We start from the raw sequence: 72089 nt of genomic DNA, 5'->3' as shown, positions 1-72089 counted from the left end.
TCAGGAAGTAACTACCTATTTTGACCTAACTTCCCACTTACTCACAGTTGGCTGGTCATCCTTCTCTTAAGGCTGATAACTGCCAACTACCTTCCTGCCTTCATCACAGCCATCAGTTGCTACCCACTATCTCCATGATGGCAACTACCCTTCAGCAATAACCTCCTCCTTTGCCACTATAAATAGAGGCAGTCATCCATAGGGGAAGGGATTAGCTTTTCATAAGATTGATACTTACAATCAACCTCCTCGAACCAACCAAAACACTAACAATCACAGTAATCACAGCAATCAATCTTGCATTCATATTTTACCTCGTTCATTCATCAATATCCTATTTACGTTCTAACTTGAGCGCCGGAGGGGTTTTCCGGGAAGTCACCCCCGGACTAGGCTAACATGTTGTTTTGCAGGTACTCGAGTAGCTTCCTCTTGCGAATTGCCGCTTTCAACGACGCTTCAGTTTACAGCCTTTCAAGTATACTTCACATCCTCGTTTCATCACCGAAACAATATATATAAGGAATACAACAATACCTATACATGACTATTACATTAAAGACAGTAGCTTAAACATGAGATATGTAACAGATATCAATTTGTATAATACTCTTCATAATTTGGCACTGTCCTTATAAATTTTGCATAATTAATACTATTTTTACCCAAATATATACTTCATATGCACTGCTGTTATAACATTTTTTCTAAGATAAGTGTCGTTTCGATTTTTGAAGATTTAACATTGATGGTCTTTAAGTGTTTACATTATGCTATATTGAAGAAATTTATACTTGTGAAAGAAATTTTTTAAGTATATTTATAGTTTGTATAATATTATTGGACGTATTTTAGATTTTAATTAATAACTTAATATTATATTTATCATTATTTAAGTCTAAAATTGTTTTGTTATCGCAATACAAAGCAAAATTCAATCAAATACGCAAAAATAAGCTTGAACCCGTTTTGGACCCGAACTCGATACTGAATCTGTGGGATCCGTGATCTGGATTCGGGTCTTGAAAAATTGGACACGCAGATTCGGATTAAGGTCCATTTGGACCCGGTCCAGATCCGTGTAATGCACTGTTATTATTATTATTATTAAGATATGGAAGTATTATGATTTTTAAACAATGATATGATTATATATTATCTTTATCAAGTTGAAATTTACACGTTAAAATTTTATAATCAATATAATTATAACAAATTAATAATAGTCATATTTTTTTTCACTTCCCTTGAAAGCATACTATTCCGTCCCGTTAAATTAGTGGCAAAGATAAATTAATTAGGATATTTTATATTAATTAAAGAAAAAATAAATTGTTTGCAAGAAATTAATAAATGAGACTTAACATGTATGGATGAAATAAAAAAAAGTGATGGACCATTGTCCAAAAACAGAAATGATTTAAAATAAGTGAGATAGCAAATAATGTTAAATAAGTGGCATGAAGGGAGTATTTTTTTAATCATTATTCCCCCCTTTTCTTGATTTGCAGAAAATATATACTTGAGATTAATTTCGTAGGACCTAGAATACTTTATAATACACAATAAAAAAAACACAAAAAAATTATATAATTAAAAGTATACAAATATTAATTTAAAAATACGACCCACAATTTACCTCTGTCTAACGAATACTTCATAAAAAAAATTAATTTCTTATTTTTTAAGTTTTATGTTAAGATATGTAAAAAAAATAATATATTATTTTTTTTAATTTCTTGTTTTATAAATTTATTCATATAAACAATCAATATAGTAAAAATATAATAAAATATAATAATATGTAATAGAATAAAATTAACTTTACCTTATGTAGTTCAATAAATATAGCAATTAACCAATTTAATTATTACATGTGGAAAATTTTTGCTGTGAGGGTGCCACATGGAATTTTTCAGTACTTTTAGTTAATTGTATGATAGTAGTAGCCCGATTGATTATTGTATTAATTAATGAGAAATAATAAATATTTTATATAATTGAATATTGAAAATTAATTAATAGAGTCTTACTCTAATACAAAAATGTTTTTCTTTATTAAAATTTTTAAGGGAGGATATTGAGGATACATGTACTCCTCCGTCTCTTTGATTTTGCTACATTGATTAAATCCCGTCTCCTTGATTTTGCTATATTGATAAAATCGAAATTAAAGTGAGAGATTTTTACGTATTGTATAGCAAAATCAAAGGGTCATAATTTTTAACTTTTATTATAGGATTTGAATCTATTTTTGTTTATTTTTATTACCACCAAAAAAACATTGTAATAGATTTATCAAACGCACCCTAATCATGATATGTTCTTATATAATCATTCCCACTTTATCAAACTTCTTCATATTTTGATTTTTTAATTAAGAACTTATTGGATTTATATTAAATTTATATTTTTTAGTAATTATAATTAAAGTTTGATAAAATTATTAGTTTATATAGAAAAAAACAGCTTAATGTGTAAAAATTAGTAAGTAATTGTTATGGGTAAAAATCCAGTGTTAGTCAATAAAATTTTTCTTACTCACTAGTAACTCACATTAAATTAGTAATTTTGAATGAGAAAAATAATATGCAAGCAATAACATTCAGTTTTTAATAAAAAAAGTGCAAATCATTAAAATTTGATTAAAACGAGTTTTTAGTAAATATAAATTCAATTAGGTAAAAATCAGTATTTATTAGTATTAACCGCTACAAGTTAGTTATAAATAACAAAATAATTTCAATGCAATCCAAATAATACATTTTGATTACCTCAACATGATATGAGTTTAACATATACTTCAATTCACTTTTAAAATATATAAAATTATATTCTATGATTGAAATAGATTATACAAGATGGGAATGGGTATGATATGTCTGCTACTTCTCCCCTCGGATCGTAACTTTGTGCGGGACACTAGACTGATGACCATGACCATGACTTTTTTAAGATGATATTACGACTTGGCAATCAAAAATTGAAAATAAAATAGCACATTTTATAAAACTTAATACAAGAATACATTTGATTATCACTAATTAACATCAATAACTAAAAAGAGACTACACGATAAAAATACTTCCAAAAATAAAAAACCACTAAAACAACAACAATTTATAAACTTCATTATTACAAATTCATAAGTTAAATTCAAGAAAAAAAGGAATATCTAAATGTTTGTCAAATTCACCTTTATTAAAAAAGAAAAATAGTTTAAACAAATTCATAAGTTAAAATCAATTCTGTATAAAAGTCATGCCAATTTCTTTTAGATGTCCCACCAAAATTAGAATGAATAAAATATCTTCCATTAAGAAATCCCTTTCTAACCCATGACCCATCAAATCAACCCTCTAAATTAAGCACTCAAAAACCCATTCCGTGTTTTCAGTTGATTTTGGCACTATTCATTAAGCAAACTCACTTTTATATTATTAGTAATTTATAAATTAAAACATAGTCATATGAGACCTTATTTGAATTGTTACGATTCAATATTATGTTTATTAGTTTTTAGTTTTCATAATTTTTTGATAGCATAATTAGAACAAATATAGTTTTTCCCAGACAAGGTTATGGGATCGAATCTCACCTAACCCTCTCTTCCCTCGGTCTATCTTGTAATCAAAAAAATTTCTTCACACTTCATTAGTTTGATTTTTTATATTCTCTGTCTCTCTCTCTCTTGTTTAATTCAGGAACAAATTAAACAAATTAAAATAGTATCGCATAAAATTATTGGAACAAATTAAAATAGAAAATGAGTTAAATTGGGAGAGATATAGGGAGTAATGGTGTTAATGGTCAGGTCATATTGATTAGAGATCTTTAATTCAAGTCATATCCCAAAAGTTTTCTAAATGTGGATGATGCTCCTTTCGACTTCTACAAGTAAAGTTTTCTAACGTGGATGTTACTCCAATAAAATTGTGGAAAATTTTTAGTAAAAGCTGAGTTGGGTAATTTTAGTGGACTTGTAATATGAAGCTTAAAATCTTTTGGGTAATTTTAATAAATTTGTGGGGTGAATAAAAAATTTTAAATAATAAATAATTAATTAAAGGGTACGTTTGGTAGCTAAAGTTTTCTAACGTGGATGATGATCCATTAAAGTTGTTTTAAATATTTTGGTTGACTTAAATGGTTGACTTTGATTTTGTATTAATTAATGAGAAATAATAAATTTTTTATATAATTGAATATTGAAAATTAATTAATAGAGTCTTACTCTAATACAAAAATCCTTTTCTTTATTAAAATTTTTAAGGGAGGATATAGAGGATACATGTACTCCTCCGTCTCTTTGATTTTGCTACATTGATAAAATTCCGTCTCTTTTGATTTTGCTATATTGATAAAATCAAAATTGAAGTGAGAGATTTTTATGTATTGTATAGCAAAATCAAAGGGGCATAATTTTTAACTTTTATTATATGGTTTGAATCTATTTTTATTTATTTTTATTACCACCAAAAAAACATTGTAATAGATTTATCAAACGCTCCAATCATGATATGTTCTTATATAATCATTCCCACTTTATCAAACTTCTTGATATTTTGATTTTTAAATTAATAACTTATTCGATTTATCTTAAATTTATATTTTTTAGTAATTATAATTAAAGTTTGATAAAATTTATTAGTTTATATAGAAAAAAACAGCTTAATGTGTAAAAATTAGTTAGTAATTGTTATGGGTAAAGATCCAGTTTTAGTCAATAAAATTTTTTTTACTCACTAAAAATTAACATTAAATTAGTAATTTTGAATGAGAAAAATAATATGCAAGCAATAACATTCAGTTTTTTATAAAAAAAGTGCAAATCATTAAAATTTGATTAAAACGAGTTTTTAGTAAATATAAATTCAATTATGTAAAAATCAGTATATATTAGTATTAACCACTACAAGTTAGTTATAAATAACAAAATAATTTCAATGCAATCCAAATAATACATTTTGATTAACTCAACATGATATGAGTTTAACATATACTTCAATTCACTTTTAAAATATATGAAATTATATTCTATGATTGAAATAGATTATACAAGATGGGAATGGGTATGATATGTCTGCTACTTCTCCACTCGGACCATAACTTTGTGCGGGACACTAGGCTGATGACCATGACCATGACTTTTACAAGATGGTATTACGATTTGGCAATCAAAAATTGAAAATAAAATAGCACATTTTATAAAACTTAATACAAGAATTCATTTGATTATCACTACTTAACATCAATAACTAAAAAGAGACTACACAATAAAAATACTTCCAAAAATAAAAAACCACTAGAACAACAACAATTTATAAACTTCATTATTTCAAATTCACCTTTTTAAAAAAGAAAAATAGTTTAAACAAATTCATAAGTTAAAATCAATTCTGTATAAAAGTCATGCCAATTTCTTTTAGATGTCCCACCAAAATTAGAATGAATAAAATATCTTCCATTAAGAAATCCATCAAATCAACCCTCTAAATTAAGCACTCAAAAACCCATTCCGTGTTTTCAGTTGATTTTGGCACTATTCATTAAGCAAACTCACTTTTATATTATTAGTAATTTATAAATTAAAACATAGTCATATGAGACCTTATTTGAATTGTTACGATTCAATATTATATTTATTAATTTTTAGTTTTCATAATTTTTTGATAGCATAAATAGAAATATTAACGATTGAAATCGTATATTGAAAAGTGTGAAAAAACAAATGGTACAAGTAAAGTAGAATGGAGAAATTCTTTCTCTTAATCAACAAGAAAATAAAGGCACAAATAACGATATCGATATGGTTCTTTGGTTGCTTAATCTTTTTCTTGAATTTGGATTATCAAAATTTGTAGATGAATAGTGAAACGAGAAATAAAATGGCAAACTCTGAAGAACAAAAAAAAAGTCTGTTATTTATCCATGGCATTGTGTGTCCATTTCTGGGTAAAGACTACAATTACTTTTAACAGTTGAAAATTGTGATGTTTTGGAAAATTTTTAATCATTTTATTAGAGTTAATGTACGATTAATTGGAAAAAAGGAATGATGAAATGAGATTGAGAGAAAAATAGGAAAATAATAATCTAACATTTTATTTTCTTCTCCCAACTTGATAATGACGATTAAATTTAATGGTGACTTAAGTTAATAGCCCTTTTCAAGATTGGACCCTAGCTAGGCGGCAACACTCCTCGCTTACACCCATGGTCGGGGTTGTGTTATTGTAAATATAGTAAGAGCTGAAAATTAATTTATTGATCAAACTCGGAAAAACGAAATCAACTAACTTAACAATGCAGTGGAAAACATGACATTTTATGCTTTATAGACATCTCATGAAATGAAATGTTTCTTTCTTAGATAGATTATCACATTCACCCATTTGGCACACATTTATATTTTTTAATGGAAAAGAAATGTTATTATCACAAAATATAATTATGAATAAAGTACAGTGAAAAGAAAAAGGAAATGCTACAAATTCAAGTAAAGCCCAAAAAGGCCCATTCCATCATACTCTACTTCTTGCTACAAATGAAATGTTTCTCAGATAGATTATCACTTTTAGTTCTTTGTTCTTCTTGTTCTACTTATTCTACTGAAATGGTGGTCATGAAAATCAAGTAAAGCCCATTCCATCTTGTTCAACAATTTAAAAAGCCAAAAAGGCTTCCTCACTGACAATATGTAGTACCCCCAAGCCAAACCAACTATTGTACCACATCCAAATCCAATCACTACAACTTCCCATATCGATAATTCTGTTTTTTCTTCCACATTATTATTGTTCAAAGATTGCACAACAGTATTGTTTTTGCATTCAAGTAATGGTGCTCCACACAGTTCAAGATTTCCCTTGTACGAATCAGATGAGAAGGTATTAAAATTGTTACCATGGGGTATAGGCCCTTCCAGTTGATTATATGAAACATTAAAAACCGCGAGAAATGTTAAACTAACAAGTTCTTGAGGGATTTCACCGATAAGCCTATTTGATGATAGGTCTAAACCATCCAACCATGATAAGTTCCCGATGGATGGAGGGATGTTTCCGGTAAGTAGGTTATGCGAGAGATTAAGATTTCGAAGTGCTCGCAACATCCCTATAGAATTTGGAATCTCTCCTTCAAAGTGATTATTAGACATATCAAATGTTGACATAGAAGTAATTATCTTCTTATAATCCAGTTCCACCCCCTTTACAATCATCTTGATGGAGTACATATAATCACCACCTCTATTTTCTAAGTACCTTGGACTTCCTATAGTAGACATGTCACCCATCATGGATAGAAATTGTTTCATGTACATGAATGGCAATTTACCACAAAAATTATTGTTTGAAAGGTCGAGAATTTGTAGATTTGAAAAAGGAAATGTTGCAATCATTGATAAATTGTTGGTTATATTACCATGAAATTTATTAAACGGTAGGCTGAGAACCTCTAAAGATGGAAGGCTACCTAACCAGTATGGAAATAGATCTTTGAATTTGTTGTTCCTCAAATTTAGGACTTTCAGATTTCTACATTTAGACAAAGACCTAGGTATAGCTCCTTCGAACTGATTGTCAGTGAAATCTACATATTCCAAGGAATCACAAGTAGAAAATAATGCTGATGGAATGATGCCCTTGAAATTATTTGATTGGAGATTCAATACAACTAATTGAGTACTAGTATTGCCCAAGCAATGAGGAACTTCTCCATTAAACTTGTTATAAGATAAATCAAGGATTTGAAGATTAACCAAGTTGCATATAGAAGAGTTTTTAAAATTCGTGACATTGTATCCTGGAATGCATGACAAATATGAAAGAATTTAGAGAAAGTTATAGCTTCATATGATAATGTATAAATACATCATAGTAAAAGAATATTCTACCAAGAAATTTAATCTTTTTTGAAAAGAAAAAAAAAATTTGACCACATGACTTCTTAAAAAAGTTAGAAATTAGTTTAGAGTGAATATTGCTTTCTATGAATGGTTACAAAAAATATTTGACTTGGATGAATATTGGAAACATTTGGATTAAGATTTGAAATTTTTGATTTTATTGATAAAAAAAATATTCTGATTGCCACCCTATTTATTACTCCCTCCACTTTCATATGTTATTCTCAAATAAATTTACGAATTTTAAAATATTTATGTGGGATGTTGATTCATTCGTCTCAATATATTATTTCTAAATATCAAAAATCAAAGAAATACATTAAAGATAATTCGATAGAATTTGTTTCATATATTTTTATTGGTAACATTAATCAATGTTATATATATATAAAAACGAAAATATGAAAAACCTTAAAATAATACAAGAAATATATTTTTATTTGTGACAAGCGAATTCAAAAAAGAAAATAATCATTTAACAGTTGGAAGTCTCAATGTATGCAATGGCGAACTATTTTGGAAGATGCAATTTAGATAGGCATTAATTGCTAAAGATTAGTGTACCTGTATTCTGTGGTGTGATTTTTCCAATCAAGTTATTGTTGGCAACCAACAAATAACGAAGACTCGTAAACTTTCCAATGTTGACAGGTAACTGACCCGTGAGTTGATTATTTGATAAACTCAAAGTACTCAAATTTGTAAGAAGAGAAAAAGAATTTGGTATCTCACCATGTAATTGATTATTTGATAACTCCAAAATAATCAAATTTATAAGAAGAGAAAAAGAATTTGGTATCTCACCATGTAATTGATTATTTGATAAATGCAAATCAATCAAATTTGTAAGAAGAGAAAAAGAATTTGGTATCTCACCATGTAATTGATTATTTGATAACTCCAAAATAACCAAATTTGTCAGGAGAGAAAAAGAATTTGGTATCTCACCATGTAATTGATTATTTGATAAATCCAAATCAATCAAATTTGTAAGAAGAGAAAAAGAATTTGGTATCTCACCATGTAATTGATTATTTGATAAACCCAAATAAAACAAATTTGTAGGAAGAGAAAAAGAATTTGGTATCAGACCATGTAAAAGGTTATATGATAAATCCAAAAAAAGCAAATTTGTAAGAAGAGAAAAAGAATTTGGTATCTCACCATGTAATTGATTATTTGATAAATACAAATAATTCAAATTTGTAAGAAGAGAAAAAGAATTTGGTATCTCACCATGTAATTGATTATGTGATAAATTCAAATAAATCAAATTTGTAAGAAGAGAAAAAGAATTTGGTATCTCACCATGTAATTGATTATTTGATAAATCCAAATGAATCAAATTTCTAAGAAGAGAAAAAGAATTTGGTATCTCACCATGTAAAAGGTTATTTGATAATTCTAAAGTTTTCAACCTCTTTAAGAATCCTAATTCATAAGGAAGTAATCCCGAAAGATTGTTTCTAGAAAGATCCAAAACTTGAAGCTTTTGAAGTTTACTAAACTCTGGCGATATTGTACCAGAAAAGTCGTTCCGAGTAAGGGAAAGGCACCGAAGCTCCGACATATTAACAAATAAAGGGAGTGGACCATTGAAGCTGTTAAAGCTAAGGTCGAGATATTGGAGTTTTGTAAGAAGAGAAAGAGAAGACGGGATATGCCCATAAAAATAGTTATCATGGAGAGATAGGTCTTGCAGGTTTGTAAGAAAACCGATTTGAGGAGAGAGAGTACCACTGAGGTTTAAGTTGGAGATGTTCAGGGAAATGACAGTGGAAGAGTGAGAAGACGAAGAGCAAGTGACGAACGACCAATTGCAATGGTGAGTAGTATTTTTCCAAGATGATAGACTTTTATGAGGATCATCTTTAATGGAAGATTTAATAGCTAATAATGCTTCTTGTTCTGATAATATTCCGCCATTGATGAAGCTAATATTCAGACAGTGAATAAACAAGAAGAAAACATGAATTCGCATTTTGTTATTTTTGTTTCTTTTACTTTGATGGGTAGAATACTAGAATTGAGATACATGATGAGAGAAAAATGAAAGACTATTTATAATGTGTTAAAATAATCTATAAAAATCTAGGATTTTAATTAAATATAAAAAATATCTAAACTAAAGAATAAAAAAATTAAAAGTATCTAAGATTATTAATAGAAGTTTCTAGAAAAAGTAATTAAAAAATAAAAATATTTAATATATTTTTAGTAAACTTGTAACTAAACTAATCACTATAAATATTCATTGATGTAATCAATTTTGAGCAATGAATAAGAATAGTCATTTTACATATTCACTTATCTTTCTCTTCAAATAAATCAATTTGCTATTTATCATCTAAATTTTCCTACACAATGCTATGTATCCTTAAATGTGTATCTATTGTATTCAATTATAGCAAATAATTTCATATATTTTAAAAGTAAATTGAATTATATGTTAAGGTCATATGGTGTTTTTAATCAAAATTTATTATTTAGATTGAATTGAACTTAATTGTTTTTAATCAAAATTTATTATATTATACTGATTTTTCCACATCAATGAAATTTATTCTTATTGATTTCGTATTCTTTTTCTTATTCAAAATTACTAATTTTGATTGAATTAAAACTTTTTTTTAACTCAAAATAAAATTTTAACTTAAAACAACTTATTTTTACGACATAAGCTGATTTTTACTGATTTAAACTAAATTTTATCAAACTGTAATTATTTTTATTAAATAATATGAATTTAAGATGAATCTAATAAGTTCTTGATAAAAAAAATAAATATCAAGAATTAAGTTTGATTAAGTGGGAATGATGATTTCTTCAAAAAAAACTAAGAATGATGATCAAAGAACGAAGTCATAATTGGGAGACGTTTGATAAATCTATTTTCATGTTTATTCAGTGGTAATGAAAATTAATGAAAAACAGATTTTGATCATATAATAAAAATGCTCCTTCCACCTCTTTTATTTTGCTACGCAATACATAAAAACCTTCCATTTTTATTTTCGTATTGTAGCAAAATTAAATGAATAAATGAGTATGTTTGTACTCTAAGAATCCTCCCCAAAGATTTTTTTGGCAAGATACATAAATGTTATTTTGCACTAACATATAATTCGAATCCCTCAAGTAATAATGAATGAAAATAATTTTGTAGAAGAAAATTTTTTTTATTAGAATAAGACAATCAGTTAAATAATTTAATATATTCAAATATATTAAAGTTTATTTTTATTCTCATCAATTAATACAATAATTAATCGCATTACTAGTAAGCTAGATAATATAGTGCACTAACTCAAAACAATTGAAGCTACATATTTTCTCCGTCCCTTTCAATTTATTTCTAAAAGTAATAATTTTTCTTATAACATATTACATATATAACTTTACGCGATTCAGTGTGTTATTTCGATCATTTATATATTGAAATATGCAAATCTAAAAATTATAAAAAGTTAATATTATGAAAGGATGCGATTAGACGATTCAAACAAGATCTCACTTGACTATATTTCTTCTTACACATTAATTACAATAGATAAAATAAGCTTGAACAATTAATAATATCAAAATCGTAATGTAGCAAGTATTTCAGAACCGAGAAAGTAGATATTTAGCTATACAAGTATACTAAAAATCTTAAGTCAACCATGACTTTAATTAATGGAGCATAAGCTATTAAGGCCTCAAGGTACAACTTTGTCTTTATAGACAAGACTTTGACCTGTATCAGTCAAATAGACCCATGCCCCTCTGAAACCTTCGTTACGCTTACGCTTACGGAGAGATACTCTCTCCATCTTATGAGAAAGCATTATATAATTTAAAGATTTGACGACCCGTTTGGTTAGTGGTACTAAATTGTGGTAATGGGAATGATTTATAGTGTGAAATTTCATCAAAAGTTTCATATCATTCCCATGGTAATGAAACTTTGATCACAAAAAAAATTTTTGTTTACGAATTTCCATTACCACCTAATACCATCTCTCCCAATGGTAATGCATTGGAATAAATTTTATGAAGAAAATGAGATGATTGGAGTTGGACAAGTATGGTCATCAAGGTAGCCAAGAGATTTTTCAACTAAAATTACACTAGATTTTCATTCTCATTACCATCGTTTATTACTACCTACCAAACGAGCCGTGAGTGTTTTTTTAAGTCATACGTTATTAATTCAGAGAGACAACGAAAATATATAATTATTTAAGGAATTTAATTGTGTGGGTATGAACTAAGTTGGTTGGAGAACGAAGAAAATTTTGACATCATCAATTTCCTTCATTTGGGAAGGAAACAGTCTAAAAACTAAGCTTTAGATTGTATATTTAGGATATGTGATATACTTTATTATATCTTTTCACACAAGAGTTGTTTCAATTACAAGAGTAATGTAGTTACAACACATACCTTCTTCAAAACAAATGCTAAATTGATAAGTCGTTTATGTACTATCAAACAAATCCTAATATGCAACTAGTACAGCGGCAGTTAGGGTCGAATCCACAGGGAACAACGTAGTAAATGATTATTTTCTGGCTACCAATTGATCCTTAGTAACACACAATTTCAGAGAATATATGTCTAAACTAACTAAATGACTAGAATACAAGCAATTAAATTAGAAAAGTAAATTAATGATATTAAAACATCTAGGGATAAATTTTCCCACTAGCATGATATGATGACAATGAGATCCTACTACCCTTATTACAATCATAACCAAGTTCAATAGGATGAATACACCATTAAAGATACTAATAACTCCTTTCAAAGACTATTAGCTTCACTACCATACTATCAAACCTATTTTCATGGAATCAAGTATAGTAATGACATTGAGCATAGCATTCTATAAGATCCAACAATCAAATCTATCTATTTTCATGAAGATTATCAAGCCCTTGATCTAAAAGGCAATTCAGTCAACCCTAACTTTCGTTAGCGATTGAATGAATTGTTAACCACAATTTCCAAAATTTCTATTGAAAAACATGAGTTAACTAGCATAAGAAACCAAGCATGAACAAGGATTATGCATAACAAAAAGGGATTAGGATTCAATAATTCATCATCAACATCATGGCTAGGGTTCCATCTAACCCTAGATTAAGAAACTACTCACACATATCAAATGCAACAAAACAAGAATTAATTAAAGAAAACATGATTAAAAGTAATATCAAATGCTAAAAACCTGATTTTGTTGCTAAAAATGTTTTTTGCAACGAATTCCATTGTTGCGGGTACAGCCGTAGCTAAAGGTTTTAGCAATGACTATGGTGGTTGCAAAAGGTATCTGTTTTTTGCAACGAGATTTATTGTTGCAAAAGAAGTATCGTTGCAATTCCTGCGAACGTTTTTAGCAACAAAAAAGCTCGTTGCCAAATTTTCTGCATTTTTAGCTACAACTGTTTTCGTTGTTAAATATATGTTTTTCACACAATTCAAGTTGTTGCAATACATGATAGTCAATCTTTTGCAACGACTTTACTGTAGGGAAAACAATTAAGTAAATTTGTTATTAATGTTTTTAGCAACAATTATTACCGTTGCAAAAAATGTACACATTTTTCGCAACGACTTTGTTATCTTCTAAAACAATCTACAATCTATATATAAACTAGACAATTAAAATAATAAATAATTTATAACCAACTAAACTAATATCACCGATTATCATTATATATTAATTTGTATCCCAAAATATCACACGTCCCAAATATTATCGTGTGTCAAAAATACACGTAATTCATATACATGTAACGTATAACCAATTTTCCAAAATAATTCTCCTACCATATACAAGTTTTCATGTAAAAATTTACAAGTGATAGGCACTTTGCATTCTCAATCTCCATAGTTGATGCTTCAATTTCATCTGCTTCCATTGAATCTGACACCTCCGTTTGTATTGAATCTGCAAAATAAGCAAAACATCCATTCAAAACTCTCCAAGCAATAAACATGTAAAGTACTTTGTTGAAGCCCTGCCTTTCAAACTAACCCATGAAACTAATGACCTGTAAGAGAGCTCAAATGGTCTTAACTTATTAGCTACCTCATATTCTATTATTTTTTTAGTCTTATTTTGGACAAACTCGAAAAGAGAACAGCAAACATACACCAATACAGAATTATGGATCCCACTATATGCAGCACATAAGCATAGTACATAACTCATGAAATAACGTACTTAATTAGCTACCTCGTATTCTAATACTTTTCCGTCTTATTTTGAATAAACTCAAGAAGAGAACAACAAACATACACCAATATAGAATTACGGATCCCACTATATGCAGCATAGTACTTACCTTATGATATAACATACAAATCAACTTGAATAAACATTACCAGCTTCAATTTGAAAAGAACAATCTAATTTCAATGCTCAAACATTACCAGCTTCCACCTCTTCTCTTCAATTCCTTGATTTGGATCACCGTCTCCAAAAACAAATGAGAAGACCTACAGCAAAGCAATCATATCAAATAGTTTCAATGCTGGGGTACAAAATACGAACGTCATGTCGTTCTGATAATTGAATAAATTTTTTTTGAAATCGGATAATCGGATAATCGAACAAAATACGATAGTTGAGTTGATATTTTGACATAAACAACTTACGTAACGAGAAATCTACAATTTTTTTCAGTTCATTCCAATTCATCAAAGGAACATAATTGAACCCAGAAATTATAAGGCTAAAAAACAGCAACAGGAATTATAAGGCTATTTAGGATTTCTAATGGAAATTTTTCATAAAATTTATAAATTAAAAAAGCTTTTGTGAATTAATTGGAAAAATAAGCAGCATTATCAACCCAGAAATAAAAATGTAATACAAAAAACAAACTCATTAACAGTGTTGATTAGAAAAATACCTGGTGTACGAAAAGGTGTATTTGTGTTAGATGGTTTTAGAACTGATCGACGCCCACGAATCCTCATCGGAGATTTCGCAAGTCGCAAGCGGTGGTTTTTTATCAGTTTTCATCCTGCAAAGTCAAAAATTCAAGAAAAAGAATGGCTACTCTGTTCCCGGCTAAGTTACTCAAGAAAAGTTTAACCAAACCCTCAACAGATGCAACAAGGGATTAAATTAAACCAAACCACCAAAAAGAGGGACCTTCGAAAAATGGTACCAAAATGATTTGCCCCTACACAAGCCGGTCACATGACCCCAGCAGCAGGGTGATAGGCAATTTGTTAAGTTCCTTGTTCTAATACTTTCACTCTGGTATCATTTGTTCATTATCAGCATCATCTGCCTACTCAATCGATGGTTGCGACGGAGCTTGTGCTCCTGGAGCTGCTTCTTCTTGATGCCACTCACTATATCATCTATCCTAAGAAGCATACAGGCTGCTTCTATGGCGGTCTTAAAAGTCTGAGCCTTTACAGTGTATGAATCCCAAATTTGTCAAATTAAGACATTAAACAAGTTTGATTTTACATCTAATAACTTCAAAGAATTGCTTATTCAGATGACCCACACAACACTGTCAATGCTTGTGATCATATTTCCAACAGATAGCAAATTAAAAGCAAGAAAACTAACTTAAGCATTATAATGATTCATATTTAGATTCATCAATGCTTAAGAAAACTAACTTGTGATCAATGCTTTTGATTCATATTTCCAGCATCAAAGCCGTAAGCATCAAAACCAGCATTCATATTTTGATTCATCTTCACCATAAAATCAAAAAGAAAACGAATGATGAAAACCAGCATTCAAAACCAACATTCATCTTCACCATTTGATTCAGAACATCAAGATCAAGAGAAATAGAGAATCAATATCAATTATCAAAACCAGCATCAAAACGAGTAAACGACAGTCGACAAAATCAACATTCAAGCATCAAAACCAGGCCAGCATTCATATTTTGATTCATCTTCACCATAAAATCAAAAAGAAAACGAATGATGAAAACCAGCATTCAAAACCAACATTCATCTTCACCATTTGATTCAGAACATCAAGATCAAGAGAAATAGAGAATCAAAATCAATTATCAAAACCAGCATCAAAACGAGTAAACCACAGTCGACATACTCGACAAAACCAACATTCAAAAATCAAAACCAGCATCAAAACCAACATTCATCTTCAACATTTGATTCAGAACATCAAGATCAAGAGAAATAGAGAATCAATATCAATTATCAAAACCGGCATCAAAACGAGTAAACAACAATCGACAAAACCAACATTCAAAAATTAGGGTTCATAAACGATTAAACGTACGGCGTGACGGCGGTGGCCGGTGGCACTGGGGAGGCAGGGACGGAAGCGCCGGAGGTACGACGTCGACGTGGGGAGGCCGGAGGCGAGGCAAGCAGGCAGGAGGCTTGAAGCAGGGAGGAGGCGATTTTGCTGTTTCGCGTCGCGTGAGGCTTGGCTTTCTGAAGCAAGCTTTCTCTCTTTCTCCAATTTCCCGTGTTTTAGGTTTTCAATTTTTTTTTTTTTTGCAATGACATTGTTGTTGCAACACATAAAATAATTTTTCGCAACGACTCGTGTTGTTGCGTTACCTAATAATGCTTTATAGCAACGACTGGTATCGTTGCAAAAAACAAATATTAATTATTTCAAAGCCCGCGCTCTTTTTTTTATGGCAACGATTATTTAGCAACAACAACGGATTTCGCAACAATTTGTATTTTTCGCAACGAAAAAAATATAGTCGTTGCTAAAACTTGTTGCTAAAAACAAGTTTTCTTGTAGTGTTTTGACCCGACCTAAAATCAATTCAAAATGAATTCAAATAAATGGGTCATAGGTTTAGAAAAACCCTCAATCATTAGGTCAACTTACAATTTTATTAATTATATTGATAATACTTTGAACAAATAATATTAATAGTAAAAAACTTATTATTTAAAAAAAATTACTTAGTTTTTATATTTTGAAGAACATTGTTATTTTAAACAATTTCGTATGCTTATAACAATTGATGATTGATATACTTTTTTTACATGCTAGTTGTAGAGTCGTTAAGATATACTTTTGAGTTTCATAATACTCCCTCCTATTCAGCTTATGTATCCCATTTTCTTTTATGGTTATGGGTTTTTGACTTTTATGCCCTTAGTAGCTTTATCCTATTTTCAAGTGTACCCTCTATTACCCATACTAATTTTCCTCCCTTACATTAAAAACCCATAATACCACTCTCTTTCCTACCTTAGGGTCCCATTTTTAACTCTCCTTAAAATCCGTGAAAAGTCAAATGAGACTCTTAAGGTGAATAGGAGAGAGTAATATTTTACATATTTCAAGTTTCATGCAAAAACAAGAAATTAAGTGATCTCAAGCAAATACTCTTCAAAAATCTTGATTCAAACATTCCGTTAGACAATAATTCTTCATTAAAAAACAAGATCGTACGCCAAACAAGACAATATGCATTAGAAATGACGAACTCAAGCAATTGATAAACAAGTTGGTATAACATATAACATTATGTAGAATTGTTCACATAGCAATAAGAAAAATGTAGCTATGCCTACGCTCTTTCATTTTATCACATTTTGAATCAGAGGCTTTTTACGCACTTTATCCAGCCATTGAGAAATAAGAACAAAGCATACAAAAGAGCATCAGTATGTTACACAAGAGTATCCTCTTTCTAGCAATTCTTCTACTATCAATAACAATGGCAATCCATCGGTCTCATTTTCGAGCAATTCATAACTTCGTAGTGAAGCCTCATCAAGACGAATCAAACAAACAAAAAACGAACGAACCAACAAAATCTTAACTACTAAAATTCATACCAATTGATCGAGTACCAAAAATCACATATTAGTAATTAACCATAAAAACTATAAACTACAAATACAAGTTAATTTATTATCTCAAGATGAAATCAACATCAAAACTAAAACTTAGGGTTGCATTTGAAAAGCCCTAAAATTTGATGAACCCTAAAATGTGAAGAAGCCAATAAGAATTCGAGAAATCAAAATAAATGACCCAGTCATAAAAAAACAAATTAAACCAAACAAGTAGTAATATAGATCATTATCAACGACCAACATTCAAAAATTCAAATTTCTAAATAAACGAACTCAAAGATCAATCAATGAAAAAAATGAACTAAACTTATGAATGTTCAAGAATGACAAACAAAATTCAAGCAACCAAAAATCCAAATTAGAACCCTCAAATTTCTGAATAAACGAACTCAAACATCAAACAATGAAAAACATGAACTAACCTTATGAATGTTCAAGAATAGATCGAGAGACAAAGATGAAATGAAGCAATAAAGGAAGACAGGGCGACAAACCAGTGAGATCGAGAGACAAGGATGAAATGAAGTAAGAAAGTGAGGAGGATTTCAGGAATGAGATGTGAAGCATGAAATGGGTGAGAGTAGAGATCACAATGGATCCTGGATCCGGATCTGTTTTGACGGATCTAGATCCTAATTTTTTGGACCCAGCGGATTCGGGTCGGCACCGGATCCATATGAAATTCACGGATCCGGATCCAGGTGTAAAAAAAATCTGCATTATCACCATATAATGATATAAATATAAGCGATTATATTGCTAATCTAGTCATAAATATCGTAGAAAAAACATTTAAATTTTTATCAAACGAATCATTTTAGTTATTTTATTTTATTTTATTTATTTATTTATTTATTTTTATCAAGCATGGAAAAGTTTTCTTGTGTAATGCTTATATTTGCAATTATAATTTCAAATCAATATGACATTGCGTTAGCTTCTGGGTGGACTCATGTAACATTAAGAAATGATTTATTAATAATGTTACAATTAAAATTCATCACAAATCAAAGGATGATTAATCCGTGTAGTATTCCTGCCTAACTGCTCCTTTTTTTTATTATTATTTTTCCGAATAATACTGCTAATAATGTTTAAAATCTCGGTATATGAGTTGTTTGTTTTTACTTTACATCATATAATACTCCCCCCCACATTATTTTAGTTGTCACATTTTCTTATTTGACAAAATCATTTTAGTTGTCACATTTCTATTTTTGTCAATTCTTTTTTTACCTAAATACCCTTAGTTCACACATGTAATTACGAATATACCCTCATATACCTTACTTACCCAACTACCCTTCACTACTTACTTAACTACCATCTTTTTAATGGACTCCACACCACCCTTAATAATCGTGCCCAAGCAAATGGGACAATTAAAATGGTGTTGAGGAAGTATATAATTGTATATTATATCAAACTATCAATTTGAAATAAAATTAAAGTAGCCTTTTCCTCTTTATTTTATATTTACAAATACAAAATGGGATCAAGCGTGAAGCATTCTCGTTCAATATTAAAAAAAGTGAATGTTTTTTTTGGGATAAATTTTGCACAATAGCCATAAATGGTAGGTTTTTTCATGTCACGAAAAGATATTATTTCATATTGGCATAAGAAATGTTTAAGAAGATTTATCAAATATTAAGCCAATAATTTGGCCTTAAAAGGACGACTACCCAAAATATAAAAACTAGACCATTTCAAGTGCACTTCGACCAAAACAAAATCACATTATTGGCTAAATTAAAATTTATTTGATTAAAATATAAAAGCCTACATCGTATACAATTCTCAATGTAAATTAACGTTTTTCGAGCAAAAGTTGTTAGTTAAAATAAACATAACTAACATGACCCAAATTACTAGAAACAAAAAACTTCCAACGGATATAACAAATAATACATGTTATCTTATTAGTTTAGTGTGCTATGAATTATATGACAACTAATTTATATAGAGTTGCATATAAGACAAACGAAGACGAAATGATTTAAACTGCGTCTAAAATATTATTTGAGAACATCCACAACCTTAAATTTTAAAAATATATTTCTATTAAAACTAATGGATGGGTGGGCTTATCCTCAAGTATTTTTCATGTTGCTACTCCATAGTTAATATTAATGTTGGGATTTTACACGTCATAATTTTAAAATTTTAATAAATATTATTCGTATCTGCCTGTTTAACAGGGCGATCAAATCAGGCTTAGTGGGCAACACATTCATAAACCTAAGCTAAAATCCTAATTTATTTCTTTGATCGAGTTAGTTTCTTGACACGTGAATATGTTATAGAATATATATATATATATATATATATATATATATATATATATATATATATATATATATATATATATATATATATATATATATATATATATATATATATATATATATATATATATATATATATATATATATATATATATATATATATATATATATATATATATATATATATATATATATATATATTAAAGTTTTGTTGATTTGGTTACTCTATATGATATTCGGTGCCAACACCAATGAGACATAAAGTCACGTGTTCAAATCTCATCTATCCTTTATTTCTTATAGAATATTAGCAATAGTTTTGAAAATAATATGTGTTATTACTACATTTACTCTTATAATCTAAATAGCTTTGGTGCAAAAAAATATAATAAAATTTATAGCATATCTATAAAGATACAATCATGAACTTAATCTTCTAGACAACTATTTTGTTCCCAAATGAAGGAAATAAAGATTTGAGCATTTTCATACACAATTTCGTTTAAATCTACCTTAAGCTATTTTGTTCACAATTTTAGCTTAAGCTTTTAGTTTCCATAAATATTTTCCTCCATATTGAGTAGACTTGTACTAAATATCTAGTAATATGTAGCTTTAGCCTTCAAATATTTTGAGCAAGTATATTATCTACTACTAATATAGAAATCCGTATAATGCACTATTGTTATTATTATTATTAAGATATAGAAGTATTATGGTTTTTAAACAATGATATGATTATATATTACTTTATCAAGTTGAAATTTACACGTTAAAATTTTATAATCAATATAATTATAACAAATTAATAATAGTCATATTTTTTTCACTTCCCTTGAAAGTATACTATTCCGTCCCTTTAAATTAGTGACAAAAGAGAAATTGATTATTTTATAAGAATGTGGATATTTTATATTAATTAAAGAAAAAATAAATTGTGTGAAAGAAATTAATAAATGAGACTTAACATGTATGGATGAGATAAAAAAAAAGTGATGGACCATTGTCCAAAAACAGAAATGATTTAAAATGAGTGAGATAGCAAATAATGTTAGATAAGTGGGATGAAGGGAGTATTTTTTTTATCATTATTCCTCCCCTTTCTTGATTTGTACAAAATATATACTTGAGATTAATTTCGTAGGACGTAGAATACTTTATAATACACTATAAAAAACACAAAAAAAAATAGATAATCAAAAGTATACAAATATTAATTTAAAAATACGACCCACAATTTACCTCTGTCTAACGAATACTTTATACAAAAAAATTAATTTCTTATTTTTTATGTTTTATGTTAAGATATGTAAAAAACATAATATATTATTTTTTTAATGTCTTGTTTTATAAATTTATTCATATAAACAATCAATATAGTAAAAATATAATAAAATATAATAATATGTAATAGAATAAAATTAACTTTACCTTATGTAGTTCAATAGATATAGCAATTAACCAATTTAATTATTACATGTGGAAAATTTTTACTGTGAGTGTGCCACATGGAATTTTTCAATACTTTTAGTTAATTGTATGATAGTAGTAGCTCGATTGATTATTGTATTAGTTAATGAGAAATAATAAATTTTTTATATAATTGAATATTGAAAATTAATTAATAGAGTCTTACTCTAATACAAAAATGTTTTTGTTTTATCAAAATTTTTAAGGGAGGATATTGAGGATATATGTACTCATCCGTCTCTTTGATTTTGCTACATTGATAAAATCCCGTCTCTTTGATTTTGCTATATTGATAAAATCGAAATTAAAGTGAGAGATTTTTATGTATTGTATAGCAAAATAAAAGGATCATAATTTCGAACTTTTATATATGGTTTGAATATATTTTTATTTATTTTTATTACCACCAAAAAAACATTATAATAGATTTATCAAACCCCCCCAATCATGATATGTTCTTATACAATCATTCCCACTTTATCAAACTTCTTGATATTTTGATTTTTTAATTAATAACTTATTTGATTTATCTTAAATTTATATTTTTTAGTAATTATAATTAAAGTTTGATAAAATTTATTAGTTTATATAGAAAAAAATCAGCTTAATGTGTAAAAATTAGTTAGTAATTGTTATGGGTAAAAATCCAGTTTTAGTCAATAAAATTTTTTTTACTCACTAGTACTTCACATTAAATTAGTAATTTTGAATGAGAAAAATAATATGCAAGCAATAACATTCAGTTTTTTATAAAATAAGTGCAAATCATTAAAATTTGATTAAAACGAGTTTTTAGTAAATATAAATTCAATTAGGTAAAAATCAGTATTTATTAGTATTAAACACTACAAATTAGTTATAAATAACAAAATAATTTCAATGCAATCCAAATAATACATTTTGATGAACTCAACATGATATGAGTTTAACATATAATTCAATTCACTTTTAAAATATATGAAATTATATTCTATAATTGAAATAGATTATACAAGATGGGAATGGGTATGATATGTCCGTTACTTCTCCCCTCGGACCGTAACTTTGTGCGGGACACTAGGCTGATGACCATGACCATGACTTTTACAAGATGGTATTACGACTTGGCAATCAAAAATTGAAAATAAAATAGCACATTTTATAAAACTTAATACAAAATTTCATTCTAATTATCACTACTTAACATCAATAACTAAAAAGAGACTACACCGTAAAAATACTTCCAAAAATAAAAAGAGACTACAACAATTTATAAACTTCATTATTACAAATTCATAAGTTGAATTCAAGAAAAAAGGAATATCTAAATGTTTGTCAAATTCAGCTTTATTAAAAAGAAAAATAGTTTAAACAAATTCATAAGTTAAAATCAATTCCGTATAAAAGTCATGCCAATTTCTTTTAGATGTCCCACCAAAATTAGAATGAATAAAATATCTTACATTATAAGTAATTTATAAGTCATGCCAATTCCGTGTTTTATAAGCAAACTCACTTTTATATTTTTAGTAATTTATAAGTTAAAATATATGAGACCTTATTTGAATTGTTTCGATTCAATGTTTATTAATTTCTAGTTTCCACAATTTTTTAATAGCATAAATAGAGATATTAACGATTGAATTTGTATATTGAAAAGTGTGAAAAAACAAATGGTACAAGTAAAGAAGAGTGAAGAAATTCTTTCTCTTAATCAACAAGAAAATAAAGGCACAAATTCTTTCTCTTAATCTTTTTCTTGAATTTGGATTATTAAAATTTGTAGATGAATAGTGAAACGAGAAATAAATTGGCAAACTCTGAAGAACAGAAAAAAGTCTGTTATTTATCCATGGCATTGTGTGACCATTTCTGGGTAAAGACTACAATTACTTTTAACAGTTGAAAATTGTGATGTTTTGAAAAATTTTTAATCATTTTATTAGAATTAATTTACGACTAATTGAAAAAAGGAAAGATTAAGAGAGACTGAGAGAAAAGTAGGAAAATAATAATCTAACATTTTATTTTCTTTTCCCAACTTGAAAATGACGATTAAATTTAATGGTGACTTAAGTTATTGGCCCTTTTCAAGATTGAGCCCTAGGCGGCAACACTCCTCGCTTACACCCACGGTCGGGGTTGTGTTATTGTAAATATAGTAAAAGCTGAAAATTAATTTAATGATCAAACTTGGAAAAACGAAATCAACTAACTTAACAATGCAGTGGAAAACATGACATTTTATGCTTTATAGACATCTCATGAAATGAAATGTTTCTTTCTTAGATAGATTATCACATTCACCCATTTGGAACACATTTATAATTTTTTTATGGAAAAACAATGCTATTATCACAAAATATAATTATGAATAAAGTACAGTGAAAAGAAAAAGGAAATGCTACAAATTCAAGTAAAGCCCAAAAGGGCCCATTCCATCATACTCTACTTCTTGCTACAAATGAAAACTTTCTCAGATAGATGATCACTTTTAGTTCTTTATTCTTCTTGTTCTACTTCTTCTACTGAAATGGTGGTCATGAAAATCAAGTAAAGCCCATTCCATCTTGTTCAACAATTTAAAAAGCCAAAAAGGCTTCCCTACTGACAATATGTAGTACCCCCAAGCCAAACCAACTATTGTACCACTTACAAATCCAATCACTACAACTTCCCACATCGATAATTTTGTTTTTTCTTCCACATTATCATTGTTCAAAGATTGCACAACATTATTGTTTCTGCATTCAAGTAATGGTGCTCCACACAATTCAAGATTTCCCTGGTACGAATCAGATAAGAAGGTATCAAAATTGTTACCATGGGGTATAGGCCCTTCCAGTTGATTATATGAAACATTAAAAACCTCGAGAAATGTTAAACTAACAAGTTCTTGAGGGATTTCACCGATAAGCCTATTTGGTGATAGGTCTAAACCATCCAACAATGATAAGTTCCCGATGGATGGAGGGATGTTTCCTGTAAGGAGGTTATGCGAGAGATTAAGATTTCGAAGTGCTCGCAACATCCCTATAGAATGTGGAATCTCTCCTTCAAAGTGATTATTAGACATATCAAATGTTGACATAGAAGTAATTATCTTCTTATATTCCAGTTGCTTCCCCTTTATTATCATCTTGATGGAGTACATATATATATTATAATTACCAAATTCATCTTCTAAGTACCTTGGACTTCCTATAGTAGTAGACATGTCCATCATGGAACGAAATTGTTTGATGTACATGAATGGCAACTTACCACAGAAATTATTGTTTGAAAGGTCGAGAATTTGTAGATTTGAAAAAGGAGATGTTGCAATCTTTGATAAATTGTTGCTTATATCTCCATGAAATTTATTAAAGGGTAGGCTGAGAACCTCTAAAGACGGAAGGCTACCTAACCAATAGGGGAATACATCTTTGAATTTGTTGTTCCTCAAATTTAGGACTTTCAAGTTTTGACATTTAGATAAAGACCTTGGTATAGATCCTTCTAACTGATTGTCAGTGAAATCTACATATTCTAATAAATCACAAGTAGAAAATGCTGATGGAATGATGCCCTTGAAATTATTTGATTGGAGATTCAATACAACTAATTGAGTACTATTATTGCCCAAGCAATGAGGAACTTCTCCATTAAACTTGTTATAAGATAAATCAAGGATTTGAATATCAACCAAGTTGCAGATAGAATAGTTTTTAAAATTCGTGACATTGTATCCTGGAATGCATGACAAATATGAAATAATTTAGAGAAAGTTGTAGCTTTATAAAATAATGTATAAATACATTATAGTAAAAGAATATTCTACCAAGAAATTTAATCTTTTTTGAAAAGAAAAAAAAATAAATTTGACCACATGACTTCTTAAAAAGTTAGAAATTAGTTTAGAGTACATGTAATCACGTTAGGATAATTCCACTCAACTTTATGGAATATCTTGTTTTAAAAAATAAAACGATAACTATAAACTTAGTGTACTCGTAATCACGTTAGGATAATTCCACTCAGTAAACTGTGCTGTGATGCTTCCAATCTTGGCATATTAGATGTGAGATAATTGAGATATTTTCTTTTTATAATCTTTATTAATGTATACAATATATAAATATCAAAAATCAAAGAAATACATTAAAGATAATTTGATAGAACTTGTTTCATATATTTTTATTGGTTACATTAATCAATGTTATAAAAAAAAAAAGCAAATATGAAAAATCTTAATAATACAAGAAATATATTATTATTAGTGACAAGCGAATTCAAAAAAGAAAATAATTATTTAACAGTTGGTCTGGTCACTAGTTTGATGCTGTCAATTTCGCGTTTTTATTTGTCAATTTCGCGCGTAAAGTAGGTCAAACATGGTTTGTTATGCACGAAACTTGGCACACAACACTATTTGGCATATATTATTGTGTTGAAATGCTTAGAATTGATGATAATAGTCATATGCTAGAAATTAGAAGTTAAGTTGCGATTTTATGCGTTTTTAAGCGTTTTTGTCAATTTCGCGCGTAAAGAGGTCAAACATGGTTTGTTATGCACGAAACTTGGCAGACAATACTATTTGGCATATATTATTGTGTTGAAATGGTTATAATTGATAATAATAGTCATATGCTAGAAATTAGAAGTTAAGTTGCGATTTTATGCGTTTTTAAGCGTTTTTGTCAATTTCGCGCGTAAAGAGGTCAAACATGGTTTGTTATGCACGAAACTTGGCAGACAATACTATTTGGCATATATTATTGTGTTGAAATGGTTATAATTGATAATAATAGTCATATGCTAGAAATTAGAAGTTAAGTTGCGATTTTATGCGTTTTTAAGCGTTTTTGTCAATTTCGCGCGTAAAGTACTCAAACTTGGTTTGTTATGCACGAAACTTGGCACACAATACTATTTGGCATATATTATTGTGTTGAAATGGTTAGAATTGATAATAATAGTCATATGCTAGAAATTAGAAGTTAAGTTGCGATTTTTAAGGGTTTTTAAGCGTTTTTTTCAATTTCGCGCGTAAAGTAGCTCAAACTTTGTTTGTTTTGCACGAAACTGGGCACACAACACTATTTGGTATATATTATTGTGTAGAAGTTGTTAGAATTGAAAATCATAGTCATATTCTAGAATTTACGTGTTAAGTTGCGATTTTATGCGTTTTTAACCGTTTTTGACACTAACATCTATTTTCTCTTAGTGCTTTCAACAACCTTCTGGGTCCGTTGATTGCGGCTACTACGCGCTGAAGTTCATGGACGATATTATTAATGCCGTGAAGGAGGTTGGAGTCGAAAATATAGATGCCGTAAGTATTTGTTACTTTCTTAATTAAATATATTATTGGTAAAATCTAATGTTTCTATATTAATCTTTTATTTTAATATTATATATAGGTTTTAAACGACATTCCGAGGGAAACACGCCCTTTGAGAAGTGAAGAGATGCGCGAATTAAAAGACAAGATTGCCGTGTATCTTGCTAATATTTGTCCTTGATAAATTGTAATTATAGTATAGATTATTTTTTATACTTTAATGTATATATATATATATATATATATATATATATATATATATATATATATATATATATATATATATATATGTACGTACATAATATTATATTATATATACGAGCGAGAGTTTATTATTACAAAGAGATTAATGTTGATTATCTGTGATTGTATTATTATTGCATTATTAAAAGGATAAAAAGGAAAATAAAAAAAAAAATATGCTATTTGCTGCGGTTATGCCACGACCGCAGCAATTAATGGGCCAATTTATTTGCTGCGGTTCCTCCCAATGACCGCAGCAATTAACACACACTTTTTGCTGCGGTTTTGCCCATGACCGCAGCAATTAATGCATTTTTTTGCTGCGGTTAATAACCGCAGCATTTAAAATAGGCTATTTGCTGCTATCACAATTGCTGGGGGCCAAAACCGCAGCAAATAATGGCAAAAAAACCGCAGCAAATGAGGTTTTTTCCACTAGTGAATGTTGCTGTAATATTGCTGTACCCTGTTGAACTCAGATTCCTTGCAATCAGTAATTGAATTATTTGCACTATCTTGAACTATGTGTGAATCAGTAATGTTGCTGTACCCTGTACCCTGATGTGCTTTGAATCAGTTCACAATTTGAAGATGAGTATGCAGAAATGTGGAGCAAAAGAATTTAACTGATCAGTGAAGTTGAGTATCAAAGTGTGCTTTGAATCAGTACTTTTTGTGCTTTGAATCAGTTCACAATTTGAATATGAGTATGCAGAAAATATGTGCAGCAATGTGTGTAATGATCAGTAATTGAATAGTAATTGAATAGTAATTGAACAGCAATGTGTGAATCAGTAATTGAACTGATCATGTGTATTTAAGTTGAATAAGTGCAGCAACTATGTGTTTGAGGTTGAACTGATTGTTTGAATCATTGAATCATTAACTACTGAAATTGAATATGTGCAGCATGTATTGAACTAATCAGTAATTGAACTAAAATTGAATATGTGTTTGAAGTTGAACTGATCAATTCAGTAATTTAAGTTTATTATTAGCAAATCATTAATTGAATCAATTGTACTGACTGTTTGAATCAATACCTACTGAAATTGAAGCAGCAAATGTGTTTGAATCAGCAATGTGTTTGGATCAGCAAATTGAATCAGTATTTCCTCAATCATTAATTGTGTTGTGCAGCAATGTGTTGTGCAGCAATGGATCAGCACAAAATGTATTGGCCATATCCAGAAAACTAAACACAGCACAGCACATCACTAAAATCATCCTGATTATGTATTGGCACAACAATTGGCACAACAATTGGCACAGCAAAGAACAGAACAAACCAACAGAAAACACAGCACAGCACAGCCTTGACTAAAAATTTAATTCATTCAATCATCATCATCATCATGTTACAATATCCAAATCAATGTTACAATTAGGCTTAACTAGGTCCTAAACTTCAATTAGTACCCTTGATTTTTACAAGAAACACCAACACAAAACAAAACAAAAACCCTAATACAAAGCTAATAATCTGATTTACATGCTCCCTCTCATTCATCCATTTCTTCTTAATCATTTTCATTTCTGAAAATGCTTGTTCCTTTTCATGTTCCAAGCAAGAAATCCTTGATGTCAAAATCTTGATTTCGGTTGCCAATTGTCGCTTTTCCTCCACAAGTTTGTTAGTGAGTTTTCTTTGCCAAACAGCCATTTCAGGTTCATCAACCCATTTAAACTTTTTGCAACCCCTCGATTTTGTATCAGGATCATAAAAAACGCAAGTATTAAACCTTCTTCCAGGATTTTCCTTGGTCCATGAAACCCTCCTTGCAAAGGGAACTCCACACCCACATTTTTCAATTGAAGAATTTTTGCTTGAAGAAGAAGCAGACATAACTGATTAATTGGAAGAAAACGATGATCTTTGAGAGAATTAGGGTTTATCGCAAATGGGAGAAAAGAGGATTGAATGGAAGATGAAGCAGGATTGAATGCTGCGAAGTGAAAAGAAGGAGAATTAGGTTAATAAAGGTAACACGTGACTGGCACGTGCTGGTCAACGTCAAAATTACCGGTCAAACGCCTAATTCCGTTACAAGGTAGTCTTTTGCAAAATATTGTATTATGTAAGGTAGTTTTTTGCAAAATTTTTTATTTAAGGTAGTTATTTGCAAAGTTGGGTTTATGTTAGGTAGTTTTTTAACATTTTGCCTTTTTTTTATTACAAATTAATCTATTCGAAGAAAAAAACAAAAGTGAAAAATAAACTCAAGATCATTTTACACGGGAAAGTAATACTTGCTTCCACTAAGGCATGGAAAAAAGAAATTAAAGTAAGTGTTTTTTTTTCAAAACTGAGATAATATTATAATAAACGTGTACATTTTGACCCGAACTAAAATCAACTCAAAATGAATTCAAAATAAATGAGTCATAGGTTTAGAAAAACCCTCAATCATTACGTCAACTTACAATTTTATTAAATATATTGATAGTACTTTGAACAAATAATATTAATAGTAAAAAACTTATTATTTTAAAAAAAATTACTTAGTTTTTATATTTTGAAGAACATTGTTATTTTAAACAATTTCATATGCTTATAACAGTTTATGATTGATATACTTTTTTTACATGCTAATTGTAAGATCGCTAAGTTATACTTTTGAGTTTCATAATAATATTTTACGTATTTCAAGTTTCATGCAAAAACAAGAAATTAAGTGATCTCAAGCAAATACTCTTCAAAAATCTTGATTCAAACATTCCGTTAGACAATAATTCTTCATTAAAAAACAAGATCGTACGCCAAACAAGACAATATGCATTAGAAATGACGAACTCAAGCAATTGATAAACAAGTTGGTATAACATATAACATTATGTAGAATTGTTCACATAGCAATAAGAAAAATGTAGCTATGCCTACGCTCTTTCATTTTATCACATTTTGAATCAGAGGCTTTTTACGCACTTTATCCAGCCATTGAGAAATAAGAACAAAGCATACAAAAGAGCATCAGTATGTTACACAAGAGTATCCTCTTTCTAGCAATTCTTCTACTATCAATAACAATGGCAATCCATCAGTCTCATTTTCGAGCAATTCATAACTTCGTAGTGAAGCCTCATCAAGACGAATCAAACAAACAAAAAACAAACGAACCAACAAAATCTTAACTACTAAAATTCATACCAATTGATCGAGTACCAAAAATCACATATTAGTAATTAACCATAAAAACTATAAACTACAAATACAAGTTAATTTATTATCTCAAGATGAAATCAACATCAAAACTAAAACTTAGGGTTGCATTTGAAAAGCCCTAAAATTTGATGAACCCTAAAATGTGAAGAAGCCAATAAGAATTCGAGAAATCAAAATAAATGACCCAGTCATAAAAAAACAAATTAAACCAAACACCCAGATCCGGATCTGAATCTGGATCCTCCTTTCAAAAACGATTAAGAAATGATTAATCCGTGTAGGATTCCTGCCTAACTGCTCCTTTTTTTTATTATTATTTTTCCGAATAATACTACTAATAATGTTTAAAATCTCGGTATATGAGTTGTTTGTTTTTACTTTACATCATATAATACTCCCTCCACACCATTTTAGTTGTCACATTTTCTTATTTGGCAAAATCATTTTAGTTGTCACATTTCTATTTTTGTCAATTTTTTTACCTAAATATCCGTAGTTCACATATGTAATTACGAATATACCCTCATATACCTTACTTACCCAACTACCCTTCACTACTTACTTAACTACCATCTTTTTAATGGATCCCACACCACCTTTAATAACCGTGCCCAAGCAAATGGGACAACCAAAATGGTGTTGAGGAAGTATATAATTGTATACTGTATCAAACTATCAATTTGAAATAAAATTAAAGTAGCCTTTTCCTCTTTATTTTATATTTACAAATACAAAATGGGATCAAGCGTGAAGCATTCTCGTTCAATATTAAAAAAAAGTGCAAGTTTTTTTTTGGGATCAATACAAAATCTTCTAAATTTTGCACAACAGCCATAAATGGTAGGTTTTTTCATGTCACGAAAGTATTAAATTCTTTTTCCGTGTTTTTACTCGTAGGATAGTTGATTTCCGCACTATTCATTAAGCAAACTCACTTTTATATTATTAGTAATTTATAAGTTAAAATATAGTCATATGAGATTTTATTTGAATTGTTTTGATTCAATGTTTATTAACTTCTAGTTTCCATAATTTTTTGATAGCATAAATAGAGATATTAACGATTGAATTCGTATATTGAAAAGTGTGAAAAAACAAATGGTACAAGTAAAGAAGAATGGAGAAATTCTTTCTCTTAATCAACAAGAAAATAAAGGCACAAATAAAAATATTGTTATTGTTCTTTGGTTGCTTAATCTTTTTCATGAATTTGGATTATTAAAATTTGTAGATGAATAGTGAAACGAGAAATACAACGGCAAACTCTGAAGAACAAAAAAAAAGTCTGTTATTTATCCATGGCATTGTGTGACCATGTCTGGGTAAAGACTACAATTACTTTTAACAGTTGAAAATTGTGATGTTTTGGAAAATTTTTAATCATTTTATTAGAATTAATGTACGATTAATTGGAGAAAAGGAAAGATTAAATGAGACTGAGAGAAAAGTAGGAAAATAATAATCTAACATTTTATTTTCTTTTCCCAACTTGAAAATGATGATTAAATTTAATTTAAGCACTCCTCGCTTACACCCACGGTCGGGGTTGTGTTATTGTAAATATAGTAAAAGCTGAAAATTAATTTATTGATCAAACTCAGAAAAATGAAATCAACTAACTTAACAATGCAGTGGAATGACATTTTATGCTTTATAGACATCTCATGAAATGAAATGTTTCTTTCTTAGATAGATTATCACATTCACCCATTTGGCACACATTTATATTTTTTTATGGAAAAGAAATGTTATTATCACAAAATATAATTATGGATAAAGTACAGTGAAAAGAAAAAGAAAATGCTACAAATTCAAGTAAAGCCCAAAAAGGCCTATTCCATCATACTCTACTTCTTGCTACAAATGAAATGTTTCTCAGATAGATGATCACTTTTAGTTCTTTGTTCTTCTTGTTCTACTTCTTCTACTGGAATGGTGGTCATAAAAATCAAGTAAAGCCCATTCCATCTTGTTCAACAATTTAAAAAGCCAAAAAGGCTTCCCCACTGACAATATGTAGTACCCCCAAGCCAAACCAACTATTGTACCACTTCCAAATCCAATCACTACAACTTCCCACATCGCTAATTCTGTTTTTTCTTCCACATTATCATTGTTCAAAGATTGCACAACAGTATTATTTTTGCAATCAAGTAATGGTGCTCCACACAATTCAAGATTTCCCTCGTACGAATCAGATGAGAAGGTATAAAAATTGTTACCATGGGGTATAGGCCCTTCCAATTGATTATATGAAACATTAAAAACCTCGAGAGATGTTAAACTAACAAGTTCTTGAGGGATTTCACCGATAAGCCTATTTGATGATAAGTCTAAACCATCCAACAATGATAAGTTCCCGATCAATGGAGGGATGTTTCCGGTAAGTAGGTTATGCGAGAGGTTAAGATTTCAAAGTGCTCGCAACATCCCTATAGAATTTGGAATCTCTCCTTCAAAGTGATTATTAGACATATCAAATGTTGACATAGAAGTAATTATCTTCTTATAATCCAGTTGCTTCCCCTTTACTATCATCTTGATGGAGTACATATAATCACCAAATTTATTTTCTAAGTACCTTGGACTTCCTATAGTAGACATGTCAATATCCATCATGGAACGAAATTGTTTGATGTACATGAATGGCAACTTACCACAGAAATTATTGTTTGAAAAGTCGAGAATTTGTAGATTTGAAAAAGAAAATGTTGCAATCTTTGATAAATTGTTGGTTATATCACCATGAAATTTATTAAAGGGTAGGCTGAGAACCTCTAGATACGAAAGGCTACCTAACCAATAGGGGAATGCATCTTTGAATTTGTTGTTCCTCAAATTTAGGACTTTCATGTTTCTACATTTAGATAAAGACCTAGGTATAGCTCCTTCTAACTGATTGTCAGTGAAATCTACATATTCCAATAAATCACAAGTAGAAAATAATGCTGATGGAATGATGCCCTTGAAATTATTTGATTGGAGATTCAATACAGCTAATTGAGTACTAGTATTGCCCAAGCAATGAGGAACTTCTCCATTAAACTTGTTATAAGATAAATCAAAGATTTTAAGATCAACCAAGTTGCAGATAGAAGAGTTTTTAACATTCGTGATACTGTATCCTGGAATGCATGACAAATATGAAAGAATTTAGAGAAAGTTGTAGCTTCATATAATAATGTATAAATACTATAGTAAAAGAATACTCTACTAAGAAATTTAATCTTTTTTGAAAAGAAAAAAAAATAAATTTGACCACATGACTTCTTAAAAAAGTTAGAAATTAGTTTAGAGTGAATATTGCTTTCTATGAATGGTTACAAAAAATATTTGACATAGATGAATATTGGAAACATTTGGATTAAGATTTGAAATTTTGGATTTTATTATTAAAAAAAATATTCTGATTTGCCACCCTATTTATTACTCCCTCCAATTTCATATGTTATTCTCAAATAAATTTACGAATTTTAGAATATTTATGTGGGATGTTGATTGATTCGTCTCAATATATTATTTCTAAATATCAAAAATCAAAGAAATACATTAAAGATAATTCGATAGAACTTGTTTCATATATTTTTATTGGTAACATTAATGAATGTTATAAAAAAAAAAGCAAATATGAAAAACCTTAATAACACAAGAAATATATTTTTATTAGTGACAAGCGAATTAAAAAAAGAAAATAATAATTTAACAGTTGGAAGTCTCAATTTATGAAATGGCGAACTATTTCGAAAGATGCAATAGGCATTGCTAAAGATTAGTGTACCTGTAATCTGTGGTGTGATTTTTCCAATCAAGTTATTGTTGGCAACCGACAAATAACTAAGACTCGTAAGCTTTCCAATGTTGATAGGTAACTGACCCGTGAGTTGATTATCTTTCAAATTTAGGACTTTCAGGTTTCTACATTTAGATAAAGACCTAGATATAGCTCTTTCTAACTGATTGTCAGTGAAATCTACATATTCCAAGAAATCACAAGTAGAAAATGTTGATGGAATGATGCCCTTATAATTATTTGATTGGAGATTCAATACAACTAATTCAGTACTAGTATTGCCCAAGCCATGAGGAACTTTTCCATTAAACTTGTTATAAGATAAATCAAGCATTTGAAGATTAACCAAGTTGCAGATAGATGGAATGATGCCCTTGAAATTATTTGATTGGAGATTCAATACAACTAATTCAGTACTAGTATTGCCCAAGCAATGAGGAACTTCTCCATTAAACTTGTTATAAGATAAATCAAGGATTTGAAGATTAACCAAGTTGCAGATAGAAGAGTTTTTAAAATTCGTGACATTGTATCCTGGAATGCATGACAAATATGAAAGAATTTAGAGAAAGTTGTAGCTTCATATAATAATGTATAAATACATCATAGTAAAAGAATATTCTACCAAGAAATTTAATCTTTTTTGAAAAGAAAAAAATAAATAAATTTGATCACATGACTTCTTAAAAAAGTTAGAAATTAGTTTAAAGTACATGTAATCACGTTAGGATAATTCCACTCAACTTTATGGAATATCTTGTTTTAAAAAATAAAACGATAACTATAAACTTAGTGTACCTATAATCACGTTAGGATAATTGCACTCAGTAAACTGTGCTGTGATGCTTCCTATGTTGGCATATTAGATGTGAGATAATTGATATAATTTTTTTTTTATAATCTTTATTAATGTATACAAAATACAAATATCAAAAATCAAAGAAATACATTAAAGATAAATCGATAGAACTTGTTTCATATATTTTTATTGGTTACATTAATCAATGTTATAAAAAAAAAAAAAAGCAAATATGAAAAACCTTAATAATACAAGAAATATATTTTTATTAGTGTCAAGCGAATTCAAAAAAGAAAATAATAATTTAACAGTTGGAAGTCTCAATGTATGCAATGGCGAACTATTTTGGAAGATGCAATTTAGATAGGCATTGCTAAAGCTTAGTGTACTTGTAATCTGTGGTGTGATTTTTCCAATCAAGTTATTGTTGGCAACCAACAAATAACTAAGACTCGTAAGCTTTCCAATGTTGACAGGTAACTGACCCGTGAATTGATTATCTGTCAAATTTAGAAAATATAGTAACTTACAAGTCCCTAAACTCTTAGGGATTGGACCAGTAAGCTTATTTGAAGAAACATCTAGGTATCTCAATAACCCATTCGTCCCCAACTTATGTGGAATACTTACTGTAAAGTTATTTCCCGAAAATTGAAGTTCTTCTAACTTAGATAAATCTCCAATAAACTCTAGTATGAAACCTTGTAAGTTGTTTTGACAAAGACTTAAGTACGTCAAGTTTGTAAGAAGAGAAAAAGAATTTGGTAACTCACCATGTAATTGATTACATGATAAATCCAAATACATCAAATTTGTAAGAAGAGAAAAAGAATTTGGTATCTCACCATGTAATTGATTATTTGATAAATCCAAATGATTCAAATTTGTAAGACGAGAAAAAGAATTTGGTATCTCACCATGTAATTGATTACTTGATAAACCCAAATAAATCAAATTTGTAAGAAGAAAAAACAATTTGGTATCTCACCATCTAATTGATTAATTGATAAATCTAAACTTTTCAACCTCTTTAAGAATCCTAAGTCATAAGGAAGTAATCCTGAAAGATAGTTGTAAGAAAGATCCAAAACTTGAAGCTTTTGAAGATTACTAAACTCTTGCGATATTGTACCAGAAAAGTGGTTCCCACCAAGGGAAATGCACTGAAGCTCCAAAATATTAACAAATAAAGGGAGTGGGCCACTAAAATTGTTTGATTCTAGGTCGAGATATTGGAGTTTTGTAAGGAGAGGAAGAGAAGACGAGACAAGCCCATAAAAATAGTTATCTTGGAGAGATATGTTTTTTAGGTTTGTAAGAAAACCAATTTGAGGAGAGAGAGTACCATTGAGATCTAAGTTGGAGATCTTCAGGGAAATGATAGTGGGAGAGTGAGAAGACGAAGAGCAAGTGACGAACGACCAATTGCAATGGTGAGTAGTATTCCAAGATGATAGACTTTTATGAGGATCATCTTTAATGGCAGATTTAATAGCTAAAAATGCTACTTGTTCTGATAATATTTCGCCATTGATGAAGCTAATATTCAGACAGTGAATAAACAAGAAGAAAACAAGAATTCGCATTTTGTTATTTTTGTTTCTTTTACTTTGATGGGTAGAATACTAAAATTGAGATACAGGATGAGAGGAAAATGAAAGACTATTTATAATGTGTTAAAATAATCTAGAAAAATCCAGAATTTTAATTAAATATAAAAAATATCTAAACTAAAGAATTAAAAAATTAAAAGTATCTAAGATAATATAATAGAAGTTTCTAGAAAAAGTAATTAAAAAATAAAAATATTTAAGATATTTTTCGTAAACTTGTAACTAAACTCATCACTATTAATATCCATTGATGTAATCAATTTTGAGCAATGAATAAGAATAGTCATTTTACATATTCACTTATCTTCCTCTCCAAATAAATCAATTTAATATTTTACCATCTAAATTTTCCTACACAATACTATGTAGTTCTTTTTGAAAGCAACTTAGGATACTACTTTAATGTATCCTTAAATATGTATCTATTGTATTCAATTATAGCAAATAATTTCATATATTTTAAAAATAAACTGAATTATATGTTAAGGTCATATGGTGTTTTTAATCAAAATGTATTATTTAGATTGAATTGAACTTAATTGTTTTTATCAAAATGTATTATATTATACTGATTTTTCCTTATCAATGAAATTCATCCTTATTGATTTCGTATTCTTTTTCTTATTCAAAATTACTAATTTTGTTTGAATTAAAAATTTTTTTTAACTCAAAATAAAATTTTAACTTATAACAACTTATTTTTACGACATAAGCTGATTTTTATTGATTTAAACTAAATTTTATCAAACTTTAATTATTTTTATTAAATAATATGAATTTAAGATGAATCTAATAAGTTCTTGATAAAAAAAATAAATATCAAGAATAAAGTTTGATTAAGTGGGAATGATGATCTCTTCAAAAAAAACTGAGAATGATGATCAAAAAACGAAGTCATAATTGGGAGACATTTGATAAATCTATTTTCATGTTTTATTCAGTGGTAATGAAAATTAATGAAAAATAAATTTTGATCATATAATAAAAATGCTCCTTCCGCCTCTTTTATTTTACTACGCAATACATAAAACCTTCCATTTTTGTTTTCGTATTGTAGCAAAATTAAATAGATAAAAGAGTATATTTGTACTCTAAGAATCCTCCCCAAAGATTTTTTTGGCAAGATACATAAATGTTATTTTGCACTAACATATAATTCGAACCCCTCAAGTGATAATGAATGAAAATAATTTTGTAGAAGAAAAATTATTTTTATTAGAATAAAACAATCATAATCATAAAGTCTGTTAAACAATTTAATATATTCAAATATATTAAAGTTTTATTTTTATTCTCATCAATTAATACAATAATTAATTGCATTACTAGTAAGCTAGATAATATAGTACACTTACTCAAAACAATTGGAGCTACATACTTTCTCCGTCCCTTTCAATTTATTTCTAAAAGTAATAATTTTTCTTATAACATATTACATATATAACTTTTACGCGATTCAGTGTGTTATTTCGATCATTTATATATTGAAATATGCAAATCTAAATATTATAAAAAGTTAATATTATGAAAGTATGCGATTAAACGATTCAAACAAGATCTCACTTGACTATATTTCTTCTTACACATTAATTACATAAAATAAGCTTGAACAATTAATAGTATCAAAAACCGTAATGTAGCAAGTATTTCAGAACCGAGGAAGTAGATATTTAGTAGTACAAGTCTACTAAAAAGCCAAGTAAACCATGACTTTAATTAATGGAGCATAAGCTATTAAGGCCTCAAGGTACAACTTTGTCTTTATAGACAAGACTTTGACCTGTATCAGTCAAATGGACCCATGCCCCTCTGAAACCTTCGTTACGCTTACGCTCATGGAGAGATACTCTCTTCATCTTATGAGAAAGCATTATATAATTTAAAGATTTGAGTGTTTTTTAAGTCATATGTTATTAATTCAGAGAGATAACGGAAATATATAATTATTTAAGGAAATTAATTGTGTGGGTATGAACTAAGCTGGTTGGAGAACGAAGAAAATTTTGACATTATCAATTTCCTTCATTTGGGAAGGAAACAGTCTAAAAACTAAGCTTTAGATTGTATATTTAGGATATGTTATATATTTTATTATATCTTTTCACACGAGAGTTGTTTCAATTACAAGAGTAGATGTAGTTACAACACATACCTTCTTCAAAACAAATGCTAAATATTCCATTAGAAAGGAATGATAGATGAGATTTGAACCACTACAAAAAAACGGTGAAGTTCCGACTAAATCACCGACTAATCGGAAATAGTCGGAAATTTCCGTCTAACTTACCGACTAACTGTAGTCAGTCGGACATTCCAACTAAATTCCTACTAGCCCAAAATTGTAGGAAAATCCGACTAATCACCGACTGAAAAGATAATCGGAAATTTCCGACTGCCCAATATAGTCGGTATTTAGTCGGAATATTTGGAGGAGGAGGGTTGGTCGGTATTCAGTCGGTGGGTAGTCGGAATTTTATATTTACAATTTCCCAATCGCCGTCCTTTTCCACCCTTTTCCCTCAATTAATTATTTAAATTATTTAAATATTTTTTATTTTTTATTTAAATTATTCTTGTAACTTATAATTTATGTTGTATATTTTATTTATATTATTTTTTATTTTATTATTATTAGAATTATTTTATTTTATATACATTTTTAATTTAGTTGAAATTTTAATTATTAAAGTAAATTATATTTTTATTTAATATTGAATATTTTTATTATTAATGTTTGTTTATATAATATTTTATTAACCTAATCTATGTTTTATTTCATATTTTAAATTTGCAGGACTTTGAAAACTTATGGGACTTTTAAAACTTAAAGGATTGTGTTATTAATTTTGGATATTATATATATAATTGACATTTAATTGGTTTCTTGGGGAAATGTGCAGTTGATAGTGCTAAAGAAATGATAGGTACATTTAGCCTTAAAATATTTTATTAACCTAAAGATACAACACCTTCAGGTTTTTTTGCAAGAGGCTCTTACACTGCTAAGTCAAAGCTATATTATTAATAATGAACTTTAAACAATTATGTTCCTTTATATGCACACAAATTATATATATTATTAATAATGAACTTTAATGTTTATTTACAGTTTAAAGTCATTAGTTATAACATTAAAGCGTTTACTCGCAATTTTAAATTCACCAAGTATAACCTTAAAATATTCTCTTACATTTAAAAGTGATCACTTATCATTTCACACACAAGTATATAAAAGAATAACAAAAAATACGCTTAAGTCTACTTACCTTTTTTTATAACTTTTTTTTTTATTCATGAGACAAGAGAATCAGTACAAGCAATGGAGAAGAGAATTAGTATTTTCTTAGTATTTATTAGAGTTAAATTGAACTTATTAGAACTTATTTAAACATATTAGACTTAGAAATAAGTCTAATAATATATTTGTAATTTATGCTTAGGGTTGACCAATAATGCTAATTATCGACTTTTAATTTTTTGGCCAAAGGGGATTCATGTGCTATTATGCTACTATTGGTTATAAAATACATCGGTTTTTGCTCACACCATAATTTAATACTAACAGAGTATATAATATATTATGAAGTTATTTATTAATTATTTTAATAAAACCTAATGTTATACATACTTTATCAAATACTTCACTATAAAATAGAAACAAAAGTCAAATGAATTATTGGCTAAGAAGAGTTTAATATAAGGAAAGGACATCATGTAGCAATCATTTATGACTAACGACTATTTATAAGTAATGCAAATAATGTGCACTATTGACCATTAAAAAAAAAAACTCAATCCGTTTTTTTTAAATGTCTTATTTGCTTTAGGATTATTATCCATTAATTAATTTTAATTTGTATTTTATTCTTAATTTACGCGTTAAAACATAGTTAAATATGACATTTTGTTTGATTATCTCAACATAAGGTTTATTAATATCTTTTTTATTTATAATTTTAAATTTTACACCATTATTGTTATGAAGTATTGAATTTATGCATTGACAAACGTACAAAAAGCAAATTAGACATTTGAAATTAGACAAAGGGAGCATTATGCATGAAAATTTAATTATTATATGATAAATAGTCTGAATTATTTTCACTATTCACAAGGTCAAAGACTTTTCCTTTTATCTTTGTGATAAAAATTCAATTCTCACAAGTTATTGCCTACCACTTGAAGTTATTTTGGTTGCCTCAGTTTCTTGATGATGACAACATATGTTAAATGGAGATCAATTACACATTCGACATTCAAAAAGAGTGGCCATCCACTGCCTAATCATGAATGAATGAATTAGGAAAAAAGGGAGGATATAGAATTAATATTTGAATAGGGAGCAATTTTTTATTTAATAAATGCTTGCTAGTACTCAAAAGCGCTGCCAATTGTTTTGTAAATTTTTTGTTGTTGTTAAAAATTTGAATTATGTAATTCTCATTCTAGTTAGCCTTTTGTTACTATTTATCTCTATTTTTTATTTTATTTTATGGAATTTATGAGGAATTATCTGTATATTAAAACTAAGTATATTTTTATGCTTTATAGACATCTCATGAAATGAAATGTTTCTTTCTTAAATAGATTATCACATTCATCCATTTGGCACACATTTATATGTTTTTATAGAAAAGAAATGTTATTATCACAAAATATAATTATGAATAAAGTACAGTGAAAAGAAAAAGAAAATGCTACAAATTCAAGTAAAGCCCAAAAAAAGGCACATTCCATCATACTCTACTTCTTGCTACAAATGAAATGTTTCTCAGATAGATGATCACTTTTAGTTCTTTGTTCTTCTTGTTCTACTTCTTCTACTGAAATGGTGGTCATGAAAATCAAGTAAAGCCCATTCCATCTTGTTCAACAATTTAAAAAGCCAAAAAGGCTTCCCCACTGACAATATGTAGTACCCCCAAGCCAAACCAATGATTGTACCACTTCCAAATCCAATCACTACAACTTCCCACATCGACAATTTTGTTTTTTCTTCCACATTATCATTGTTCAAAGATTGCACAACACTATTGTTTTTGCATTCAAGTAATGGTGCTCCACACAATTCAAGATTTCCCTCGTACGAATCAGATGGGAAGGTATCAAATTGGTTACCATGGGGTATAGGCCCTTCCAATTGATTATATGAAACATTAAAAACCTCGAGAGATGCTAAACTAACAAGTTCTTGAGGGATTTCACCGATAAGCCTATTTGATGATAGGTCTAAACCATCCAAAAATGATAAGTTCCCGATTGATGGAGGGATGTTTCCGGTAAGGAGGTTATGCGAGAGATTAAGATTTCGAAGTGCTCGCAACATCCCTATAGAATTTGGAATCTCTCCTTCAAAGTGATTATTAGACATATCAAATGTTGACATAGAAGTAATTATCTTCTTATAATCAAGTTCCACCCCCTTTACTGTCATCTTGATGGAGTACATATAATAACTAGATGCATAATCACTAGGATCATTTTCTAAGTACCTTGGACTTCCTATAGTAGACATGTCGATATCCATCATGGAACGAAATTGTTTGATGTACATGAATGGCAACTTACCACAGAAATTATTGTTTGAAAGGTCGAGAATTTGTAGATTTGAAAAAGAAAATGTTGCAATCTTTGATAAATTGTTGGTTATATCACCATGAAATTTATTAAAGGGTAGGCTGAGAACCGCTAGATGCGGAAGGCTACCTAACCAATAGAGGAATACATCTTTGAATTTGTTGTTCCTCAAATTTAGGAATTTCAGGTGTCTACATTTAGATAAAGACCGAGGTATAGCTCCTTCTAACTGATTGTCAGTGAAATCTACATATTCCAAGGAATCACAAGTGGAAAATAATGTTGATGGAATGATGCCCTTGAAATTATTTGATTGGAGATTCAATACACTTAATTGAGTACTAGTATTGACCAAGCAATGAGGAACTTCTCCATTAAACTTGTTATAAGATAAATCAAGGATTTGAAGATCAACCAAGTTGCAGATAGAAGAGTTTTTAAAATTCGTGACATTGTATCCTGGAATGCATGACAAATATGAAAGAATTTAGAGAAAGTTGTAGCTTCATATAATAATGTATAAATACATCATAGTAAAAGAATACTCTACTAAGAAATTTAATCTTTTTTGAAAAGAAAAAAAAAATAAATTTGACCACATGACTTCCTAAAAAAGTTAGAAATTAGTTTAGAGTGAATATTGCTTTCTATGAATGGTTAAAAAAAATATTTGACATGGATGAATATTGGAAACATTTGGATTAAGATTTGAAATTTTGGATTTTATTATTAAAAAAAATATTCTGATTTGCCACCCTATTTATTACTCCCTCCGATTTCATATGTTATTTTCAAATAAATTTACGAATTTTAGAATATTTATGTGGGATGTTGATTGATTCGTCTCAATATTAAATATCAAAAATCAAAGAAATACATTAAAGATAATTCGATAGAACTTGTTTCATATATTTTTATTGGTAACAAAAAAAAAAGCTAAACATTAGTGTACCTGTAATCTTTGGTGTGATTTTTCCAATCAAGTTATTGTTGGCAACCAACAAAAAACTAAGACTCGTAAGCTTTCCAATGTTGACAGGTAACTCACCCGTGAGTTGATTATATGATAAATCCAAATAATGCAAATATGTAAGAATAGAAAAAGAATTTGGTATCTCACCATGTAATTGATTATTTGATAAATCCAAATATCTCAAATATGTAAAAAGAAGAGAAAAAGAATTTGGTATCTCACCATGTAATTGATTATTTGATAAATCCAAAACACTCAAATTTGTAAGAAGAGAAAAAGAATTTAGTATCTCACCATGTAATTGATTATTTAATAAATCCAAAAAATTCAAATTTGTAAGAAGAGAAAAAGAATTTGGTATCTCACCATGTAATTGATTACTTGATAAATACAAAAAATTCAAATTTGTAAGAAGAGAAAAAGAATTTGGTATCTCACCATGTAATTGATTATATGATAAACTCAAATAATTCAAATTTGTAAGAAGAGAAAAAGAATTTGGTATCTCATCATTTAATTGATTATATGATAAATCCAAATAATTCAAATTTGTGAGAAGAGAAAAAGAATTTGGTATCTCACCATGTAATGGATTATTTGATAAATCCAAAAAAGTCAAATTTGTAAGAAGAGAAAAAGAATTTGGTATCTCACCATGTAATTGATTATTTGATAAACCCAAATGATTCAAATTTGTAAGAAGAGAAAAAGAATTTGGTATCTCACCATGTATTTGATTATCTGATAAATACAAAAAAGTCAAATTTGTAAGAAGAGAAAAAGAATTTGGTATCTTACTATTTAATTGATTATATGATAAATCCAAATGAATCAAATTTGTAAGAAGAGAAAAAGAATTTGGTATCTCACCATGTAATTGATTATATGATAAATCCAAATGAATCAAATTTGTAAGAAAACCGATTTGAGGAGAGAGAGTACCATTGAGTTCTAAGTAGGAGAAGTCCAGGGAAATGACAGTGGGAGAGTGAGAAGACGAAGAGCAAGTGACGAATGACCAATTGCAATGGTGAGTAGTGTTTTTCCAAGATGATAGTCTTTTAAAAGGATCATCTTTGATGGCAGATTTAATAGCTAATAATGCTTCTTGTTCTGATAATATTCCGCCATCGATGAAGCTAATATTCAGACATTGAATAAATAAGAAGAAAACAAGAATTTGCATTTTGTTATTTTTGTTTCTTTTACTTTGATGGGTAGAATACTAGAATTGAGATACATGATGAGAGGAAAATGAAAGACTATTTATAATGTGTTAAAATAATCTAGAAAAATCTAGGATTTTAATTAAAAAATATCTAAACTAAAGAATTAAAAAATTAAAAGTATTTAAGATAATATAATAGAAGTTTGTAGAAAAAGTAATTAAAAAATAAAAATATTTAAGATATTTTAGTAAACTTGTAACTAAACTCATCACTATAAATATCCATTGATATAATCAATTTTGAGCAATGAATAAGAATAGTCATTTTACATATTCACTTATCTTCCTCTTCAAATAATATGAATTTAAGATGAAACTAATAAGTTCTTGATAAAAAAAATAAATATCAAGAATTAAGTTTGTTTAAGTGGGAATGATGATCTCTTCAAAAAAAACTGAGAATGATGATCAAAGAACGAAGTCATAATTGGGAGACGTTTGATAAATCTATTTTCATGTTTTATCAGTGGTAATGAAAAATTAATGAAAAATAGATTTTGATCATATAATAAAAATGCTCCTTCTACCTCTTTTATTTTGCTACGCAATATATAAAAATCTTCCATTTTTATTTTCGTATTGTAGCAAAATTAAATGGATAAAAGAGTACATTAGTACTCTAAGAATCCTCCCCGAAGATTTTTTTGGCAAGATACATAAATGTTATTTTGCACTAACATATAATTGGAATCCCTCAAGTGATAATGAATGAAAATAATTTTGTAGAAGAAAATTTATTTTTATTAGAATAAGACTGTCATAATTATAAACTCTATTAACTAATCTAATATATTCAAATATATTAAAGTTTTATTTTTATTCTCATCAATTAATACAATAATTAATCGCATTACTAGTAAGCTAGATAATATAGTACACTTACTCAAAACAATTGTAACTACATATTTTCTTCGTCCCTTTCAATTTATTTCTAAAAGTAATAATTTTTCTTATAACATATTACATATATAACTTTTACGCGATTCAGTGTGATATTTCGATCATTTATATATTGAAATATGCAAATCTAAAAATTATAAAAAGTTAATATTATGAAAGTATGCGATTAGACGATTCAAATAAAATCTCACTTGACTATATTTCTTCTTATACATTAATCACATTAGATAAAATAAGCTTGAACGATTAATAGTATCAAAAGTAAGTATTTCGGAACCGAGGAAGTACATATTTAGTAGTACAAGTCTACTAAAAAGCCAAGTCAACCATGTCTTTAATAAATTGAGCATAAGCTATTAAGGCCTCAAGGTACAACTTTGTCTTTATAGACAAGACTTTGACCTGTATGAGTCAAATGGACCCATGCCCTTCTGAAACCTTCGTTACGCTTACGCTTACGGAGAGATACTCTCTCCATCTTATGAGAAAGCATTATATAATTTAATGAATTGAGTGTTTTTTAAGTCATATGTTATTAATTCAGAGAGACAACGGAAATATATAATTATTTAAGTAAATTAATTGTGTGGGTATGAACTAAGCTAGTTGGAGAACGAAGAAAATTTTGACATTATCAATTTCCTTCATTTGGGAAGGAAACAGTCTAAAAGCTAAGCTTTAGATTGTATATTTACGATATGTTATATACTTTATTATATCTTTTCACATGAGAGTTGTTTCAATTACAAGAGTACATGTAGTTACAACACATACCTTCTTCAAAACAAATGCTATATATTCCATTAGAAAGGAATGATAGATGAGATTTGAACCACTACAAAAAAAACGGTGAAGTTCCGACTAATCGGAAACACAGTCGAAAATTTCCGTCTAACTTACCGACTAACTGTAGTCAGTCGGACATTCCGACTAATTCCTACTAGCTCAAAATTGTAGGAAAATCCGACTAATCACCGACTGAAAAGATAATCGAAAATTTCCGACTGCCCAATATAGCCGATATTTAGTCGGAATATTTGGAGGAGGAGGGTTGGTCGGTATTCAATCGGTGGGTAGTCGGAATTTTATATTTACAATTTTCCAATCGCCGTCCTTTTCCACCCTTTTCCCTCAATTACCCTCACATTCTACAACCAAACATACCTCCCTCTCTCAAAAATTTCTTCTCCCTGCCCTAAACAATTTAATGTCTTTTAACAAAAATATCATATAAGTATTAATATCAAGGTATGTTATTTCTATAAAGTCATATTTACATTATTTATTATTTTAAATATGCATACATAATAAAAAATTTAATAAGCTTTTTGGTGGAGACATTTATTCGTAATAATTATAAGTACTTACTAGAAGAAGTAGTTTTTCTCTTAATTATATTCTCCTATGTACTATAAAAATGTGTTAGAAATGATGAAAATATGTTACTCAAAGCTAATGGAATTCTACATCGTATTCTTTACTTATTGTAATACCTCCCCGCTAGTTGCAACAATCAAATTTTGCATAAAGATAAAGAAAAATTAACTACAAAAATAACTAAAATTTTATTGTTGCAATTTATTAGCATAAGTAAAGTTTACAATACTGGATTTCACTAGATTTGAGGAACATATATTCAACATTTCCACTTTTTTATAGTGCATAGGAAAGTATTAATAAGAGAAAAACTACTATTTCTACTAGTAAGTACTTATAATTATCAGTTGGAAATTTCAAAATTCGATGAACAGTCGGTAAATTGAAAAATCGATTCCCTTTTCAGCTGTTTTTGTTAAATTATTTTACGGATTTCATAAATTGTTATTTCGCAGAATAATAAACTTACGTAGTGAAAGAATTGGATGTATAAGCGAAGTTGTAAAGGAGTTTATAATATTAGATATTTAGAAGGGGTTGAGAAATTTATACAATTTGCAAAGAAAAAAAATCATCTGATCTTTAATAATATTTTGAGCACAGTTCAAATCATCTGATCTTCTTTTGTCCTATATGCAGCTCTATATAAATTAGTTGTCATATAATTCATAGCACACTAAACTAATAATATAACATGTATTATTGTTATATTTTTCATGTAAATTGTAAAACTACAACTATATAGTTGTTTACATAGAGAATTTGAGACTTCTATAAAAACAAATTATATCATGTACTACTTCATTTTCCGTTATATATTTTGTTTTCATCTAAAATTGTATATACCGCTTACCCACGGTTCCCACCACTAAAAAAAAAGGCGTGTAGGTGACAAAAAAAACTCAAAAAAATCGCCACCCTTTTACGCAATCCGGTCGCGTGTTTTACGTGACTATATCGCGGTCCAGTCGCGTGTTTTACGAGACTAGATGTACTAAAAATCACTGCAAAGTTTAAATGATCGTCATTTCTTGCTCGATTATCGAAATTGGGCATATAATATATTGTTGGAAAGCTCTTGAAGTTTAGTTTCTAATGCCGCAAAACCATGTATTAATGCGATTTTTCTACAAAAAGTTATGGCCAAAAGATTGAACATGTATCAAATTTCAGCACAACACAAACTTTAAAAAATCGTCATTTCTCGCTCGATTATCGGAATCGGGCATATAATATAAAGTCTAGGTTCTAATGTTGCAAACATTGCAATTATGTAATTTTCCTATCTAAAGTTATTGCCAAAAGAGTGAACATGTATCAAATTTCAACACAAGCAATTGTTTTTTTGAAATTAACGATCGTATCGATGATTACCGAATCTTTTTGGTAATTATTTTCATTTGTCATAGTGTTTCGATATTGAATTTTAGTTCAAAGAGTTTTTTTTAGAGAAAAGTTAGAGAGATAAAGAAATGAAATTTCATTAAGGGCAATATTGAAATTTCAATATATAAAGGGTGGCAACACAATGAAAAAGATGGCGACTTTTAATAATGCCCAGAAAAAAAAACTAAACCTATTAAAATATGTCGGTTTTGCAATTTTAGACTTACTGGCAAGTTTTTTCAGTTAAACATGATTCATCATCTAGCTAGTCCTCAATTTATTTTTAATATTTGAAATATTTATTCACTCCATAAAAATTATACTTATCCAAAATATTTAAAGCTTTAATTTACAAGTCTACTAAAACCTAAGTCAACCATATGACTAAAATTTTACACAACTTTAATGGATCATCATCCACTTAATTAGAAAGCTTAACTTGTAGAAGTCGAATGGAGCATCATCCACGTTAGAAGACTTTAGCGACACATTGGTTCCAGCCACAAGCATTCAACACGTTATACTTTATACCAATTATATAATCCGTCAATCACTCTTAATTTGTCCTGTCTGCTATTTCAGTTCATCTCAATGAATTTGACTAATATTTTTTTTGTTTTACGAAATTTATCTATTTTTTCTTTTTAGTTTATCCTATCAAATGAACTCAATTTTTAGTTTTAGTAATGACTCACACTCCTCCTTTAATGAGTTATCACTGCAACATTATATACTCCTTCTTTAATGGTATATATAGTGTATTTAGGGACATTTATTAGCCTCTTTAGCAGTATAATAAAAAATCATATTAAAGCATTCCGCGATATAAGATCTAGTGACATTTCTCATAAATGTCGATATAGGCTGTAGCAAAAATTACATATGTCACTAAAGGCCAAATAAAGTGTCATTGAATCACTTTATAGTGAAACTTATTACACTAAAAATATAAATCAATGACTTTTTTTTAAATATCACTAAATCCTATGACGTGAAAAGTTAGTTTATTGTAGTGTATCCACCTTGAACTATTATAATAATTACATAAAGTTTACACAAATTGTTGTGAGAGACGGTCTCTCCTAGAGACGTATTAGATATATGGTCCAAATATCCCAATTAATACAAAATTAAAGAGAAAAATAAAATTGTAGACTTTTTATTTTGAGGTCGTTTCTTTGAGAGACGGTCTCTCGCAATAATTTTGTAAAATATACATACAACCTTTAATCCATAAATTAAGGCTAATAACAATATTCCAATCAAACATTTACGTACGATTTATTTGGAACATAAAGTTCACAAATATTCAAATTGTGAAGAAAAAACATATTATGACTTTGGTCTAAACAATTTAGTCAAATTGTGAGTAAAAGACATAAGTAGGATGACAAGATCTCAATGTGTTTGTTGTGTCCATGAAACACCAAATTTTAAGCAAGACAATGTTGAATTACAGTTAGAATTGTATTAGCTTTATTGTTAAAAAATATTATTTGTATCATTTGTTTGAAACAAATGATACAAATAATCTTTGGTTTTCAAAAGGTACAAATAATGTGTTATTTGTAACCTCTTATTAATAACCCACAATATAAAATAAAAATAAGACTTTTTCCACTAGTAAAATACTTGCTAAAAATGTGGAAAACCCCGACATCGCTAAATGAGTTACTTTGTGTTCAAGAACAGACAAAAGAACTTGCAGAATTGATTTTGGTTTGATTTTTTCTTCCATATATTCTAATATGAATGTTATGCGACATGATCACATGTTTTGGTGGATTGGTTTCGAAGTTTCAAAATATGTTTGTAACAATAAACAAACGTTCACATCTTTACATAAAGTTGTGGTTGGAGAAAGTCTTTACATTGGATATAATTCTTCAATTAAAATCTATGGCAAAGAACAAGTAAAACTTCTGTTTACATCGAGAAATTATTTAATCTTAAAATATGTGTATTTTGCACCCGGTATTAGTAGAAATTTTGTTTCTAACCCCATATTGAATTGTGTAGGATATAACTTGGTGTTTGAAGCCGATAGACTTCTCTGATATATAGTGGCTATATCTCGTATTTATTAAACTTTAACTCTATTTTAATTTTTAATAAATAAAAATAAAATAAATAAATAATACCGAAACTAAATAAAGTCCTAATTAATTTTCCCAATAACAGAGTATTCGAGTCGTAAATCGTAATTTCATTATTTTTTAGTTGCTACTGTCACCTCTCGTCTCTCTCCTCTCCTCAACTTACTCCGTGCACAGAAGTCTCAAGGCGTTTTCTCAAGGTTAGTATATTTTATTATTCATTTAAGGGAAATTTGACATGGTAGCATCGAACTTTCATTAAACGCAAGTAGTAACATTTTTGTAAGATTTTTCCAAATAGTAACATCTAACATTTGCATTTAAGTTTTTAGTAACCTTAAACACTTAAAAACATTTGTTTGACCGTTAAAATAGATAGTCAAAGCATGTCACCCCATCTACTTTCGAATTCCACTCCTGCGATACTGTCTTTCACCATCTCCTTCCTGCTGCGAACTGTCCTTCACCATCTCCCTCCTTCTTCGAAATCTACAAGCAATATCCAACACAGGTATGGTTTCTTGAATAGTTCCCTTCTTATTCGAAATCTAGCGAAATTAGGGCTTTTTTTGTGTTTAGCTGCGAACTACTACTAGCGAATTTCCCTCTTGAATCCGAAAAACTAGGGTTTAAAAAATAAATTAGGGCTTTTTTTGGTGTTTCTTCCCTAAATTGATAGGTTGATTGGAATTGTCGATTTTTTGATTAGATTCCGTCATGTTTGATTTGTTGATTGGAATTAGGGTTTATTTTATTTTATTATTTTTTTTTTTTGTGTTTCTTCCCAAAATTGTCAATGAACTTGAAGGTTGAATTCAATAATAAATTAGGCTTTTTGTTTTGTGTTTCTTCCCAAAATTAATAGGTTTACTGGAATTGTTGATTTGTTGATTGAAATTAGGGCCTTTTTTTTGTGTTTCTTCCCAGAATTTTCAACAAACTTATAAATTAGGGCTTTTTGTTTTGTTTTTCTTCCCTATTTCCTTACAGTTCTTTTCAGAAATGCAGAATGCCTGAACATGTGGTCTTATGTTTTAAATGGTTGTGTATTGAAGTAGACTTGGACGTAGATGGTAAGGATAAAGTAACTTTGTTCGATTTGGTAATGGATTGGGAAGATGAGTGCATTAAAACTAACAAGCTTATACCTAAAAATCCCTCATTTGGTATGTTTGGAAGATGAATTATGTTAAACCAAATTGTTATCAAGACCTAATGACCATATTTGAGAGATTCAATCCCTACTCGTAACAAACCCACTTGACATTAGTTTATGCAAAAGGTGAGCAAGATTAGCAAGTGGTGTGGTAAGGCAACATACATGAAACACGAAAATCTTTAAACAACACTAGTGACCAGGAAATGTGACAAAATTAACTTGAAGTATAAGCATTAAAAAGGGAGGTCGGAAACAAACATTCACCTACCTCCAAGCCTTCTGTCTTAATGTATTCTTCAATACGCTTATAAACCTCAGATTGAAGCATTTCCTTCTCGCTTGTTCCAAAGAATTTGGCCAGTGCTTCAGATATCACAATAGAAGGAGAGCTAGCAGGTTCGGTGCTTGGAACTTCAGATTCCTTAACCTTAGCTTTCTTGGATGGTGTTTCTGGAACCTCTGCAACAATCAGAATGGAATCAAGAAGGCTATGATAGATAAGGATATACTTCCTCTGGTTTTTAATAGTTGCTACACTTATGTTTTTTACACTATTCAATGTACGATTTTAATGTTTAATATTTTTCATTTCTTATGATAAAAATTTTTAAAAAGTTAATATTATGAAAATACGCATTAAGATGAATCAAACAAGATCTCACCTGACTATGTTTTACGTTATACATGGAGGAATATATCAAATAAGATCAGGTGATGAACAGTAGTTGCTACAGAAACTGTAGCAACTAATAAAATCCAGAGGAAGTATAATAGAAAGATCTAGAAAATTTGATATACTTGTGGGATCAAGAGGAATAATATGTTTTGCCAGCAGCTTGTTCATCTGAAACATATCCGTACAGTCAACTTCAAATACCAATCGCAACTCATCATTGCATATTATCTTTCTTTTGTTAATCGGATCTTGGAGATTGTTCTTTCTTATATATGCCCAAAGTTGCCTGACAATCTTCAGCAGATAAATACATTAATTTATCAAGAAAGAAAAATAGATATAAAGAGGAAAAATGGAAGACATATAAATAACTAACCTCTGTTCTTGGCAAGGCTGGTTGGCCCACAATTGTCTGAAGTTGGGGTGTAACAAGCATTGAAGTTCTTCCTTTCTATTTTACTACGCCAAACATTCACTTTTTCTTCCATCTCACATTGCTCGTCGACTGAAAAGTAGGCAATCTTTTCAAATCCAGTTACACAATTGAAGATCAAAACTTAACCATTGTCCATATCCAAAAAAACACCCATTTTTACAAGTGCCAGAAAACATAAGATAACATGGGAAAAAACAAGAGATAAACACATCACCAAAGTAGTCAAAATTTTAACAGAGCAATCAATTAACCAAATCCAAAAAAAGTCCTGGTTCATCACAACATGAAATCTATTCCCCAGAAAAAAAAATCAACTTTTAAAACCTTAAAACCAACTCATTAGTTAACTCCTCATCACGCACAAACTAAACAATAGAAAACAAAAGTCCAGAAAAAACAGAGAACATAAAACAGCTACTTCTACTTCATATTTAAAAAAATAAAAAACCTTTCTTTAGCCGAAGGTGAGGGAAGAGCATCAGCAGCAATAGTTCCATTACCCACTACTCGTTGTCAACTCTTGTATTTCTATTTCTTTCTCTCTCTTCTGTTTTTTTGTTAGAGAAGATGAGAGAGAGATAGTAAATAGAGAGATAAAAAAATAGAAAACTTTATTGGATTTTTACTTTGAAAATGAAAAAAATAAATAATAACGTTTTATTGGATTTATTTGTGACTTGAAGACTTAATGTGAAGACTGAATACATAATTAATTATTTTTATATTTCTCTCGCTTTAAAATGTTCGTATTCAATTATAAGATATTGTGTGAAAAAATGTCAATATTAATAGCAAGTATAATGGGACAGATGTAATATGAGAGAATTGAGATGTTATCAAAAGTCTAACCAATTAGCTCCTCTATAAGTTCTCATACTTAATTTTTTTATTGTCATTTTTTTTATTGTGTTGTCAATTTTTCTTTAATAAAATTATAATACACTCATTTCACTCTACACCATTATATTCTCTCTACAAATCATTATTAAAACTTATTTTCAAAAGTTTTTCAATTTAAAGCTTAGAAACAAAAAATTCACACCGCAAATAACAATTTGAGGTAAATTCAAACTGAATTTTTGTTAATTGTTTTAAAAAAGAATTGGAAACTAGTCCTAGTCGCACAAAATGTATGACTTGGCCTAGGCTCAATCCTGCGTTTTGTGCGATTTGGATTTTTTCTGCAATTTTTGAAAATCAATAATTATTTTTTTTATTTTTCGTTTGTTTGATCTATATCTGTTTTTGTTTTCCTTTTTTAATTAGTGATAATGCTTTTTATGTTTTTTATTTGCTTACTTTTTGTTTTGAATTTTTTATGTTTTGTTTAATTAATAAGAACCTTACACTCATGAAATGCCAGAGGATACAACGCCTTCAGGTTTATTTGCAAGAGGCTCTTATACTGCTAAGTCAAAGGTATATTATTAATAATAAACTTTAAACAATTATGTTCCTTTATACGCCTTCATGTTTAATGTGTATTTACAGTTTAAAGTGATTAGTTATAACATTAAATCTTTAAACGTTTACATTTAAAAGTGATCACTTATCATTTCACACACAAGTATATAAAAGAATAACAAAAACTACACTTAAGTCTACACTTAAGTGATCACTTATCTTTTTTTATAAATTTTTTTTTTATTCATGAGACAAGATAATCAGTGCAAGTAATAGAGAAGAGAATTAGTATTTCTATAGGTGTAGGTGTTGAGAATACAAGAGTGAAAGAGAATGTCTTAAACCACTAAGTTAACCAACATTTATTAGTATTTATTAGAACTTATTTAAACTTATTAGACTTAGAAGTAAGTCTAATAATATATTTGTAATTTATGCTTAGGGTTGACCAATAATGCTAATTATCGACTTTTAAGTTTTGGCCAAAGGGATTCACGTGCTATTATGTTACTATTGGTTATAAAATGCATCGGATTTTGCTCACACCATAATTTAATACTAACAGTGTATATAATATATTATGAAGTTATTTATTAATTATTTTAATAAAACCTAATTTTATACGTACTTTATCAAATACTTCACTATAAAATTAGAAAAAAAAAAAGTCAAATAAATTATTGGCTAACAAGAGTTTAATATAAGGAAAGGACATTATGTAGCAATCATTTATGACTAATGACTATTTATAAGTAATGCAAATAATGTGCACTATTGACCATTAAAAAAAAAACTCAATTCGTTTTTTTTTAAATGTCTTATTTGCTTTAGGATTATTATCCATTAATTAATTTTAATTTGTATTTTATTCTTAATTTACGCGTTAAAATATAGTTAAATGACATTTTGTTTGATTATCTCAACTTAAGGTTTATTAATATCTATTTTTTTATAATTTTAAATTATACACCATTATTGCTATGAAGTATTGAATTTATGCATTGACAAAAGTACAAAAAGCAAATTAGAAATGTGAAATTAGACAAAGGGAGCATTATGCATAAAAATTTAATTATAAAACGATAAATAGTCTGAATTATTTTCACTATTCACAAGGTCAAAGACTTTTCGTTTTATTTTTGTGATAAAAATTCAATTCTCATCGGTTATCGCCTACCACTTGAAGTTTCCTTACCCAAAATAGAACTAAATTACAATTAGATTGACAAATACGTTAAATTGTGAATTGTTTTATTTTGGTTGCCTTTACACATTCGACATTCAAAAAGAGTGGCCATCCACTGCCTAATCATGAATGAATGAATTAGGAAAAAAGGGAGGATATAGAATTAATATTTAATAAATGCTTGCTATTACTCAAAAACACTGCCAATTATTTTGTAAATTTTTTGTTGTTAAAATTTGATTTATGTAATTCTTATTCTAGTTAGCCTTTTGTTACCATTTATCTCTATTTTTTATTTTATTTTATGGAATTTATGAGGAATTATCAGTGTATTAAAACTAAGTATATTTTAATACTTTATAGACATCTCATGAAATGAAATATTTCTTTTTTAGATAGATTATCACATTCATCCATTTGGCACACATTTATATTTTTTTATAGAAAAGAAATGTTATTATCACAAAATATAATTATGAATAAAGTACAGTGAAAAGAAAAAAAAATGCTGCAAATTCAAGTAAAGCCCAAAAAGGCTCATTCCATCATACTCTACTTCTTGCTACAAATGAAATGTTTCCCACATAGATGATCACTTTTAGTTCTTTGTTCTTCTTGTTCTACTTCTTCTACTGAAATGGTGGTCATGAATATCAAGTAAAGCCCATTCCATCTTGTTCAACAATTTAAAAAGCCAAAAAGGCTTCCCCACTGACAATATGTAGTACCCCCAAGCCAAACCAACAATTGTACCACTTCCAAATCCAATCACTACAACTTCCCACATTGATAATTCTGTTTTTTCTTCCACATTATCATTGTTCAAAGATTGCACAACACTGTTGTTTTTGCATTCAAGTAATGGTGCTCCACACAATTTAAGATTTCCCTTGTACGAATCAGATGGGAAGGTATTAAAATTGTTACCATGGGGTATAGGCCCTTCCAGTTGATTATATGAAACATTAAAAACCTCGAGAGATGTTAAACTAACAAGTTCTTGAGGGATTTCACCGATAAGCCTATTTGATGATAGGTCTAAACCATCCAACAATGATAAGTTCCCGATGGATGGAGGGATGTTTCCGGTAAGTAGGTTATGCGAGAGATTAAGATTTCGAAGTGCTCGCAACATTCCTATCGAATTTGGAATCTCTCCTTCAAAGTGATTATTAGACATATCAAATGTTGACATAGAAATAATTATCTTCTTATAATCCAGTTGCATCCCCTTTACTGTCATGTTGATGGAGTACATATAATCACTAACATTATATTCTAAATACCTTTGACTTCTGATGGAGTACATATAACTACCAGCTCTATATTCTAAGTACCTTGGACTTCCTATATTAGACATGTTGTTATCCATCATGGAACGAAATTGTTTGATGTACATGAATGGCAACTTACCACAGAAATTATTGTTTGAAAGGTCGAGAATTTGTAGATTTGAAAAAGAAAATGTTGCAATCTTTGATAAATTGTTGGTTATATCACCATGAAATTTATTAAAGGATAGGCTGAGAACCTCTAAAGATGGAAGGCTACCTAACCAATAGGGGAATACATCTTTGAATTTGTTGTTCCTCAAATTTAGAAATATCAAGTGTCTACATTTAGATAAAGACCTAGGTATAGCTCCTTCTAACTGATTGTCAGTGAAATCTACATATTCCAAGGAATCACAAGTAGAAAATAATTCTGATGGAATGATGCCTTTGAAATTATTTGATTGGAGATTTAATACAGCTAATTGAGTACTAGTATTGCCCAAGCAATGAGAAACTTCTCCATTAAACTTGTTATAAGATAAATCAAGGATGTGAAGATTAACCAAGTTGCAGATAGAAGAGTTTTTAAAATTCGTGACATTGTATCCTGGAATGCATGACAAATATGAAAGAATTTAGAGAAAGTTGTAGCTTCATATAACAATGTATAAATACATCATAGTAAAAGAATATTCTACCAAGAAATTTAATCTTTATTGAAAAGAAAAACTAAATAAATTTGACCACATGACTTCTTAAAAAAGTTAGAAATTAGTTTAGAGTAAATATTGCTTTCTATGAATGGTTACAAAAAAATATTTGACTTGGATGAATATTGGAAACATTTGGATTAAGATTTGAAATTTTGGATTTTATTGATAAAAAAAATATTCTGATTTGCCACCCTATTATTACTCCCTCTATTTTCATATGTTATTTTCAAATCAATTTACGAATTTTAAATATTTATGTGGGATGTTGATTGATTCGTCTCAATATATTATTTCTAAATATCAAAAATCAAAGAAATACATTAAAGATAATTCGATAGAACTTGTTTCATATATTTTTATTGGTTACATTAATCAATGTTATATAAAAAAGAAAAAAAGCAATTATGAAAAACCTTAATAATACAAGAAATATATTTGTATTAGTGACAAGTGAATTCAAAACAGAAAATAACAATTTAAAAGTTGGAAGTCTCAATGTATACAAATGACGAACTATTTTTAAAGATGCAATTTAAATAGGCATTGCTAAAGATTAGTGTACCTGTAATCTGTGGTGTGGTTTTTCCAATCAAGTTATTGTTGGCAACAACGAAATAACGAAGACTTGTAAGATTTCCAACGTTGACAGGTAACAGACCCGTGAGTTGATTATATGATAAATCCAAATATATCAAATTTGAAAGAAGAGAAAAAGAATTCGGTATCTCACCATGCAATTGATTATATGATAAATCCAAATAAATCAAATTTGAAAGAAGAGAAAAAGAATCCGGTATCTCACCACGCAATTGATTATATGATAAATCCAAATCACCCAAATTTGTAAGAAGAGAAAAAGAATTTGGTATCTCACCATGTAATTGATTATATGATAAATCTAAATAACTCAAATTTGTAAGAAGAGAAAAAGAATTTGGTATCTCACCATGTAATTGATTTTTATATAAACCCAAATAAATCAAATTTGAAAGAAGAGAAAAAGAATTCGGTATCTCACCATGCAATTGATTATATGATAAATCCAAATCAATCAAATTTGTAAGAAGAGAAAAAGAATTTGGTATCTCACCATGTAATTTGTTATTTGATAAATACAAATAATTCAAATTTGTAAGAAGAGAAAAAGAATTCGGTATCTCACCATGTAATTGATTATTTGATAAATCCAAATCACTCAAATTTGTAAGAAGAGAAAAAGAATTTCGTATCTCACCATGTAATAGATTATTTGATAAATTCAAATAAATCAAATTTGTAAGAATAAAAAAAGAATTTGGTATCTCACCATGTAATTGATTATTTGATAAATCCAAATAATTCAAATTTGTAAGAATAGAAAAAGAATTTGGTATCTCACCATGTAATTGATTATTTAATAAATACAAATAATTCAAATTTTTAAGAAGAGAAAAAGAATTTGGTATCTCACCATGTAATTGATTATTTGATAAATCCAAAAAATTCAAATTTGTAAGAAAAGAAAAAGAATTTGGTATCTCACCATGTAATTGATTATTTGATAAATCCAAATAATTCAAATTTGTAAGAAGAGAAAAAGAATTTGGTATCTCACCATGTAATTGATTATTTGATAAATCCAAAACACTCAAATTTGTAAGAAGAGAAAAAGAATTTGGTATCTCACCATGTAATTGATTATTTAGTAAATCCAAATAAATCAAATTTGTAAGAAGAGAAAAAGAATTTGGTATCTCACCGTGTAATTGATTATTTGATAAATCCAAAAATTTCAAATTTGTAAGAGGAGAAAAAGAATTTGGTATCTCACCATGTAATTGATTATTTGATAAACCCAAATGAATCAAATTTGTAAGAAGAGAAAAAGAATTTGGTATCTCACCATATAATTGATTATTTGATAAACCCAAATGAATCAAATTTGAAAGAAGAGAAAAAGAATTTGGTATCTCACCGTGTAATTGATTATTTGATAAATCAAAAAATTTCAAATTTGTAAGAGAAGAAAAAGAATTTGGTATCTCACCATCTAATTGATTATTTGGTAAATTCAAAACTATCAAATTTGTAAGAAGAGAAAAATAATTTGGTATCTCGCCATGTAATTGATTATTTGATAAATCCAAATAAAGCAAATTTGTAAGAAGAGAAAAAGAATTTGGTATTTCACCGTGTAATTGATTATTACATAAATCGAAATAACTCAAATTTGTAAGAAGAGAAAAAGAATTTGGTATCTCACTATGTAATTGATTATTTGATAAATTCAAATAAATCAAATTTGTAAGAAGAGAAAAAGAATTTGGTATCTCACCATGTAATATATTATTTGATAAACCCAAATGACGTAAATTTTTAAGAAGAGACAAAGAATTTGGTATCTCACCACTAAAGTTGTTAAAGCTAAGGTCGAGATATTGGAGTTTTGTAAGGAGAGGAAGAGAAGACGGGACATGCCCATAAAAATAGTTATCATGGAGAGATAGATATTGCAGGTTTGTAAGAAAACCGATTTGAGGAGAGAGAGTACCATTGAGATCTAAGTTGGAGATATCCAGGAAAATGACAGTGGGAGAGTGAGAAGACGAAGAGCAAGTGACGAATGACCAATTGCAATGGTGAGTAGTGTTTTTCCAAGATGATAGACTTTTATCATCTTTAATGGCAGATTTAATAGCTAATAATGCTTCATGTTCTGATAATATTTCGCCATTAATGAAGCTAATATTCAGACAGTGAATAAATAAGAAGAAAACAAGAATTCTCATTTTGTTATTTTTGTTTATTTTACTTTGATGGGTAGAATACTGGAATTGAGATACATGATGAGAGGAAAATCAAAGACTATTTATAATGTGTTAAAATGTAAGACTATTTATGATGAGATACGTGGTGATATTGTACCAGAAAAGTCGTTCCAACTAAGGGAAAGACACCGAAGCAACTTAGGATACTACTTTAATGTTAAGGTCATATGGTGTTTTTAATCAAAATTTATTATTTAGATTGAATTGAACTTAATTGTTTTTAATCTAAATGTATTATATTATACTGATTTTTCCTTTATCAATGAAATTTATTCTTATTGATTTCGTATTCTTTTTCTTATTCAAATTACTAATTTTGATTGAATTAAAACTTTTTTTAACTCAAAATAAAATTTTAACTTATAACAACTTATTTTTACGACATAAGCTGATTTTTCCCGATTTAAACTAAATTTTATCAAACTTTAATTATTTTCATTAAATAATATGAATTTATGATGAATCTAATAAGTTCTTGATAAAAAAAAAATATCAAGAATTAAGTTTGATTAAGTGGGAATGATGATCTCTTCAAAAAAAACTGAGAATGATGATCAAAAAACGAAGTCATAATTGGGAGACGTTTGATAAATCTATTTTCAAGTTTTATTCAGAGGTAATGAAAATTAATGAAAAATAGATTTTGATCATATAATAAAAATGCTTCTTCCGCCTCTTTTATTTTGCTACGCAATACATAAAAACCTTCTATTTTTATTTTCGTATTGTAGCAAAATTAAATGGATAAAAAAGTATATTTGTACTTTAAGAATCCTCCCCAAAGATTTTTTCGGCATGATACATAAATGTTATTTTGCACTACAATCATTTTGTAGAAGAAAATTTATTTTTATTAGAATAAGACAATCATAATCATAAAGTCTGTTAAATAATTTAATATATTCAAATATATTAAAGTTTTATTTTTATTCTCATTAATTAATACTATAATGGCATTACTAGTAAGCTAGATAATATAGTACACTTAATCAAAACAAGTGAAGCTATATATTTTCTCGGTCCCTCTCATTTTATTCCTAAAAGTAATAATTTTTCTTATAACATATTACATGTATAACTTTTTCGCGATTCAGTGTGTTATTTCGATCATTTATATATTGAAATATGCAAATCTAAAAATTATAAAAAGTTAATATTATGAAAGTATGGGATTAGACGATTCAAACAAGATCTCAGTTGACTATATTTCTTCTTATACATTAATTATAATAGATAAAATAAGCTTGAACGATTTATAGTATCAAAAACCATAATGTAGCAAGTATTTCAGAATCGAGAAAGTAAATATTTAGTAGTACAAGTCTACTAAAAAGCCAAGTCAACCATGACTTTAATTAATGGAGCATAAGCTATTAAGGCCTCAAGGTACAACTTTGTCTTTATAGACAAGACTTTGACCTGTATCAGTCAAATGGACTCATGCCCCTCTGAAACCTTCGTTATGCTTACGCTCATGGAGAGATACTCTCTCCATCTTATGAGAAAGCATTATATAATTTAAAGATTTGAGTGTTTTTTTAAGTCATATGTTATTAAGAGAGACAATCAAAATATATAATTATTTAACGAAATTAATTATGTGGGTATGAATTAAGCTGGTTGGAGAACGAAGAAAATTTTATAAGATTAGATATTTAGAAGGGATTGAGAAATTTATACAATTTGCAAAGAAAAAAAATCATGTGATCTTTAATAGTATTTTGAGCACAGTTCAAATCCTCTTATCTTCTTTTGTCCTATATGCAGCTCTATATAAATTAGTTCTCATATAATTCATAGCACACTAAACTAATAATATAACATGTATTATTTTTTATATTTTTCATGTAAATTGTAAAACTACAACTATATAGTTCACATAGAGAATTTGAGACTTCTATAAAAACAAATTATATCATGTACTACTTCATTTTCCATTGCATATTTTGTTTTCATCTAAACTTGTATATACCGCTTATCCACGGTTCCCACCACTAAAAAAAAGGCGTGTGGTGACAAAAAAAACTCAAAAAAATCGCCACCTTTTTACACAATCTGGTAGAGTATTTTACGCGACTATATCGCGGTCCAGTCGCGTGTTTTACGCGACTAGATGTACTGAAAATCACTGCAAAGTTTAAACGATCATCATTTCTTGCTTGATTATCGGAATTAGGCATATAATATATCATTGAAAAGCTCTGGAAGTCTAGTTTCTAATGCCGCAAAACCTTGCATTAATGCGGTTTTTCTACAAAAAGTTATGGCCAAAAGATTGAACATGTATCAAATATTAGCACAACACAAACTTTAAACGATCGTCATTTCTCGCTCGGTTATCGGAATCGGCCATATAATATATAGTCTAGGTTCTAATGCTACAAACATTGCAATTATATAATTTTCCTATCAAAAGTTATGGCCAAAAGAGTGAACATGTATCAAATTTCAACACCAGTAATTGTTTTTTTGAAATTAACGATTGTTATCGATGATTACTGAATCTTTTTGGTGATTATTTTCATTTGTCATAGTCTTTCGATATTGAATTTTTGTTCAAAGTGTTTTTTTAGAGAGAAGTTAGAGAGATAATGTTATGAATTTCATTAACGGTAATATTGAAATTTTAATATATAAAGGGGGCGACACAATGAAACAAATGACGACTTTTAATAATGTCCAGAAAAAAAAACTAAACCTATTAAAATATGTCGGCTTTGCAATTTTAGACCTACTGACAAATTTTTTCAGTTAAACATGATTCATTATCCAGCTAGTCCTCAATTGATTTTTTAATATTTGATATATTTATTCACTCCATAAAAATTATCAAAATAAGTACACTTATCCAAAATATTTAAAGCTTTAATTTACAAGTCTACTAAAACCTAAGTCAACCATATGACTAAAATTTTACACAACTTTAATGGATCATCATCCACTTAATTAGAAAGCTTAACTTGTAGAAGTCGAATGGAGCATCATCCACGTTAGAAGACTTTAGCGACACATTGGTTCCAGCCACAAGCATTCAACACGTTATACTTTATACCAACTATATAATCCGTCAATCAGTCTTAATTTGCCATGTCTGCTATTTCAGTTCATCTCAATGAATTTGACCAATATTTGTTTTGTCTTACGAAATTTAACTTCATCACAATGAATTTGACCCATTTTTTTTTGTCTTATGAAATTTACCTAATTTTTCTTTTTAGTTTATCCTAATAAATGAACTCAATTTTTAGTTTTAGTAATGACTGACACTCCTCCTTTAATGTGTTGTCACTACTACATTATATACTCGTTCTTTAGCAGCATAATAAAAAATCATACGAGTGACAATGTTGAATTACAGTTAGAATTGTATAGCTTTATTACATGCTTCATTGTAGCTTTCCTTTGATCACATAATTAGTTATTAGTTGAACTAAAATTAGATTTATATCTGCTATATTTAATAAAAATATAATCTCTTGTTTATTCTAAAAAGTTCTTTCATCTTGGATTTCCTTTATTATTTTGTTTGATCTATAGCATTAAAAAAAAATAACAAATAAATTATTTGTATAATTACTATTATTAAAAAATATTATTTGTATCATTTATTTGAAACAAACGATACAAATAATCTTTGGTTTTCAAAAGGTACAAATAATGTGTTATTTGTAACCTCTTATTAATAACCCACAATATAAAATACAAATAATGTGTAGGATATAACTTGGTGTTTGATGTCGATAGACTTCTCTGACTGAAACCTGATGAGATGCAATTAGTATGTTTCATTATTTGATATATAGTGGCTATATCTCTTATTTATTAAACTTTAACTCTATTTTTAATTTTTAATAAATAAAAATAAAATAAATAAATAATACCAAAACTAAATAAGGTTCTAATTTAGTTTTCCCACACAATATTATACAACATGTCACTATTAATAGGAAGTGTTTCTGAATAAAGGTAATATAAATGACGACATAGTAGTGTAGTGTTTTTCAATTATTTTTTCGTTAATAGTTACTCAGTTTTTTTTTTTATATTTTCTTTTTCCGACAAAATCATTGAATCTAGGTAGTCAAGTATAGATTGTTAATTTATTGTATTTTAGTGATTAACTAGTGTAGAAACCCATGCAAAGCACAATCTTTTTAGCATGATATGATATAAAAAAACTAGAGTGAGAGATATTATGCAGAAGAAACACTCAATTTTGATAGTTATATGTATAAATTAATTCTATAATTTTAAAAATTGTCAACAATATATTACGCAATATATTATAGGAAAAAATGTTTCTAAAAGGCCAACATTTTGGCCATCTACAAATAAAAGGCCAATGTTTCATTTATTCTTTAAAAATCCAACGTTTTGCTCAATTTTGCAATGAAAGAGCTATTTTACTGGTCACCGGTAAAATCATTAAATTCCTATACCAACCAAGTCATAGTTGTCAGTTAGACTTTATTTCAAAAAATAAAAGTTACTATCTTCTTCTTCACACATGGAATTACCTTCTTTAACCAAAAATAATCTAACCTTTAGCATTCTTGCGATGAAGGTTCAAGCAAAATTTTAAGGCAACTTCCCTTTCTTCGGTATTGCAAAGGAGATTTCGAGAAAAACATCACAACACAAGTAAGTTTTTGATTTTAAATTCGCAATTGATACCTTATTATTCAACTGATAATTGTTTGATTTTTGCTTAGACATTAGGTTTCACTCTTGAGGTTGGGCCTCATCTTCTCATCCAACATACCACACTGTGCCTAGGGATCATGGGTCCGGGACCCTGTTGGACCTGCTCCAGACCCGCCCCTTTTTTAAGGGTCTGGGTCTTATTTTTTGAGACCCATCGGATCCGGATCCGAGTCTGGATCCAAAAAAAATCTGACGGTTCCGGGTCCGGGTCCTAAGGGGAAGATCCGGACCCGGACCCAAACCCTAAACTTTTAAATTTTATATTTTTAATTTCTGATTTCTTAATTCTAATATTATGAATAATCTCATTCTGGAATTGAAATTTGTTAACTTTATTTACCTTTATTTACATTGTTGTATATAAACATTGTTCTTCATTTTTTTCCCTGAATTTGTGGTTTATTCTTTCTTAAATTTGTGTGATTTTTAATAATTCTACCCAATTTTTTCTCTTTTTCCATGTATAATTATTCCTTAACATTGTCTTTTACTTCCTCGATTTAAGCATAATGTTTCCAAGCTTATTTGATCAATTTTGATACTAAATTGTGTTTTTTCTTCTTTGCCATTTCTGTCTTCTTTGTTCTTTCTTTCTTTTACTGCAGGACAAAAACTGATATAATATTTTCAAAGCCATCTTCAAAAGAGCAAAGAAAACATGCACTCTGTATTCATTCTTAGTATGCAAGTCATATGTGATGTATGATATACTTTGTGCTGAGAAAGACCAGATATCTAAATTAGAGCATTGTAACATGGATGAGTGATTACTTGTAACATCTCGGAATAACTCGGATCGTTTGAAAAGAGAAGACGACCTTTTTAAAGAAAGGTAAATGTAGCCCGAGCCAAACCAGGATATTAGAACGCAGTTATGAAAACGGATTTTTGAAAACAAGGAAAGCTTGCGGATCGAGTTCTATTAGTGTTATTATAAACTACTAGATAAAAGAAATTCTTAGCAGCGGATAAGAACGTAAAATTAAATCTACTTATTACAACTTGAGAATAAAATCGCCTCATAAAATCAAATATTCTTTAAACTTTATTAGAAGTTCTTATCAATACTTCTGTATCCTAACGATTTATTTCTCCAAGGGACAATCCTCACTCCCCAGACTTGCAACTTAACTTACTGCTAGTCATTGCCCAGATAGGAAACAACATCATCGCAGGGTCGTTAACACCAAAAGTACACGTCAGCAAACGTCGCATACCAAATAATTAATTACAACAAGAGAAAGATTAAATTTAATAGCTGTCAGTTTGCAGAAAATACGATTCGATCACGCTAATAAAGAATAATCAATTTCATGTAAGGGTTAGTCAGCCATACTGCTGTACTATCCAGCCATACTGCCGGTACAACTCCAATCTCCATAAGTGAGACATTACATTAGGGGAAGCTAACCCCTAAGCAAGTCTCTACCATAGACACTCGCCTTACTTCGGTGCCTATGGTGAAGTATACATACCCCCACGGTGGCTCATAATGCCCCTATATACCGCGAGTAATTCATTTCCACCAATTCACGTCATACTACGTCCACTTTAAGGTTAGTGAGGTCATACTACCTCTGCTTATCAAAACAATGTATCAAAATTATTTATTCGGAAAGATAACATTATTCATACTATATATCCATAATTTACTTTTGTTTACCATTATTATATGATACATTGGACTAAATGCGAACTTCGCTGCGTGTACATACCTTAAGCAAGATAACCAACTCTAAAGCGTCGTATTCAATTCTCGGTCACGAATCGACTTCCTACAAGGTTCAATCGTATTCGGAAAATAAGCACACATACACACTTTCCTCAAATCAACCATAACACACATGTACAATTACACCCACACCTAGAATACCACACACATCATGAACATCCATCACATACTATAACATGGTAAACACACAAAACAGGACAGCATACATAATCTGTCCAGAAATGCAACTTAAAACTGTCAAACTGAAAATCCGACTTCACCGTTGCGTCCGGAAGGCGTCAAAACCCACAGGTACCAATTTTCATAATTTATAACATAGTATAAGTATTTTTAACCTAATTTCAAAGCCAAAAATGTTCCAAAAACACCTTTTTTCACCATTTTCAAAACCTACGGGATTTTATCATTTCATTTTTTTTATCATAAAAATATATATTTCAATGCTTTATTTCCTATTAAATCTAAACGACAATATTTACATAATTTTCATGACCATCTACGAAATTAATTTTTTTATTCCTCAAAAAATAATTCTTTTTACACAAATGTACACACACACACATCACATATATATATATATATATATATATATATATATATATATATATATATATATATATATATATATATATATATATATATATATATATATATATATATATATATATATAGCAACATTATAAATTCCTCCTATTAATCAATAAAATAAATTTCTAACACCACATACATTTTTCTATGAGCATCCATTTTTATATATATATATACTTTACAATCATTCATCAAACAAATCCTTCACACACATATAAACATATCTAAAACCCTAAAAACCATACATTAATTTAGATGGAAAAGTACATCACACTTTCATACATGAATTTTAAATCATAAACTAATCATAAATTATAAGATAACACATATAATAATCATAGAAATTTAAATTAAAACTTAAAATTAAAATTAGATTGAGAATTTTACTCACAATTTGCAAAAGAACAAAACACCAATTGTTGAAGGATGATGATACTAGGCGTGTGGTAGAAGGAGTTTGAGGAAGAATATATTTTTTTTTTCCTTGAGTTTTTCTAAGAATTTTGAAAGAAGAATGCTAATGAGACTAAGGTAATTAGGAAGATTAAGGAAATAAAGGATTAAGGATATAAGGAATTAAGGAAAACAATTATTCAAGGCAATTAATTTGATCTTTCAATATTCTCACAAGGAGTTACAAACTCTCCCATCTTTCCCATATGGCCGGCACCCCTTCACCTCCATTTAATTATTTTTTTTATTTATTTATTTTTTATTTGAAATAAGAATTGGGTTAAAGGATTTGGGCCCGAAAGGCTAGATTGTTTAAAAGACTGAAATATATAAGCTCAAGCCCAAAATAAATCAATGACAACTTTATTTATTTTAAATAATATTACTAATAAATCATTAAATATATTGGAAATATATCGAGGTGTTACATTACTGATCATAACTATCATGTTTGCTTCACAATTTCCAATTGATAGTTCCAACTTTTGATTAGTAATCATCAAATCATCAAAACTTTAATGGATTTATTTTGATTTTCATGGACTCGAACAAGTGTTTGTAATACGATAATATGTTGCTTACAAAAATACAAAAAGACTCGAAAAAGGTTCAATTTTGACAAATCAAAGAGGCTTTGTATAAGACCCATTAAGGACCCTAGACCCGTCAGATCCGTAGGGTCCGGGTCTGGGTCTGAAAATTTTGGACCCTTAGGGTCTAGATCCGGGTTTGAATCCAAAAAAATAAAAGGGTCCGGGTCTGGGTCTGGCCAGACCCGCTCCAGACCCGCCCCATGACCATCCCTAACTGTGCCTCTAGCTCTACCAATTTTCAAACATAACATCTGAATTTTACGGAAATTTGAATTCTTCATCCCACTCAAAGAAGGCCACAATCCCCATTCTTGAAAACAACATAAAACCAAAATTAACACTTTCTTACAACCACTACAAAAAAAACACCAGATGGCTACGGGTCCTTCCCGTCTCCATCCTGTCGCGATCACCCATATGGCGACAGGAAGGACCCAAAGCCATTTTTGTCATCGCCATCAGTATTTCAAGTAGTGATCCTGTCTCAATTGTTTGCGTCACAAACCTAATGACGTCACCATTTTATATCTTGAACTTCTTATTATATTTCAATATTATTATTGTATTATTATAAATATTATTTTATTATTATTAGTATTTTAATATTAATTAATACTCCCTCCGATTCATTTGAGTTGTCCCATTTAGTTTTTTAACACTATTCATCGATCACTCTTAATTTGTATTTTATTCTTAATCTAGACGTCAAAATATAATCATGTGGGATCTTGTTTGATTCTTCTCAATATAAATTTTATTAATATCAATTTTTTATAATTTTTAATTATGCACAATTAAAGATATTTAGAATTGAATTAGTGCATTGGATAGTGTGCCAAAACTAAATAGGATAACTCAAATGGATTGGAGGGAGTAAGAATTAAGAGTTTATAATTTATAATTTAGGTTTTATTTTAATTAAAATAACAATAAATATATAAAATTACATAAAACTAAAATAACAAAAAAAATATATACTACAAAAAAATTATATAAACAATAAACTAATTATATCAATATACAAAATAATAATAAATATAATACAAAAGGTTTAAAATACTAAATTTACATATAAATTATTTTTGAATAAAATATACAACATCCTAAATCATCTACTAATTACCACTACCACTTCCACCACCCCGCCGCATACGAAACCTGCACGAGCCGCCTGGAGCACGTGTGTTACGAGATCCTTGCGAACTACGAGATACACCGCGACATCCACCATGAAATTAAAAATTGATATTAACAAAAAATTCATTATTTAAAAAATAATTAAAAAAACTAATAGCTAATTACTAACAAACAAACACGGAAAAATTCAAAATTTTTTAAAAAAAATCTGAAATTAAACATTTGGACAGATAAATCAAAAAAATCTGAAATAAAAAAAAACAAAGATTAATAACTATCAAGAATTAACGAAAAAAATCTACCAACAACAACATACAACAATGTGAAATAATAGAAAAATCTACATATAAATAAAAAAATTTAAAAAAACTATCATATAAACAAAAAAATTAACAAAAATTAACAAATGAACAGAAAAATTAACAAAATCTATCAACATTAAAAATTACCAACACGTACAGCAACATACAAATTAAAAATTATCAAAAATGAACAAAAAAATTGGATAATGCACAAACTGAAATTTCCCACCAACAACATACAAACCGAAAAACAAATCTACATATACACTATCATCAAATAACAACAAAATATGAACTATCAAAAACAAAAACTAAAAAATGTTAGAACCTAACCGAAAATAGATAATGTCGGTTGAATAAATGTTGAAGGTTGATGGTTGAAGATTGAAGGTTGAAGAAGATTGAAAGTTGAAGAATACGTGCAAGAGATTGAAGATTGAAGGTGTAAGTGAAAAAATAAAGGTGAAAATGAAAGTGAAAGTGAAAAATTTATAAACCCAAGTTCCCTCCTTCCACGAATTTGAATTCTCACAGAATATTAATGGCAAAGGGATAAAGACGGAAAATTTATCATCTTAATGGCCAATTTGGGCAAGACTATAAATTATCTCTTATGTTTGGTCCTCTACGAACAATTCCCTATTTCGCCTTCAATTTGTGATAACATCTTAACATTAACTGAGTTTGCACTGCGTCTACAAGAAGAAGAACCACACCTACTCATTTGCAGCTTCAACGAACTTAAAGATTGGAGAGAGAGAGAGAGAGAGAGAGAGAGAGAGAAAACCAGAGACAGACATCGAATGAAGATCTTCACGAAAAGTGAAGAGTTTATTAGGTTAAGATATTAATTTCTTTTACTGTTTTAAATTACTAGGGTTAACCTATTACAGTAGGTAAGCATTACCTGGAAACTCTTTCTTTACAAAAATGAGCAAAAGGTTGGATTTTTAAAGAATAAATTACACATTGGTCCTTTATTTGCAGATGGCCAAAAGGTTGGCTTTTTCGAAACAAATATTCCTATCTTATAGTCTCTATTATACTCAATTTATCTAAAAATAAATGCTAATTAAAGATATTTTAATGGTAGAGATATTGGCCAAAATCAAATGCCATGCCATTTTTATTTAGCTAATAAATGAGTTACATTTCGCAAACTCTCTTTAGTTGTGACATTTAAAATTTTTCAATTTTTTTAGTATAAGGTATGATTATTATTTAATTTTGAACTAATTCAAATAACATAATAATATAAATAAATATATTTTTTAAAAATAGTTTTTTTTCTTACGTCTAAAATTTTTTTTTGAAATAATTAATTTCTTAAAATTTTATATTAATTTTGTTATAAAAAATTAATGTTATAAAATATTTTAATACTTATTTTATTTAGTTTAAATTTATTGAGAAAAATAAATTTTCATGCAATTAATTATGGCCTTACTAAAAATACTTACCAATTATTTATTTATATAAATAATAATAATAAAATAATTGAAAAATCCATCATATATATAAATTTTTTATCTTAATTAAAAAATTAAATAAATAATAATTTATTTATTTAACTAATAATAATAATATAATTGGAAAAACCATCTCATAAATTAATTAATTAAAAATTCTCTATAATTTATGCAAATATTATTTTAAGAATTAAGTTATTTTAAGAGAGGAATTAAGTGAATTACATGTAAGCAAATTAAGTCCACTAATATATTACATTTGACAAATATTATTACATTTGGCAGTTTGTCTTGAAATATGACATGTGTCATTTTCCAAGTCTTTTAGTAAATTCTATGATTAGAGGTGTTCATTCGGGTGATAGAGTCAGTTTCGGACGGGTGTCATTCGGTTCAGTTGTATTTCGGATCGGTTATTTTTTGGATGCGTGTTACGGCGGGTCACGCTCGGGACAGGTCGGTTAGTCAGGGTTTGGTTGAAGATCAGTTATTTGAGCTATCGGGTTAGCATCGGTATCGGGCTGTCATATGTTAATAATTGGTTCGATTTTATCGGGTACAGATCGGGTTCGGGTATTATTTTCCAGTAGAATTCGGCTACAAATTACAACTACTAATTACTATAGATCGAGTCAATATCAGATTAAGTTGTTAGAGACATTTTTTAATTGATCATAAGATTCCCCTTAGTTAAGGCAAATTAGTTAAAATGCAAATTAGTTAGTGATTATTACTTTGTTATTTTTTCTTGTTTGACTGTAAATTAAAATTAAACTTTTTTCATTTTTCATCTAATTTGATTAATAATAGTTAAATAAACATTAACCATTAATTATTAACTCTAAATATAGGAAACCATGTATGTATAAATTTTAGTTTATTAAAATTTCTATTACTTTATTAGATTAACTAATAAGATGATTGAATATCAGTCGATCATACCTCTATGTTAAAAATTGGTTCAAGTTTACAACATTTCGATTAAAAGTTCGTTCGGGTTAAGTCGGTTTTAGCCTGATCAAGTTCAGTTTTGAGCATGATTCGGGTCGGGTATGACTCGGGTCGGTCACTATTAGGTTCGGGTAATCTTGGTTAACAGCTATATGTTGGTTATAAAAATCGGTCGCAGTTCGGGTTCGATTTTACGATTTTCGGTCGTAAATCGGTTCGGGCGCAACTTTGGTTCGGATAATGTCGGTTCGATAAACCTAAAAAGAAACATATTTTCGGGTCGTGTCACTTTTGAACAGCTCTAACTATGATTTAGTTAGATACGCAAAGTATTGTCTTATTTAAACAATAAAAAAAATTAACACTGTATCAACGATATTTTTGAAAAGTGAAACATGCGTTTATATTCATTTTTCGCTAAGGGCCCTTAATATATCCAAGACGGCCTTGTTATCCAATGTGGGATCATCCTTCATCTGAGAAACAACCAATGCAAAGAGCAAAGACATAAACTGTGTAAGTAATTGCAATTAGTTAATAATTTTGTTCGAAATAAATAA

General features: G+C 28.5%; 7 protein-coding genes and 1 pseudogene across 8 annotated transcripts in view; all 8 read right to left on the bottom strand.

Annotated features, from left to right (window-relative positions):
- Positions 1-6349: 6349 nt before the first annotated feature.
- On the bottom strand, positions 6350-9926 carry LOC130808012 (receptor-like protein 52). The gene is made up of 2 exons (XM_057673445.1): positions 8474-9926; positions 6350-7806 (listed from the first exon to the last, which is right to left on the bottom strand). The coding sequence occupies exons 1-2, from the start codon at positions 9888-9890 to the stop codon at positions 6578-6580; spliced, it is 2646 nt and encodes an 881-aa protein (XP_057529428.1). The 5' UTR covers positions 9891-9926; the 3' UTR covers positions 6350-6577.
- A 5621-nt stretch (positions 9927-15547) lies between these two features.
- On the bottom strand, positions 15548-25225 carry LOC130807673 (receptor-like protein Cf-9 homolog; the record flags this gene model as incomplete). Its single annotated transcript, XM_057672975.1, has 4 exons — positions 15548-15619; positions 17549-17700; positions 18229-18448; positions 24128-25225. Coding segments are annotated over 4 exons (1542 nt in total), but the record flags the coding sequence as incomplete, so codon positions are not given.
- Positions 25226-31848: 6623 nt separating this feature from the next.
- On the bottom strand, positions 31849-34338 carry LOC130808009 (receptor-like protein 36). Its single transcript, XM_057673443.1, has 2 exons — positions 33985-34338; positions 31849-33331 (listed from the first exon to the last, which is right to left on the bottom strand). The coding sequence occupies exons 1-2, from the start codon at positions 34328-34330 to the stop codon at positions 32619-32621; spliced, it is 1059 nt and encodes a 352-aa protein (XP_057529426.1). The 5' UTR covers positions 34331-34338; the 3' UTR covers positions 31849-32618.
- Positions 34339-34858: 520 nt separating this feature from the next.
- Positions 34859-36415, bottom strand: LOC130808011 (leucine-rich repeat receptor-like protein kinase TDR; annotated as a pseudogene).
- A 4616-nt stretch (positions 36416-41031) lies between these two features.
- On the bottom strand, positions 41032-44235 carry LOC130808008 (receptor-like protein 43). 2 transcript variants are annotated; one of them, XM_057673442.1, is made up of 3 exons: positions 43901-44235; positions 42938-43699; positions 41032-42444 (listed from the first exon to the last, which is right to left on the bottom strand). In XM_057673442.1, the coding sequence occupies exons 1-3, from the start codon at positions 44142-44144 to the stop codon at positions 41198-41200; spliced, it is 2253 nt and encodes a 750-aa protein (XP_057529425.1). In that variant the 5' UTR covers positions 44145-44235; the 3' UTR covers positions 41032-41197. The 2 variants fall into 2 exon arrangements, with proteins under 2 accessions (XP_057529425.1, XP_057529424.1); XM_057673441.1 differs by having other exon boundaries at positions 42938-44235.
- Positions 44236-50217: 5982 nt separating this feature from the next.
- On the bottom strand, positions 50218-52846 carry LOC130808010 (upstream activation factor subunit UAF30-like). The gene is made up of 5 exons (XM_057673444.1): positions 52665-52846; positions 52157-52285; positions 51903-52074; positions 51373-51563; positions 50218-50434 (listed from the first exon to the last, which is right to left on the bottom strand). Exons 2-5 carry the CDS (start codon positions 52214-52216, stop codon positions 50378-50380), a joined length of 480 nt encoding a protein of 159 aa, XP_057529427.1. The 5' UTR covers positions 52217-52285; positions 52665-52846; the 3' UTR covers positions 50218-50377.
- A 2127-nt stretch (positions 52847-54973) lies between these two features.
- LOC130808007 (receptor-like protein 36) lies at positions 54974-59634 on the bottom strand. Its single transcript, XM_057673440.1, has 2 exons — positions 57356-59634; positions 54974-56687 (listed from the first exon to the last, which is right to left on the bottom strand). The coding sequence occupies exons 1-2, from the start codon at positions 59559-59561 to the stop codon at positions 55405-55407; spliced, it is 3489 nt and encodes a 1162-aa protein (XP_057529423.1). The 5' UTR covers positions 59562-59634; the 3' UTR covers positions 54974-55404.
- Positions 59635-71936: 12302 nt separating this feature from the next.
- Positions 71937-72089, bottom strand: part of LOC130807672 (uncharacterized) — a 2045-nt gene continuing 1892 nt past the window's right edge. Inside the window, exon 3 of the mRNA XM_057672974.1 lies at positions 71937-72005. Coding sequence (XP_057528957.1) covers positions 71937-72005 — 69 coding nt within the window. The remainder of the gene's footprint in view (positions 72006-72089) is intronic.

Source organism: Amaranthus tricolor, chromosome 3 (assembly GCF_026212465.1).
Source record: "Amaranthus tricolor cultivar Red isolate AtriRed21 chromosome 3, ASM2621246v1, whole genome shotgun sequence".
In the NCBI taxonomy this organism is placed as follows: domain Eukaryota; kingdom Viridiplantae; phylum Streptophyta; class Magnoliopsida; order Caryophyllales; family Amaranthaceae; genus Amaranthus; species Amaranthus tricolor.
Note: the sequence above shows the minus strand (reverse complement) of the source record. Positions and strands in the feature narration are given on the sequence as shown.

Bases quoted from the DNA above. Each gene is read 5' to 3' on its own strand.
- LOC130808012 (XM_057673445.1), bottom strand. From the start codon at position 9,890: ATGCGAATTCATGTTTTCTTCTTGTTTATTCACTGTCTGAATATTAGC. The intron at 7,807-8,473 runs GTACACTAATCT...CATGCATTCCAG, and splicing joins AATCACACCACAGAATACAG to GATACAATGTCACGAATTTT.
- LOC130808009 (XM_057673443.1), bottom strand. From the start codon at position 34,330: ATGCTTGATTTATCTTATAACAAGTTTAATGGAAAAGTTCCTCATGGC. The intron at 33,332-33,984 runs GTACACTAATCT...CATGCATTCCAG, and splicing joins AATCACACCACAGATTACAG to GATACAGTATCACGAATGTT.
- LOC130808008 (XM_057673441.1), bottom strand. From the start codon at position 44,144: ATGCAAATTCTTGTTTTCTTCTTATTTATTCAATGTCTGAATATTAGC. The intron at 42,445-42,937 runs GTACACTAATGT...CATGCATTCCAG, and splicing joins AATCACACCAAAGATTACAG to GATACAATGTCACGAATTTT.
- LOC130808010 (XM_057673444.1), bottom strand. From the start codon at position 52,216: ATGCTTGTTACACCCCAACTTCAGACAATTGTGGGCCAACCAGCCTTG. The intron at 52,075-52,156 runs GTTAGTTATTTA...TATCTGCTGAAG, and splicing joins CAGCCTTGCCAAGAACAGAG to ATTGTCAGGCAACTTTGGGC. The intron at 50,435-51,372 runs GTAGGTGAATGT...TATTGCTTGTAG, and splicing joins TTAAGACAGAAGGCTTGGAG to ATTTCGAAGAAGGAGGGAGA.
- LOC130808007 (XM_057673440.1), bottom strand. From the start codon at position 59,561: ATGAGAATTCTTGTTTTCTTCTTATTTATTCACTGTCTGAATATTAGC. The intron at 56,688-57,355 runs GTACACTAATCT...CATGCATTCCAG, and splicing joins AACCACACCACAGATTACAG to GATACAATGTCACGAATTTT.